Source organism: Tachypleus tridentatus, chromosome 1 (genome assembly GCF_004210375.1).
Source record: "Tachypleus tridentatus isolate NWPU-2018 chromosome 1, ASM421037v1, whole genome shotgun sequence".
NCBI classification, from domain to species: Eukaryota; Metazoa; Arthropoda; class Merostomata; order Xiphosura; family Limulidae; genus Tachypleus; species Tachypleus tridentatus.
Genome location: NC_134825.1, coordinates 176,441,094 through 176,513,182, shown reverse-complemented (window position 1 = coordinate 176,513,182; position 72,089 = coordinate 176,441,094). Strand labels below are relative to the sequence as shown.

Genomic DNA, 72,089 nt, shown 5'->3' with positions numbered 1-72,089 from the left:
ATAACAGTAAAGAGACAGGATTCCACTGAGGGGAAAAATGTTGGGTGATGACACAATAGGAATGGAAAATTAGAAAAGGAATTATGCAGATGGGTTGAATCAACCTCAGATTCCAAAGAGTCTGGAAACCCAAAAAACTCCTTACATAAAAGAAGGTGTTATGCACAATTTACATAATGAAATAGAAGAGAATACAAACCTGAGATAAAACAATAACCTGATCTAGAATAACCCAACAGCAGAGCAGCAAAATCTATAAAACAAGGGCCAAAAAAGAAAGGAGTGACACAGGACCAAAATAGAGATTACTATGGATCAACACAAACCCTTACTGAGAGAGATAAGAAGCCTCAACCAGCAGGAGAAGGGAGAAAAATACACAGATAATAGTGGATATCATAAGAAAAATACAGAAAAAATGGAGTAAGTAAAATTAATCAAAATATCAGGATCCACACTCCTCATAGGAAGAACAAATTCCAAAAGATACAACTCCAATTATGGGTAGTCGAAACCATAAAAGCAGAAATGTGATAGACCAACGTATGTGGGATACAAGGCTTATCAACTCCCCAAATGCAATTGTTCCCCAAAACAACTAGCAGAAAACCGAAATGTCCACACAAGGATGAAAAACTAAATAATGGTTCAAAGATTAATCCCCTAGAATAACATGAGTAGAGTCTTAAAAGAAAACAGGAAACAAAGACAAAACCCAAGAAACCTGATTAATCAAGTCTGCAAAGAGAGAAGAGGCTTGGGTAAGATCCACAAAACAATATGCAACAGATAAACATATTCAGGAGAGAGAGGAAAAAAAAAACACTTCAACCCGTACGGACACACCTATGCTCTGGTATGATAGTCCACTCATCAGGGTATTCAGAACATTGATTATATAATACCATACAAATCACAACCATCTTATCCAAGTTGGATAAGAGTCAATAACTCTGGTACTGACCCTGTGATCATGACAGTAAATTTGAGTGCACAACTCACAAAGTCAAAGAGTTGAACAAAAAAACAGGAAAGGGAAAGTAGATAATGAAAATAAATCACGACTCTCCCAAAAAAGTGGAAACTGACAATAACTGAATTAGACACAAAGATAAAACTGCAAGAATATAATAATTAAATTATAAACAAAAAAACAAACACATCTGCACAGTAAGACTGCCAATTGAGAAGTGATTAATGAGAACACGACTAGAGAGGGTGCTAGCTGCGATAGGGATAGGGTCACACTCATATCATTTACAGCATGAACATTTACGTGTTTGTACAGACAGGAAACAGTACTTGTCAAGAAAATCTTCTGTGAGAGATGGTAAGATATCATATTGGAAATAATTATTGTAAAATTAAGCTGTGTGTTTTTGTCAATTTATATTTAACTATGTTTACAATTTCAGTCAGGTTTACCTACCTTGTAATGCCATCATCATGAAACTCTATGTACTATAAATAAAAATGACAAACTCATGAGACTTCAATTTTTAAATCATATATTTTAAATATGTTTTACAATATTAATCCTTTTGTTACTTATTAAAATAAAGTCCAAGCAACAAAACTAATATTATATGACTAAATGAAGGTGAAATATTATAAAAATTCAGATTAATGTATAACATATTGATGTTTATCTATCATTTAAAAATATATCACACAAGCATTTTTTCCTGGTACAAAACTTGGTAAAGAAACCTCACTATATCTAAAACTAACTGAAATACAAAACCAAAGTTCAAATATGAAATAGTATATTCTACTTACTTTTATACATGTGTGTGTGTGTGTGTGTGTGTGTGTGTGTGTGTGTGTGTGTGTGTGTGTGTGTGTGCCACACGGTTAATGAATATACTTATTAACATGTTTATACTCACCTGATAAAACTTCTGACCCAGGGTCCACATACTTTTTTGGATCTGCTTCATTTTTTATCTTCACAACATCATGTTCTGAACAATCTTGAACTTCACCATCACTCTCACTGAACTTTGAAATAATGCCATCTTGTGGTGAATCACCAGACTGCTCCAAGTTTATTCTTAAATATGGTTTCTAAAAGATAAGTAAATGTAAGGAATCAATAGTTAATAGTTAATACTATCATTTATAACACCTCCTCTGTTCATTATCTTTAAAATATCATCACTTCAAGCCTTATAAAGATGATTGAATATGTTACCCATAAATGATTTGCAATCTAAAAATCAGCAAGTCACATGACTACCACATACCCAATACAGTTGTGGTACAATGGCACATATGAGAACTACACTTGTACACTGTTTTGGTATTATGCTGCCACTGAAAACTTGTTGCCTTTGAGAAAAATACATAAAATGCAAACTATTCATACAGCCAAATCCCAGAGATAAGGGATTCAGTATTTCCAAGGCAGAAATGTCAATTCTATCCAAAAATAGAATATCGATAAACTTGGGAGTGCCAGGACCATCTGGAGAAGTGATGCAAGAAGTCATATCTTAGCTGAAATTTGAAAACTGCAACATTTTGTAAAAGTTGAGAATCTATAAACACAAATGTCAGTGGCAAAAGTTTATGTGCCCCAGACAACACTACAGAACAAAATTAAGATTGGTTTCTGTCACAAAAAGTGACTAAAGTTATGCTCACACAAGTTGCTTTTAAGATATATCCATTCAACTTTTGTATACTCTGAGGAGTTAGAAAATGAAAAAATATTCATGCTAATCTATATAAATACACACCAGTCAAGTTGCCAAACAGAGCATCTTAAAATCTGTCATCCACATTATATAGATGAATTTTTGAAAGCTACAGAAAGGAGTTTTGTGGTTTGAACATGACACCTTTATGACAGTGTCATAATGTCAAGATGGATAGTTATAAGATAATGTACGACTGGATGTTGAGATAAACCGAGGCTACAAAACTGCTTTCATGTGATGTACTAAGTCCTTATAATCACAGAAATATTGTCCTAAGTATTTTCACTCATTATACTACTGGGTATATCACATCATTGTAATTACTTGACATAAAAAAAAGAAAAAAAAAGAGACTTTTCTGGTTAGATTAATTCCAAACTTGGATAGCATCCCATACAATGTAATAAATCATCACTGGAAATTGATGTGTTCAGAGGAAAATAAAGTTTCACAATAAAAAAGGATTACGATACTCAACATAAACAACACTGTTTATAACATAGGGGGGCACAGATAAATTGTTTAGAATTCAACACATTCTATCTCCATTATCTAAAGTATAAGAATCACATTATCTGTTAGCTTACTAACTAAAATACAATGCTATGATAACAAAATACTGTATCTGTTAGAAAATGTACAATTTAAATGTGTGAGTGAAAGTTTCTTGATGTGGAAGGTTTTTTACCTGGACTTCCAGATCAAACAACCTTCACTGACACTAAACAACATGCAGTACTCCTTTGTTAACCTGAAGATGACCTAAGAAGGTCCAAACATTGTTCTCTAATTTATTCTAATGCACACACCAGCTATCTTGAGATACATTTTTCCTTATAGTGGTTTTTTCCATCATCACAAACATGGACTATTCATTTAAATTGCACATTTTTTAATTTGTACAGTATCTTATTTGTTATTCATTTATTTTATGTTGCTGCAGTTATTGTTATTATAGCAATATATTTTAGTTACTTAGGAATGACATAATTCTTTTATTTTACTTTAGATAGTAAAGATAAAACCTGGTGGATTCTGTAATGTTTATCTGTGCCCTCTTTTGTCACAAACGAACAATGTAGTTTATCTCAAGTACTGTTATCCACACTGGAATTTTTTAGACGGTTATTTATAACACATTTAGTTAAATATGCTAGTTTTAAAACAATGCTACTGTATTTAACACAGCGTTACACTAAAATACATGAAGGCATGTAACAAACGTATGTTGGAAACATCCTTACAGATGTAAAATTAGGCCTAACATAAATTATAGCACTTCTGTCAACATTATTTTACTTTGTGTACGTTTTTCATTTGTGTAAAAAAGTGCTTCTCTAACCATTATAAGGTTTTCCTGAATATATGAAATGAAATAAGTTACAACAAATTAACTTTTAGGTGATAAATAAAACTTAAATTCTGAAAAGTATACTATCACAAATCAGTTTGTTTCTGCAATACTCTGATGTACAAAATAGTATAAACAAGACTACGTAACTAGGTAACAAAACATTACTTTACTTTTCTCCGTTTTCTAAACCTTTTTTTTGCATAATAATAATATAACGATTTTTCCCTCTAACAGAAAACTACTTCTATTAAACGTTATTTAAGTATATAAGAAGCATGTGCCTGCTTGACATTTTAATCGTCAAAAAATTAACATATTCACGTAACGAGCAGGCGTTAAATACCACAGACAACTAGATATTTTTCGTATCCTAATATGTATATCGTATCACACTAAAAATAATACTATTAAAGAAACTATCGAAATTCTCAAACTCATGTTATTCCAAGCCATGTTTAATTACGACTGACTAGTTTTAAAACAAAACTGGGGGAAGCGAACTGGGCGGGCAAACCTACATGGCATGAGGTAAACAAAAATGGCGACAAAAGGAGAAAATAAAAATAGATATAAAGTGTCAATCGCACTTACGTGTACAAAACAGAGCTTGCAGACGTTAATGTGTCTAATGTTGACACGTTGGCCGAAACAGATCAGGTCTGGCAGTTGTTCGATCGTTCTTGGTATGGATTTCTTTTTTTTTTAAGTTACAAGCTACGATGTCATAAAAAAACTGGCTTACACTGCTAACGTCATGAAATTTATAGCCGTCAGCACGGTCACATGAGCGATAACATAGTAAATGTATGAGTAAATTCTAGTCAATATTTATTTTCCCAAGTAATGGATACATATCTAGATGTATGTCTAATATCATGATAGACTATCTTTATACTGTATTCTGTACCTGCTCCGATGTATATGCATATAACTAAGTATACGTTACGAATGGAAAATCAAACATAATTGAGGTCATATTTCATACATGATATTGTAGATCTAGCATTTTTTTATGTTGCATATTGACGTCTCGAAATTCCAATGAAAGTTCCTAAAAGAAAGTGTTATAAACATGAAAAAGAAATAACGTAAGCAATTGTTTGTCCATCCCTTTATAGCAAATTACAGCTGAAACTTCATAAACATTTTTTGTTCTAGCAGATCTGGTAGTGTGTTTATAAAACCTGAATGGTTGCTTACAATTCTATCTTGCGGCTAACACATTAGCTTAAACTTGAGCTTACCCTGTATACCCTTCGTATTTGAACAGCTGATTGACCATGGCTATCATCTGTCTGTGAACAAGAGTGCGATGTGCCTCTGCTGCTCGCCGTGCTTGATGGATCTCCCTCGCACTTAGGATACACGCTGGGCACTGCGTCTTTCTTTAGCACTAGTTTTTTTGCAAATCCCATATGAAATTGTAATTTATTTTCGAAGTCTGATTCAAAAAAGTGTTCACTGCATACATGGCAGCTTACGGTCGGTATCCATTTATCACGAGTTCTTGATATGAAATTTGTCCATGCCACGTGCCGTTTTCTGTCTGACTTGGGTGGAAATTCGTGCAGAGATATCTCCTTTCTTTGGGAATGTTCCCACATCCATAAACAGCACAACGAAAACCCATAGTTTTTTAGTTACTTATAACTGTATTCACCAGGCCTGTCAAATGACATTTGTCCAGGAAAAATAAAGATAATTATTTTCACATAAACGCACAGCTTTCATTGACAGAATGGCGCATAGATTGAAAGTAGACGGCGACTGGCTTTGTTTACCTTAAGTGACGTCACTCGCCTATGACCCAATTTTTTAAGCGAACGATCGCAAAGGCTCTCTGCTACACGAACTTTGAGAAAGGACAAGGCCTAGCCGGAAGAAGTTATTGAAAAATTACTTGGCCGTAATTTTTAACTTATATTTCTACGGCACCTAAATTTAAATAAAAAATTATTATATTTTAACTGTCCCACATCCTTAATTCTCTAAATATTGTACTGATAACAATGATAAGAAAAATTTACTGTACAATGAAAATAACAAGTTTAATTTTAAAAAACTATAAATCATGTGAAATAATGAACCCTACCTTTATTCTGCTGTAGTTTTGTTTACTGTTCATTTATTATTCTTTTTATCATTTAATTGAAGTATGAATTTTTATATATTTTAAAATGCTACTTCACCTTATATTTATAACATGTTAATTTTGAATATATATGTAAGTATTATGAAATTCACACTAACTTCCCTCAGTGGTGATCTACAGATCTTAATGTTATCAAATATTAAGTGGATTTATGATAATAGCTAGTCACATGGGATGTAATATCATAGTCTAACCACTAAATAAAAAGCCTTTCTTGTTCATGAAAATGACAACTCTTGATGCTGTTCATGATACTAAGTGGTTTGATTTTGGATCATTGTGATATTCTGTGGTGAACCACGTTTTTCTTCTGGTTCTTTTTCAAAATTCTTTTAACATTTACTGAAACTAATCACATTGAGATTTGTGATGTTTGTACCTAAATCTGACCAAGTAATGGTTCACTAACTGTTTTTATTCTGAGATGTAAAATTTGTATTCTAGTTGTTTGAAAGTTTTATTGTGGATTATATGTTGCTATTTCATAATAAGTTGTTTTTGTTTGACCATAACTGTTGCAACATTTTGTTGAGTAAAGATACAAGGGTACATTTCCCTTTAGTGAATCCATCTCATTCACTGTTGTTTTTGTAATAATACAATTTTTCAATATATGAATTTGCAAACATTCACTTATCACATATCCTACAATTTTAACATGGAAGAAGTGAAGTAGAACAAACTAGTCTAAAACTTCTTAGGTAACTCTAGAAACTCAAAAAAAAAGTAACATTAGTAATTTTCCAATTTTTAAGCACTACCCATTGACCTAACAAAACTCAAACAAAGAGACTTGTAATCTGACCTTTGACCTCCTTTAAAATTCTCAAGAAAATACTATTTGCTCCCATTTTAAATCCCTCAGGTTTTTTTTATTTTTTATCAAGAATAAAAAATAAAAATCAAGAATATTTGCTAACTATCTGTCTTGTAGAAACAGAAGTTATCTCAGTTTTATATCACAAACTTTACCATGAGTAACCTTAATGATTCAATCCCCATTCTAACATTTTTGTTTACTTTTAACACAATAATCCTTGTCATTCGTTTTAAAGCTGTCAGTCAGCTTTCTCTCCCAAGCACTTTATGATCTGATTCTTTTGTAACCAAATCTACAGCTTTCCCCAAGTTCTGCAAGTCTGACATTATATCTGTTAACATAAAGCAATTAAACTTATTGTCTCCTTTAGTTTTTAGTTTATGTCTTTCTCTTTATAAAGTAAATTTAATCTTCCCTGTTACCCTTTTCCAATCAGAACCACATCTATTAAGAATTAAAACTACTGGATTCTTAAGAAGCTCCCAACTCTGGAAAAGTTGAACACAACTCTTAGTTCTTTTATAAATATAATCTAATCAACCTTATAGCTGTTGAACAGGCTGTACTAACTAATAGCAGTAACTAATACACTAAACTCTATCTTGAGAACTTTGATGAATGTATTAGATTCTGTTAATGTTAGTGAATGAGGCACAGAACACATAATGTAGAATATGGATGTGAAAATGTGTTACTACTTCAAGAGCCCTCAAGAGTACAGTTTATGAATTTCTTATGAACAAACTATACTATTTTATGATGTTAACAATCACAAAATCCTGCAAAATTTACGTTTCAAATGCTGTAACATAGGACCTTCCTGATTTCTCAATGATGGGTTTATTTGTTATCCTTTCTGTACAGTAATCACTAACACAATGTATAAGTTATTACTTTAAACCTAAATTATTTCTCTTTGGTATATCGTGTCAAACAATAGTTTAAAAAAAATAATAGACAGCAGTCATATTACTTTGTACAATAGGAAAAGAAGTTTCACAATATAGTAAAAACTAAGATAATTATAATTACTAACATTGTACAGTTTAATTATAATTGATTTCCTCAATACTGATGAAACAGACTTTTGGACCTACTTATAAATTGTAATGAAAGAGATGGCTGTAAGTATTCATGTTAATTATTATTTTTCTAATAAAGCCCCACTGAACCTGTTAATTCTTGACAACAAAACTTTATATAATAAAATTTCAATTTTAAGTACATTTTTCTTCCTGTATTTTATGTTGTCTATCTAAGTTGTCTACTCAGGCAAAAACTAAAAAAATAATATGGAGAATGAGCCATTTCCTTCACCATAACTTACTATATACATATATTTAGTTCACTGCACTACAAAAGTACATTTAAAAATTTATCTACTTAAAGGTTAATTTAAATTCTGGTTGTAAGATATCTTTAGACAAATGTAATTGAAAAAAGAAAATTCAGCTTAAACACTACATAGTTTTTTACCTCCGGGTCTGAGTATAGTACCAATAAAAGTGATAAACTGAATCTAATTTTCCAATGAAAGTAGAGTTACTACTACTAGATTTACTAAATGGGCCCGGCATAGAAAAGCGTGTTAAGGCATTTCACTCGTAAGCCGAGGGTCGCGGGTTCGAATCCCGGTCGTACCAAACATGCTTCCCCTTTCAGCCGTGGGGATGTTATAATGTGACGGTCAATCCCACTATTCGTTGGAAAAGAGTAGCTCCAGAGTTGGAGGTGGGTGGTGATGACTAGTTGCCTTCCCTCTAGTTTTACACTGCTAAATTAGGGACAGGTAGCGCAGGTAGTCCACGCGTTTCTTTGTGCGAAATTAAAAGAACAAACAAACATTTACTAAATAATTATTCCCTGCTTCCTATTTCACGACAAGGAAGTAATACATGCCTAATTTAATGGTTTTGTTTGTTTGGGAATTTCGCACAAAGCTACTCGAGGACTATCTGTGCTAGCCGTCCCTAATTTAGCAGGGTAAGACTAGAGGGAAGGCAACTAGTCATCACCACCCACCGCCAACTCTTGGGCTACTCTTTTATCAACGAATAGTGGGATTGATCGTCCATGATTTGCCTTAAAGTTAATCTTTGGTTTAACTGACGGCTGGGAGAGCGAGAACATGTAAGTTAGCGCGACGCCTTGATCGGCACTGCGCGAACCCGCGACCTATTACAAATGAGATCGCACGCCTGCACGCGCTAGACCATGCCGGGCCGTAATTTAATGGTAACTTATAACGCTTAAAATTTTAAGTCAAAGATTTTATTCTTAACGTATTTAAGCCTACCTTTTCAACCCCTTGGCACCTTACTTTTCCATATGTATATTAACAAAAATGCGAAATATCACGGTGAAAGACATGACAAATCGCATAATTTGAATGCAATTACAGAAGGATATCGCCTATAATAGTATTAAGACTAACAATATGTATGTCTACGGACTTACTAAAAACCGGATTTCGATACCCGTGATGGGCAGAGCACAGATAGCCCATTGTATAGCTTTGAGCTTAATTCTAAACAAACTAACCAAATGTAATCCTCCAGTAGCTCGATGGACAAGTATTAAGCTTAAAATGATAAAAAAATTTCAAATCCCATGTGTGGCAACAGTACCGGAAGTCCATTGTGTAGTTTTTAGTTTAAACTGTTATAAAGTATTGAGATTTAAAATATCAGTTTAAGTAACATATTAGTGTTGTAAGTGGGCTTTCAATACTGTTATTTGGTTGGTCTATAAAGAAAACTGCTAATCGTGATAATAAAGCAATGGTAGATAAATTTATATTAAAATTTGGACATTGTGTAATGCGTAAGAAATGAAGAGGCTATTCAACCAGATAGCGACGTGCTAAATGTTAACAGCGAGGTTTGTCACATCCGTTCTTTTAATCAACTATTCCGTTAAGTTACATGTTTGTTGTCGACTAAACCGTCCCCCGCTAAGACAACGGTAAGTCTACGGATTTACAACACTAAAAACAGGGATTCGATTCCCCTCGGTAGACACGCTGTGGCTTTGCTCTAAGAAAACACATTCGACTAAAGCTCGAAGTTTGTATGGAAATGTTGTATTTAAAATACGTTTATGAAATAAGGCCAATAACTTACAAGCGAATATGGATGTAGCATTGTTATATTCAATAATGAAATAAACTGATTCATTATTGTAACATCGATTTCAGATTATACTGACTAAATAACCTAAAAGAATCTGCCCAACGATATAACACCTGACATCATTAAAACCCGCATTAAGTTTGAGAGATAAATTATAAAGTTGTGACATGATAACGAGATAAAGGTCAAGATGTTTACAGCGACATAATTGTGTTTTCCGGGATAAATGAACTTCCAATAAATAAAGAGAAACTACATACAAACCACAATATACTGTCTTTATTCAAAGAAACACAGTGAAAATGTATTTAAGTTGTTGTTATAGAAAGTACGGTTTGAAGTCGTTCCTAACTTATTCATGTAACAATGTGTGGAATTCAAGCATTCAAATACTTACTACATTAAAATTATAATTTTTTTCCTTTATCTCAGCTTTTATTTCTGCATTATTTTATAAATAACAACTGCTCTACCTGTTAAAGACGTTGTGTTAGGTTGAACATTCTACAAAATATTTGTGTCACTTCACTAGTGGGGCACATAATATCTTTAAGGTACAGCTTTTACTATGTTGAATGGCCAATCACGAAATTAGTCTCACTTATTAAGTATGAATCTAACGTTTGATATTATCTAAGAAACATGTTGAAAAAGTCCATACAGGAATTAAGACATCTTGAGATAAAATCTGCTAATTAATTCATATGTCCAGCAGCATATAACTGACCAGTATCCTGATGCGAGTACGTATACTGTGTTTGTCCATTGCTTTGAATTAAGACTACTACCATTTTGACACGTTATCCAATCTTATGTCTTCGCTTGAGCTCATTTAGAACAGTAAAATTCAGATTTGCTTCATAATTTATCGTGCCCTTCATCCCAAATTGAGCTACATAAAACTCTGTTGAAGAAATTAGTTTAAGCTGAAAATACTACAGAATAAGTAGGAAAGAGCTATTTTGGTGCAGTTGACGCGTATTATTAAACACTGCTGGCTAAAATCTTAAGGCCAATGAATATAAAGAAAAAATATGCATTTTGCATTGTTAGACTCAACCACTTATTTGAGTCGAGCTTCGAAAGATGAAAATAAACTTTTTAACTTTTAATAGGGAAAATGTGAACACTATGAAATTAGCCTAAATACTAGCTGGTCAAAAGTTTAAGACCATACCAAAAAGAAGTCCTAAACATGGTAGAAAATGCCCAACAAGAGATCTCAGTAATGAGTCGCACGGCTGTCATTGCGAATAAATGCAAACATTCGCTTTGGCATGGTCGATATAAGCGTTTGCAGAAGACTGGCTGGAATTTTATTCCAAGTGGTGAAGATGGCTTCACGAAGATCATGCACTGTTTTGAATTGACATTCATTTCTATAGACTTCTCTTGCCATCCACCTCCAAACATTTTCAATGGGGTTCAGTTCGGGCGAACAAGCTGGATGGTCCAAAAGAATCACGTTATTCGCCATGAAAAAGTCCTTTGTCCTGCGGGCATTGTGGATTGCAGCATCGTCCTGCTGAAAGATCCAGTCATTTCCACATAAGCGAGGGCCTTCAGTCAATAAGCATGCTCTATTCAACATGCCAATGTAGCCAGTTGCTATTTGACGCCCCTGTATAACCTGAAGCTCCATTATTCCATGGAAGGAGAAAGCACCCCAAATCATGATGGAACCTCCTTCACTGTGTCGTGTAGAAAATGTCTCCGGTGGGGTATCCTTATCGTACCAGTAACTTTGGAAGCCATATGAACCATCCAGGTTAAATTTTTCCTCATCAGAGAATAAAACCTTCATCCACTGTTCTACGTCCCATGTTTGGTGTTCTCAGCAAGGTTTAATCGAGCTGTTTCGTGGTGTGGAAGGAGGCGTGGCCTTTGAAGACGTTTATGGTTTTTAAAGCCTTTCTCTCGTAGATGTCGTCTTATTATTCTTGAGCTGCATTCTGCATCTGTAAGGGCCTTAATCTGGTTCAACGATCGGCTGGTTCTTGCTGGACAACCTGTCGAATCCTCCTGCTCAACGCTGGTGAAATTTTCTTGGGCCGACCACATGAAATTTTCTTTTCGTATCCCTCAGGGTAGTTTAAGAAATTTGCAACAGCAGTTTTACTCACCAGCGATGGCACGTTAAAAGAGACCTTGCTTTTGCAGCTCGATAATTCTGCCACGTTCAAACTGTGTCAACTTTTTAGCCTTTGCCATTTTTTACCCAATGTAGCACAGGAGATGTCAGTGGGAGAAGTTGACAATGCTAATGCTTGAACACAAATGACTAAATTTCATTACGTGTTTACCAATTAACGTTTCATTTCAGTATGTTCTTAAACTTTTGACCAGCTAGTATTTAGACTAATTTCATAGTGTTCACATTTTTCCTATTAAATGCTAAAAATGTTTTTATCAGTATTTCCCTTTTCTTATTTTCATCTTTCAAAGCTCTACTCAAATAAATGGTTGAGTCTAACAACCAAAATGCATATGTTTTCTTTATGTTCATTGGCCTTAAGATTTTGGCCAGCAGTGTATGTATGTACCATATTTTTCTATCTTGTTATGGTTTCATAACAGTTATTATGATTTCTATTTGTTTCGTTTTAAATATGTGCAAGCCTCAAAATACAATAACCTGATCTTATTTCAGTTTGTATCTTTGTTGTTCTTGAAAGTAGATAATACCTATTGCTGTTGTTCAGTGACTTCTAAAATTGTCAAGTTTATTTTGCATAATCTTTAAAACTTCCTAAATATCAAACTTTTTCACTAAAATTTTAAATTTTATCTGTTGTTTTCTCTACTGTAACGATATGACTGGTCAATTTGACCTACCTCGAAACTATCATTAAATTATACATGACTACAAATAAATATTGTATGAAACTACAATTATTTATCCTAAATAACTCATAACAGTACACATCTATTTATACTAAGTACAATTTTTATTGCCCCACAAACTGTGTCTAACTCATTATACCACCACATAAGTTTTGAATCATTCAGTGAACGTGCAACTTTAATTACTGCATTGATATACATAATACATGAACTGTTCACCTGAACACTCGTGAAAAATGTCTTATTATTATATTTTCATTATCTTACAAAATCTAACTCAAATTTCCAGTTTTTGTTGCATTTGAATCACTTTTATAACAACAAATAAAGAATGCACATAAAAAGCAAGAAAGAATAGAACTTGTATTTCTGAATCTTCTCGTGTTTTTTAAAGTTTTACTGTGGTAGGTTGATGATACGTGAAGCAGTTAAGCCTACTTTTTAACTAATGATGAAGCGACATTAAGTGATTTTTATTTGATTAAATTACCCACGTAAGAACACATAATAATTATTAGACATATACGTTCTCGGGTGTCGGCGTCATAAGGCCCCGAGTGGCACAATGGTATGTCTACGGACTTGTATTCTAAAAATCGGATTTCGATACACGTGGTAGACAGAACACAGATAGCCCGTTGTGTAGCTTTGTGCTTAATTCTAAACACACTAACAAGATATAAACGACTGTTCATTTTATGTTTAATACGAGAACGTTATTTAGTTTATATAGTGCGAGCGTTAAAGTAAATTATTTTTAGAAGCGTGTATTTTCTTACAGTAAATCCATATCGGATTATCAGCTGTATGAGCCAAGAATAATCGAATCCCTGATTTTAGCATTGTAAATCCGAAGACTTACCGCTGTCCTACCAGGGGACTTTTAGAAGCTATAGTTGTAACAAGTTTGCTTAGATGACTGTTTACGAGTCAATTGTGGCGAATTAACGTCATGTTATTTGAACTTTCTGAATTTTTCTCGTTCCTTGAATCGAATTTTGTTGCATCGTATAATGTATAGTATTATGTAGATGGTTCAAGGCTGCTTTTTATATTTAATATCTGGGTGTTTTCTATGGTTATGTTATGTTGTGTTTTTGTTGTTGTTCTTTGAATATAGTTTCCATTTTTCTGCTTGTTTCTCTAATATAAAAGTCGTGGCAGTTGTTGCATTGTATTTTATGAATTATGTTGGTGTTCTGTTTGTCAGTGTAGTTCTTGCATAGTATGGACTTTAGTTTTGTATGTGGTTTTTGAATAAATTTGGTCTTTACTGGAATGCTATGATTTGTTATAAGTTTTTTTTCTAAATGTTGGTTATTTTTTCGCTAATGTCGGAAACATATGATATGCAGCAGTATATAATGTTTTGTAGTTTGTTGTATCTTGCGATTTATTGTTGTTTGTTTGTTGTTGGTCTAGGTGTGTGCGTATAATATTTTCAACGGTTTTTGAGGAAATTTGTTGATGTTGATGAAGTATTGTTTTATTTTGTTGATTTTATCGTTAATGTTATCTGGTGAACATAGTTTTGTGGTTGTGTTTATTTGGTTTCTTAATATGTTGAGTTTTTGTTTTGTTTCATGTGCTGAGTCCCAGGGAATGTATAATCCAGTATGGGTGATTTTTCCGTGGATTTCCGTTTTGAATTATGTATCAGTTCTAGTGATTTTAGTTCTAACACCCTTAATACATCAGGTCTACAAGGAGTAACAATTATTGTCCAAAAGTAAGCAGGTTCTATGAAAATACTGGAAGACCCCTGTTCCTTTAATCTATATGTCATTACCATATACAGCACATACAAACTCAACAAACATTTGACTGTTGAAGTTAGTTCCCAGATCTGTTTGGATTTCTCATGGTGCCAGTTAATTCTCAGCAAACATATCCATGAGTGTAAGTGTCAATGTATCACAAAATGGATAAGATTTGTTCCATTTTGTACATATCCATGAGTGTAAGTGTCAATGTATCACAAAATGGATAAGATTTGTTCCATTTTGTACATATCCATGAGTGTAAGTGTCAATGTATCACAAAATGGATAAGATTTGTTCCATTTTGTACATATCCATGAGTGTAAGTGTCAATGTATCACAAAATGGATAAGATTTGTTCCATTTTGTACATATCCATGAGTGTAAGTGTCAATGTATCACAAAATGGATAAGATTTGTTCCATTTTGTGAAGTAGTTAACAGTAATAAGTATTGACCTCTTGACCTCTTACAGTCTTTGGAGAAGGTCGATGATACTCAGTGCTATCCTTGTTTCAGTCAGTTCTTCTTTTGGAGAGTATACATTCTACAGTGCTGATTATTTTGAGTAACTTACCACCAGAAGAAAGGTGGTTCAATGTTAGCACAAGTGTGAGTTACACCTCAGTGGTCTGCAGTCCTTGTTTGGTCTTATTCTTATTTTTGTGTTTTGAGCCCACATGACGAATTATGACAAAATCATATTCTCACAATGTTGCTATCCAATGTGCTGCCATCCTCTCTAGGTTTACTTACCATTTCAGCCAGGTATGACCCATAGAACTTTCTAGCATACAAACAGCAGTAATAGTGTTTTATGAGACAACTACTGTTATATGGTACAGGAGTAATGAGCTTATGACGAGCATGCACGTTTTCCTGTTCTACTTCATCCTGCAAAAAAAAAAACAAGGCTAGCCTTGCTCTAAGTGCAGATAGCCCTCATGTAGCTTTACACAAAATTCAAAAAACAAACAAACATTGTTCTGATTTCATTATTGCTGGCATCTGTGCCTAATAAAAATCCAATCTTGATGATGTTACATATTACAATTTATCTCAGACGAACCTCCAGTTTATTATGCTATCTATTACAGTTTTAAATAGCTTGGAACTGGGTTAAATTGTAATTTATCAGGTCATCCCATAAGTAATGTCCAAAAATTTAATACAAAAAGTGCATCATCATTTCTGTCTTTGTAGTAGACTTTAATGACAAAATATGTAGTAGGATATATGTAAACATGTTCAGACAAATAAAAGAAACTAACTCAACTCCACTTTTTCAGATCAAATAAACCCTTATGAAGATGGATGTGTCTGAGGAGAACATTAGGCATATAACGCTTTATGAGTTTAAAAAAGGAAATGGAGCAGCAGAAACTACAAGAAACATTTAAGTTGTTTGTGGTGCAGAGTCTCTCAATGAAATAAAATGTCGATGGCTTCTGAAGTTCAGATCAGGTGACTACAGCTTAATGATGCACCACGTTCAGATCGTCCTGTTGAGTTTAATGATAACTTGCTGCTGACTGCACTTGATGAAAATTGTGCTGTAACAGTTGAAGAACTAGAACAGAAGCTTAATTCAACCCATTCAACAGTTCACCGTCATCTGCAACAGCTTGGAAAGGTGACAAAACTTGGAAAATGGTTCCCTATGATTTGACAGAAGCCAATGTTAGAGCAAGAGTGGACAGGTTAGTGACTGGAAATGAAAAATGGATATTTCATAAAAATGTTAAGTACTGCAGACAATGACTTAATGCAGATAAACTGACTAAAGCACGGCCCAAAATGGACTTCTACCATAGGAAAGTCAAGTGTTTGGTGGGATGTTGTTGGTGTGATCCACTTTGCGTTGCTGCTGCTCAATGCAACAATTACATCAGACTTCTATTGTCAACAGTTAGAACACTTGAATGTTGCAGTGAAAGAAAAAGAGGCCTGTTTTGATCATTCGTAAAGGTGTTGTGCTATACCAGGATAATGCACAGTCCCACGCAGCAAGGATTACATCTGCAAAGACTGAAGAGCTAGACTGGTAAAAACTTCCACATCCTACTTATTCTCCAGACCTTTCTCCATCTGAAAACCATCTATTCCAAAATTTGCAGAACTATCTTGATGTAAAAGAGCTTGGAACACATGAAGATGTCAAAACTACCCTCTCTACAATCTTTTCCTCCAAACCACAAGGATTTTATAGAAGTGGTATTCAAAAGTTTGTGAATCATTGGTAGAAATTAATTCATAATAATGAAACACACATTATTGATTAAATAACACTAAAACCACTTCAAATCACTTCTCTTTTTCTAAACCTAAAATTGAACATTACTTAAGGGATGACCTGATAGATTTAGAAGTTAAATAAATGTCAGTATGTACCCAATTTATGATATTTTCCAACAAGATTGACACACAATTTTCTTTATTAATACAAATATATTTTAACATGCAAAAAACAATGCAATTTACAATAACAGTTATTACAAAGTATTTATATACAGAAGTTTTATAAATTTTATTAATTTCAAGTTGATATAGGTACAATTAGCTTAAAAGGGAGCTAGCTAGCTTTGCACAAGTTTTCCACCAATGAAGTTATAATGTTTTTCTAAAAATACTAATGTCTGATGTAAACCCACTGAAATTAAATAATTTGTAATGTTTGAAATCTATAAACATTCCTGATCAAATATCTGAAATTCCTGATTAATAAGCATTAATCACAGTAAGAGCTTTTAGTGTTTATAGCATACAGTAATATATACTATCTCTTGATGAGTCAAGTTGGTTACATTTATAGGTGTGAGGAGTTTCCAGAAATTTCAGCGTGCACAACAATACTAATGATACACAAGTGTTTACACACACACACATTGTTGATTTTTACACTTCAGAGTCTTCTATAACTTTAGTGAATAAGCTGGAACTTTTGCAATGCACATTTAACAGTATAAGTTACATGCATCTTTAAATATATACTTACATTAATTTTAAAATAGATATATAATAGTAAATACATCATAATGTGCATAGGCTGGCACTGAAGAATAGACTTAAGAAAGTTTGAAGGATCAGAAAGTGTTGTTATATTCCTTACTCCATTCACTTTCACGAGAACAGACAAGTGCTACTATTGTCAAGAAGTTGTCCACTAATCATAAGCATTATGAAGCAAAACCAAAGAAACTGCAAATTTGTTGGGTCAGGGCTAATCTTTCACTATAACTATCTTAACATGAGCAAACATTTCTTGCTGGTTGCTATTTCAGGCTTGCCTTTCTGTGTTCTGTTATACCATCTTCATGTTCTCTGACAAAAATCTGAAAGAGTGGCTAGTCACCAAAACATCATTAGCAGACTAGCAGACGCATTCATTAGGCTAAATAGCACCTTCTGGAATTTAAATAAACCACCTGTTGTGCTAAAATCAGTCTTTCCAGTACTTAGATGCCAGATCCAAGATGTTGAACCAATAGTAACTTTCTAATCCATCTAAAATCAACACATATTCTTGGAATACTTTTCTTCTTCCTGAAAATCATCACTGAAGACAACCAAAAACCTATTGATGTTTTATGACTCCACACACCATCATCTACTGTATTTCACCCCTGAAATCTCCCTATTGTCCCATGCCAATAAAGCATGAGATAGTGCATTCTCTTTTATTAAAACTATCTACTATGGATTCAGTTAGTCTAACTAAGTGATCTGTGGTTTACCTGAATTCTCCAAATTTATTTTATACTCTGGGTAATTTTTATGTTATCTCCATGCATGTAGAGAGTCTGTTGCTGATTATTCAATCAAAAATTCTGCCTATACAGCTGGTCAGGCTAATTGGACAGTGGCTATCTGGTTTATTTGCTGGCTTTCCTTCTTTATAGAACATTAATACATGTGGATGCTTCCAAGAAACTTGGATATATCCTGAATTTCGTAATATGTTTAAGACTACTGTTAGGTGTTCAAATAATTTTGGAGTACATTTTTTTGAAGAGCACAGCTTGTAATGTATGCCATTGTCTCCTGGGGTTTTGTTTTTTGTTGCTGTGATTACTTCTCTGAGCTCTTGTTCAATTATTTTCATTGTGTAGTTATTTAACACGTTAACATTTGTGTTAACTGGGAAGTGGGATTTGAATAATTCTGTATTGTTTGTTATGTAATTGTATTCATGTCTGGTTCATGATGTGTTTTGTATATGCTGTTTGAAGATCTTGGTTTTTCCTAAGTGTGTGTGTACTATCATGGTAGTGTATTCTAGTGTTAGATATTTTCTTATCTTCATTTGCAAGTATTTTTTTATGTGACCAGTACTGTTTGAATTCTGTTTTTCAACTTAACTGAGAGCAGAGGTTGTCCCATTTTTCTTGTTTTACCAGTTTAACTTCTATTCTTATCATGTTTTTACTGCTTTGTCTCTTGTTTCTGTATACTGTCTTCGTAGTTTAATAAAACTTATTAGCTGAGAGTATGGTTTTCACACATTGTTTGTAGTTTTGTATTGATGTGGTGGTATTGCTTATTTGGCAGCTTTTTGAAGGCACTCCAAGATTATTTGACAATACTTATCTATTTCAGATAGGTTTGCAGCTGTTTGATTTGTTATGATAGGTAGTAGATTATCTAGTACTGTTTGATATTTGTGTCAATTTGTTCTTTTGTGATTTAAATATTCTTTTAGTAGGTTATGTTTTTATAGGGTGGGTGAGATTGAAGACACACCGAGTTGATAAGTGATTGCTGTCAACATCTTTTCCTACATTAAATTTTACTAGTTTCTGACTCATGTTGTGTGAGCTTAAGCACAGATCCAGTATATCACTACTGTTTTTTCACACAACATATGTGTTGGTGTGGCATCGCTAATAGAGCTATACTGATATGATCAATAAAGTATATTAATTTTCTTCCACTTGTGTTCACTGTTTCACATGTGAAGTTTTTATGTTTACTGTTTAGGTCTCCTACAAAGGTAGAATTCTGATTGTTGGAAATGATCTTATTGAGTAAATCTATGTCTGTTTTGTTAGAGAACAATAAAACCCTGCTATAGTAACATAACTTTGGTTGTTTAGAACAATAACAGCTATGTTCATTATTGCTGCTGAATTGTATTTCTGTCACAGACAGGTTTGTGTAATAGGGCTATTCCTCTATTTTTATATTGATTATTGATTCTGTCTGTTCTGATAGTTAAATAGCCACACAGTTTTTAATTCTATTATTTTTATACAATAGTGTTTCACTTATTACTGACATGGCCATGTAGTTAGATTAGGCCCTTTCAGCCTCAAGTATGTTATAATGTGATAGTCAATCCCACTATTCATTGACAAAATAGTAGCCCAAGAGTTGGCAGTGGATGACTAGCTGCCTTCCCTCTAGTCTTACACTGCTAAATTAGGGACAGCTAGTGCAAATAGCCCTTGTGTAGCTTTGCATGAAATTCAAAACAAGTACTTGTTATTACAATATCTGATTTAATTTGTTTCACTGTGTCTTTAATTTTATGTTTCTTGGAAACAACTCTACCTTGAACATTGATATGCAGGACGGTGTATTTAATATGACTGATGTGACTGTGACATATGTATCCTATGTTTAACTGTGGTATGATGTGTTTTTGGCTATGTTTATTACCAGTTCTATACAGTTTCTAGTTTGTGAGTGTTTTGAGTATCCTGCTATGAAGTATGCGATAATGTTTTGATAGTGTCTACAAAGGTATGTGTTAGTATCTGTTGTATCATTACTTTCCTGTGTTTCAACTGGGTGTTTCTGTGGGTGCTCTAGTGGTATATTATTTACTGTATTTGATTGTTGGGTGTTTGTGCAGATGTCACTCTATCTTGCTTGGGTGTTTGTAGAAGTGGTTTCTTTGTCATGTATTTATATTTGTTATTTCATTACCATTTGTTTTTGGAGTTTTTATTTCAAATTTGTTTTATTTGTCTATTTTTCACAGCCTTTGTAATTTGCTGTGTGTTGTTCACCACAATTGTATTTTGGTTCTTTGTCTTTCTTACACGATGCTCCCCACCACATCAGCGTTGCCTGACATGTCCGAATCTTTGACAGTGAAAGCACTAGGGAACTACTATCACTGGTGTCTTGTTATATTCTACTTGGTATCTTTGGTACCAGTGTATGGTTCCACTGTTTATAAAATTCAATATGTTGTATGAGTTATCTGTATCTACTCTTACTAGATTAGTGAGTTTTTGTGTAGTCTAGATGCGATTCTTTTGACTCTTTATATAAAGAATATTTTGTGCTGTTAGTACATCTTGTAGTTGGTCTATAGTGTAATGATCTATGCATACTAAAAAAAGATTTTGGTTGTGGCTTATTTTCAGGTAAGTGTACTTTTATTTGTCCTATCTGAAAGGCATCTTTCAGCCATTACTTTAACAGTAAGTTATGGTCAGCAGCCTCTTGTCCTCAGACAAGGACACTGCCCCTGAGCAAATAGTTTATGTTAGATATTCATGATGACAACCCACTTCAGTAAAATGTATTCTTTAAGATAGTTTGTATGGGTATTAAAATTTCAATTGAAAGAAAGTACAGAACAATGTTTTGACCTTCTTAGGTCATCTTCAGGTTTTTGTTAACCTGTACTTTATTTTAATTAAAGTTTTAGTACCTACACAAACTGTCTTAAGAATACATTTTTATGTTAGATATTGTTGTGTTCACTTTGCATGTTTGTTTTTTTTCTTTTTCTTTCTTAAATTACTTTCTTGTTCTAGTAACTCAACTGTTTCTTAGCTTCTGAGCAGAAAGCAGTTATTGGTTAGTTACAGAATTCATTAAGTTCTAATGTTTCTTTTTTGGCCACTTAAGTTACTAGACTTACTAGTTTGAGGTCTCCTTGGCAAATAAAGTTCTTATGGTTGCTGCTTTGAGATTATGTTAACTTCTCTGTTTGTGGTAATGCCTTCATGCACACACACAGTCATTGTTCTTCCTCCTATTTATCCATCCAAAGTTGTGCAGTATTAATGTGGCACGTTGTTTAGTCGGGCAGGTGGGAGGTCTTTCTTTCACTGCACTTTATTTCTTGTGGTGTTCTTTGAGTGTTGATTTGTAATAAGTGCCTGTTGACGAAGATTCTAGCTTTACGTTAAATTTGTATTTTTTTATATTTTAGTGTTGCATGTGTTAGTTCAACTACTGCATTTTCTGAGACAACTTTAAATTTGTTCATTTGTCACTTGTTGATCAATTTTTTCATTGACTTGTAGCATTTGTCAGTGCAGTCTATTTACTTATCTGCAACATTAATTAATGTAACCATTTTTAACCTCTTAAAACTTCCATTGCTTGTCTGCACACTAGAAATTCTTCAACTCACTTCAAATGATCTTTGTCTAAAGTTTAAAACACAAAAAGCGAAGTTTACAGATACCACTCCTAACAACAAATTATTTTTGTATTAATATGAATAACTAGTTTATTAGACATTTGTCCAAAATATTTCACTTTCTTAAACGCTCAGGCCTAACTACATTAAGTACGTGCGGAATGTTTATTTTCCACTACATATTAGCAGTACATAATCAAGTTGTTTCTCCGGTCTTACAAAAAATTTTACTTTCTATTCTATATATATAACTCTTAATTAAAACTAATTCTAAAACACGAAAGTGAAATCTTCTCACATAACACTTAAACAAACAACAATTAATACGTACTGTTTTCATCAAATTCACTTACTCTTTTAACTACATAACACGTAACGCATACAAGGCCCTCTCTAAAATAATTTATAAAACAAATAACTGTAACGCAAAATTTATCAAAAGCACACTTTTCTACGCCCGATATTTGGTGCTTCTCAGCAAAGTTTAACCAAGCTGTTTTGTGGTGTGGAAGGAAACGTGGCCTTTCAAGACGTTTACGGTTTTTAAAGCTTTTTTTCTCTCGTAGATGTCGTCTTATTGTTCTTGAGCTGCATTCTGCGTCCGTAAAGGCCTTAATCTGGTTCGACGATCGGCTGGTGTCTTGCCGGACAACTCGTCGAATCCTCCTGCCTAACACCGGCGAAATTTTCTTGGGCTGACCACTTGAAATTCTCGTTTCATATTCCTCAGGGTCTTTTAAGAAATTTGCAACAGCAGTTTTACTACGCTCAATTTCACCAGCGATGGCACGTTGAGAGAGACCTTGATTTTGCAGCTCGAAAATTCTGTCACGTTCAAACTCTGTCAATTTTTTAGCCTTTGCCACATTTTACCAATGTAACACAAAAAATGTCAGTGGGAGATGTTGACAACGCTAATGCTTGAACACAAATGAACAAATCTCATCACGTGTTTACCAATTAACGCTTCGTTTCAGTATGGTCTTAAACTTTTGACCAGCTAATATTTAGGCTAATTTCATAGTTTTCACATTTTCCTATTAAATGCTAAAAAAGTTTTTATTTTTTATTTTTCCTTTTTTTATTTTAATCTTTGAAGCTCCATTCAAATAAGTGGTTGAGTCTAACAACGCAAAATGCATATTTTTTTCTTTATGTTCATTGGCCTTAAGATTTTAGCCAGCAGTGTATAATTCTGACACACGTAAAAACATGTTGACTGTTCATAAAAGTAGATTATGATATTTAATGAAGATTTTAGGTAATTTAAATAATGCGTTCAGTAAAAGTCTTATATGTCACTAAAGTTTTATACATAAATAATAAAAATACGGTAATAACAAAACAGTTTTAACTACAGATATTTCGTAATTTCTTCAAATTTCATCGTCCGTAGTGTAAAAAGTTGTTTTGGTATTACTGTATTTTTAACATTTATTATAAAATTTTATTTTCCACCTGATAAGTCGGTTTTTTTATACACCATTACAAGCAACTGCATCTGTTTCGGAAACATAAACAATTAAAAGCTCACGATACTTCTGATTATTGTTCCGTATTTTTATGTCTTTATGTTATGTTTCTCGACGTATTTGTTTACTTTCTTAATTTTGAAACAAAATATGTCTTTACTGTGTTTAGTGCCGTTCCGCATTTTAGTGTATCCTACGAACTGATCAGACGCATTTCCAGGTTATGTTTTGTTTGTTTCATCAGATGTAGTAAAAATATATCAGAATTTTCAAGTGAATTAAAATGTCAAACTCAAAGCAAGGCATTTTTTATCGGTTTTCTTAAATGTTGTAGTTAAGAGATTTAAGTAGTGAAACAACCATGCATACCGTAAGAGTTTATTGAACATTAAAAGTTTAAAATGTTATTAATTAATTGAAAATGATTTTTCGAAAGGTCGTGTAGTAATCAAACTTAAGAAAGTTTGATATTTTGAAATATTTTTTTTGGAAAGCTTGATGTAATAATATTTCAAAAAAAGAAACAAATTACAATTTACTTGTTGATACGTGGGGTAGCCCAAGAGTTGGCGGTGGGTGGTGATGACTAGCTGCCTTCCCTCTAGTCTTACACTGCTAAATTAGGGACGGCTAGCACAGATAGCCCTCGAGTAGCTTTGTGCGAAATTCAAAAACAAACAAAACAGTACGTGGGAGGAATAACTGCGAGTTTGAAATTAAGATATTAGAGGACACGCTGACGAAAATATGGAAGGGTTGGAAAACTTTAATATGAAAATCGAACCCTTCGCTGACGAGGAGAATGCTTTGTTGATTGTGAAGCTACTGAAAAACAAGAAAAGTAGAACAACGTCACTCGGTAGAAAGTTCAGTATGTATAAATTCAATTCTTTGTGAAACTAACAGAGCATAAATATGTGCAAAAGTACAGAGGCCCAAAATTAAATTTCCAGGATTAAAATTTAATGATTAAATAACTGCAGACTACAAACATGCAGTTTTTCAACATCTTATAGCCCAACCCAAACTGCTTTATATTTTTTGTTTTCATTCGATTGAAAAATATCATTCAATAGAATAGGATACATACAAGAAACAACTCAATGCATTGTTTGTCTTGAAGAGACCAAGTTTTGGCATATGTATCTCAGAACGGCTGGTACAAGTATTAACACTTTTATTGATAAGTAGAGAACAATATTTTGACCTTCCTGTTAACCTGAAGATGACATAGGAAGGTTGAAACGTTGTTTTCTGCTTATCAATAAAAGTGTTAATACTCGTACCAGCCATTCTGAGATACATTTTTATTTCAATTGGGTTTCTCGTCATCAAGAACAAGTTTTGGCATAATTCCAGATACCAGTACAGAAAAGAAGTAAGTGGAAAAGTTAAGAATATTGTATTTTGCACACATGTAGCAAACATTACAAAGCTAAAGACCAGGATAATGGATGCCAATGACATTGTTACTAACTGTTGCAATGAACATGGACTAAAACTGAATATAGTTAGATGTAATATGTGAGTAGTGCACACACTGAAGTCTACTGATGTGTCAGTAAAACTGTCTGAGTTGAGCTACAAGATGGTAAAAGCTATGCAGTTCTATTTCCTTGGTTAATTATTAAACTTTAAAACAAGAAAGATAACTTTGGACCATCTTGTATTTTCCACAATGCCCTGATTGCCTGTGGTATTATAATATATATTACTGATACTATTATTGTCAGATATTGTCACAGAGTAAATAATTAATATTAACACAGAACTATGATTTTTATGATTTTTGTTCACTTTAAAAGAACCAGTAGAATATGCTAACAAAAACAATGAAGTTAGAAATGAAATATTATTTTAAAATCTTCCTTTAAAGTTTGCATGTGATTTTTATAGCTGGGTGTGACTGTATGTTTTTTATGAAGTTATAATTCTTGTTTGTTCTCGAGTTCTGAGAATTTATGAATGAACCACATCATTAAGTATAGCAGTAATTAAGTCACCTTTTCATTGTGATTAACCCTAAAATTATATATTTTGATTTTTCCAAGTACAGTCAGCAGAAGTGTGTGTGGTAAGATTTTTTTATCTCTATCACCAAAAGTGACAGAGGTTAATTTTTTACTTCTGTGTGTTTGTGAGCAGGATTTCTCAAAAACAGCTGAATGGAGTTATATAAAAGTTGATATACATTTGGACTATGACCCAACTTAGAAATGATTAGTTTTGGAGAGTCAAAGGTCAAGGTCATAAACAAAATCCCTATCTGTTAACATGACTGATTTTTCAAACTATTTTTTCTTTATAACTTGGTCAAAAAATTATCATATTTTGATGAAGCATATAGAATATTATTCCTCGTTGTCCTACCAAAAATGGTCTGTGATTGTTGCTATTGGCAGAAATGGTACATTCTGGTATGCATGTCAAGAGTTACATTCAGAAGTTACATTCTCTACAGAGTTACATTCAGAAGTGAACTAAACAAGCTTTGTAATCAGTGTATTTCAGTAAATGTGGCATTAAAGAACAGTTTACAATTCAAAGGTTATGGTGATTTTTTGTTATTATAAGTAAGGACAACTAGTCCATCTTAATGATTATAAAACTTGTAAGGACTTTTAATTCAGTTCCTCTAAGCCTAATTGAAAGGGCAAATCTCCTTAGTAATGTTGGCATATGTTTTTCACATCCAGAATTTTTCTTTGGTCTTTAATAGTAATAATACACCTAAATCTTATGGGCTATCAAGAACCATAAATCCAAGATACTATTTATCTTAACCGTTGGTTTACACACACATATATCTCTAATTCATATAAAATGCTCTTAACCATCTATTACAGTTTCATCCCATTTGACTAGTTCCTTTGATTTCCTTAACAGATTGAACACTTTCTTCTGATACAAACCCATCCAAGAGGGAACCAGCATTGTTATGTCCTTTTCGGATCAGCATAACACTAACGTGGATCTTTACAGGGTTTCTCCTGATGAATTTTGTCATCAGATACAAAGAATAGCCATAAGTAAAAGGGTGGTTGTAACCTTTTCTTTAAATTTTGTGCATGCCTTGAAATTAAGGTAGCCAAAAACTTGACACTTGAAGGTGAATAGTCTTCCAGGTGTGTGTTATTGATAATATTTATGGGATCTGGAATGATAGTCTGAACAGCTTAATTAAATTTCATCAGTTCCTAAATGAGATTCATGATAATATCAAGTTTATTTTTGAATATACTTTATCTGATGAGTGCATACAGTTTCTAGAAACTACTAAGGCTGTTGGCCAGGTGGGTTAAAGTGTTTGACTCGTAATCTGAGGGTTGCAGGTTCGAATCACCATTGCACCAAACATGCTTGCCCTTTCATCTGTGGAGGCATTATAATGTGATGGTCAATCCCACTATTCGTTGGTAAAAGAGTAGCCCAAGAGATGGCAATGGGTGGTGGTGACTAGCTACCTTCCCTCTACATGTATAAAACAGCTGGTATGGGTAGAGAAAGCATTATGTAGAGGAACAAACAATGTTTTGACCTTCTTCAGTCATCGTCAGGTTCACAAAGAAAGAAAGAGGTAACTGACCGAGAGTTGATCACATGTTTGAAGGCAGTTGTGTAATTGCACGTAGGAATATAGAGGGCATACTAAGATGTTGGATTATATTTATTAGCATAGGTATAAAGATGTTTCTTTGTATTGGTTTATTTTGGGCTTGAGATGTATAAGTAAGGCTTCTTTAATATTTCATTTGTTCATGCTTGTTTGTTTATTTGGTATTTGGGTGTTTTCTATGGTTATGTTGTGTTTATTTGATTTCCAGTGTTCAAGAATGTGTGAAGGTGACTTTTTATGTTCTTTGAATCTGGTTTCCATTTTTCTACTTGTTTCTCCAATATAGAAGTCGTGGCAGTTATCACATTGTATTTTATAAATAGTGTTAGTGTTGTGGTCAGCTATCAGTCAGGTACCTCTTTGTGAACCTGACAATGACAGAAAAAGGTGGAAACATTGTTTGCTCCTCTACATAGTGTTTTCTCTACCCATACCAGCTGTTTTATATGTATATAATTTTCTCTACAAGTGGGTTTTCTTGTCATCACAGATGCCTTCCCTCTAGTCTTACACTGCTCAATTAGGGACGGCTAGCGCAGATTGCTCTCACGTAGCTTTGTGCGAAATTCAAACAAACAAATACTAAGGCTGCATTCAGTGATAAGATGTATAGCAATGTACATTAAAAAAAAACTAAAAAGGTCACTACTTCTACATTTCACTTCTCATCATCCATTGACCATGAAGAGAGCAGTGATATTTAGTCAGATAACTAGACTTTCATGTTCGTGTAACACTCCCGGTGATTTAGCTTATACAAGGGTAGATCCTTGGGAAATTTTGAAATAAAATGGTTATTTTAAAAGTTTGTTAATAAAATATTTACCATTCATAACAAAGACAGAAGACCAGGACTCAAGAAGAAAATGTTGCTGATATAACTCCTGATGGTAGTGATATAATTTAGAATGCTGTGATGAAGCCTGGTTTATCTGTGACAGAAAAGTCTGGACACTTGGTTAACTTTCAATCAATGCTCTGAACTCCAACAATTATTGCTAGAAAAACAACTGTATAATATGTAATTTAGGAATTATAAGGAAATTTATGGTGATAGATATAGTTTGAAATATCAGTAGTGACATTGTTATCAAAAATGTTTAAGTGAAACTGGGAAAGATGTGAGAGCACTTGTTAGAACATATTTGTGTTATGACAATATATGAGGTTGACAGGAATGTAGTTACACTAAATTTATTAATGTTCTTCACCATGTTTATATTTTTGTCATATATTTATTGTCTTTTATTATTATTAATGTAATAAAGTTTCAAACAATACATAAAACTCATTGTTATTATTTTGAATTACATCATCATTTTGTTCTATTAAGACTGTCCTAGTATTAAGTAGGATGTCCACATTTTGATAAAATAATAAGGTGAAGCACTGAAAAATAATTTTTTCTTCTCTTTATTAAATAAAGCTTTATATTATCTCAATTTTTATTTCGTAGTTTCAAAATGAATTAGTTTAATTTTTCGTGTGCACTTCTCTGAGTTGCACGGCACTATATATTTTCATTTGTTGCATCTTTTTTTCTTTTGTAAGAGGTTTAAATTGCTTTACCAATTTTAAATACTTTTAGAAACCAGAATATAAAATTTCGACCTTTTATGTTCTTTCTTTATTGAAGTATCACTATATTTGTTCAACCCACATTGATACACCCCACCTATATCCTGTCTTTTAAGAAATGTGTGTAAATTTGCCTGGTGTTTCTTTTTGACATGTTTATAACCAATGGAAGGAGCAAATTCAAAACTACATAAATTAGGCAATTGTTTATTTTGTTTTAGCAGTAAAAGCTAATAAGTTGCAGTGAGAACTCTGCATTTATACAAAAAATGTTAATTCTGTGTAGTGATGGAATTTTTTTAATCTGTTTATAGGTTAGTTATAAAGCAAAATAATTTATAGTAGTTTTATTATTCAAGTGTTTGATAAATGTCATTGAGTTCTAAAATGCAATAAAGTTCTGTGAATTATTTTTGGACAATTAACACAGTGAAAAAATAGGCTAACTAAACTCTGCAGAAGGTCTCTTTGTGCTAAATGTTTTGGTTTTTATCTGTATTTTTTAAATAAAGGTAATTGAAGTGTAAGAATTAGGAACTTGTTATGTAAGAAAATGAAAATAAAGTTCAAAGTTATGTAGGAATACAGCATGTTACTCTTGTGTGATGTAACTACTTGATGTATGTGTACCTGGTTGGTTTACACCATTCTCTTGGTGGGTGATTTATTGCTTTGTTATGCTAGTAGTCATATATGGTTCATGGGGCAATAATTCAAGCTTAAAGTATGTTCAGGTGGTAATTATCACAATAACGTTGGTTATTTGGACACGTAATGCCATATTTGATCATATTTTCCACATACCCCACTTAATTAGTTTGCAAGTAACATACATATCACTGTGCTAGATTGCAAATAACTTTCATATCACTGTGCTAGATTACAAATGACATACATATGAGTAATATTATTAAAATAGTGACCTTATGAGTAAGTTGCACATCAGAAACTGGAGGAAGAATGTGTCAATATTATTCCCAAGTATTTTTCAACCTGTTTTAATATAATTAAATGTTGGTATATCAGTGTTAGGGTAATAAAATTGGTCTCATATAATGAAATATTTTATTTTCTATTGAGAACTTGTTATAGCATAGTTATAGACAATAATTATGCTCAGATTTGTTATTACACAACTATTTTATACATCTAGTAACAAGAGAAGCTATTTCTCCAGAAGAAGGACCATTTACAGTTGGTGATTTTGAAATAAAAAAAGAAAGGTTTGATGAAGAACCAAAGGAAGCTGAGGTAACCTGTGGGTTAAAAACTTTTATTCAGATCAGAGCTGAGTGATTAATTCAATTAATTGAAATAATCAGTTGTCAATGATCATTGATTATATTAACTAGTGTTACATGAAATGATTGACTGATGAAGAACCAAAGGAAGCTGAGGTAACCTGAAGGTTAAAAACTTTTATTCAGATCAGAGCTGAGTGATTAATTCAATTAATTGTAATAATCAGTTGTCAATGATCATTGATTATATTAACTAGTGTTACATGAAATAATTGACTGATGAAGAACCAAAGGAAGCTGAGGTAACCTGTGGGTTAAAAACTTTTATTCAGATCAGAGCTGAGTGATTAATTCAATTAATTGTAATAATCAGTTGTCAATGATCATTGATTATATTAACTAGTGTTACATGAAATGATTGACTGATGAAGAACCAAAGGAAGCTGAGGTAACCTGAAGGTTAAAACTTTTATTCAGATCAGAGCTGAGTGATTAATTCAATTAATTGTAATAATCAGTTGTCAATGATCATTGATTATATTAACTAGTGTTACATGAAATGATTGACTGATGAAGAACCAAAGGAAGCTGAGGTAACCTGAAGGTTAAAAACTTTTATTCAGATCAGAGCTGAGTGATTAATTCAATTAATTGTAATAATCAGTTGTCAATGATCATTGATTATATTAACTAGTGTTACATGAAATGATTGACTGATGAAGAACCAAAGGAAGCTGAGGTAACCTGAAGGTTAAAACTTTTATTCAGATCAGAGCTGAGTGATTAATTCAATTAATTGTAATAATCAGTTGTCAATGATCATTGATTATATTAACTAGTGTTACATGAAATGATTGACTGATGAAGAACCAAAGGAAGCTGAGGTAACCTGAAGGTTAAAAACTTTTATTCAGATCAGAGCTGAGTGATTAATTCAATTAATTGTAATAATCAGTTGTCAATGATCATTGATTATATTAACTAGTGTTACATGAAATGATTGACTGATGAAGAACCAAAGGAAGCTGAGGTAACCTGAAGGTTAAAAACTTTTATTCAGATCAGAGCTGAGTGATTAATTCAATTAATTGGAATAATCAGTTGTCAATGATCATTGATTATATTAACTAGTGTTACATGAAATGATTGACTGATGAAGAACCAAAGGAAGCTGAGGTAACCTGAAGGTTAAAAACTTTTATTCAGATCAGAGCTGAGTGATTAATTCAATTAATTGTAATAATCAGTTGTCAATGATCATTGATTATATTAACTAGTGTTACATGAAATGATTGACTGATGAAGAACCAAAGGAAGCTGAGGTAACCTGAAGGTTAAAAACTTTATTCAGATCAGAGCTGAGTGATTAATTCAATTAATTGGAATAATCAGTTGTCAATGATCATTGATTATATTAACTAGTGTTACATGAAATAATTGACTGTACGACTAAATGATTAATGTCACCAAAATAATTAATTGAGGTCAGTGTATTGATTGTTACTTTTTGTGATTAATCATCCAAGTAATCAAAATATTCCAGTTGTAATTACTCGTTATTGTTTTCAGTCAATTCAAAGTCCTGTTTTCTATCTTATGATTCCATAAGAATGAAGGATATAAAAATTAGAGTGTACCTTAATAGTATCTACATTATGATGAATAATTTACATCACCTTTCGTGCTTCAGAGAATGTAGTAAGTGAACTGAAGAACAAGGAAAACCTAGAAAATAAGTGTCAGGACTCTCATTTCAGAAGAGATTGAGAATTTTTGAAATACTTATTTATAAAATTACAAACTTAATAACAATTTGTTTATTATCTACATTTTGGTGACAAGTTTATTTGCATACATCAGTAGTAATGTATCTCTACAAAAAGGAATAACATGGAAATTTTGATCAAACTTAAAGAGAGTGTTAATTCAAGTTCTTGGATATCATTGAATAAAAAATCATCCATCTATATTTAATAAACCTATTAAGTCATCCAAGTAGTGGGCTATTGCTAGTGGTAGGGCAAATAGGATATTAAGTTGTATCTTCTGAAATATTTAATACAAGTCTAAAGAGGTTATACTTAAATTGTATGTATCACTGATTAAGCCACGTTTGGAGTGTTGTGTCCAGTCTTGGGTTCATTACCTCATAAGGTACTGAATTGGCATAAAGGGTTCATAGGAGGGCATCTAACTTGATATCTGGGATGGAGGTACTGTCATACGAGGATAGATTAAGAACTTGGTTTATCTTGAAAAAAAAAAGATTGTTTGGGGAATTGTTGATACATCATCCTTTCTCATATTTGATGGTAAGAATGATCAGATTAGGGGAAATAAATGTAAATTTTGGCAGAAAAGAAATCACCTTTAGCTAAGACAACTTTATTTTTCTAATAGGATATTTAGCCTCTGGAAAGACTCATCTTTGTATGTGATGGATGCAGCTAATTTGAGGGAAAGCTTGATAAATATTTGAATGATAATGAATGGCTTAAACATTTTTGGGGTTTTGTTTTATTTATTAGATAGAACAGTCTAGATGGACAAAAAGGTCCCTTGTTGTCCTTTAATACTATGTTATACCAAATTTCAGAAGCTTCCTCAGATCAAGGTCCCTTGTTGTCCTTTAATACTATGTTATACCAAATTTTAGAAGCTTCCTCAGATCAAGGTTCCTTGTTGTCCATTAATACTATGTTATACCAAATTTCAGAAGCTTCCTCAGATCAAGGTCCCTTGTTGTCCTTTAATCCTATGTTATACAAAATTTCAGAAGCTTCCTCAGATCAAGGTCCCTTGTTGTCCTTTAATACTATGTTATACCAAATTTCAGAAGCTTCCTCAGATCAAGGTTCCTTGTTGTCCTTTAATACTATGTTATACCAAATTTCAGAAGCTTCCTCAGATCAAGGTCCCTTGTTGTCCTTTAATACTATGTTATACCAAATTTCAGAAGCTTCCTCAGATCAAGGTCCCTTGTTGTCCTTTAATACTATGTTATACCAAATTTCAGAAGCTTCCTCAGATCAAGGTCCCTTGTTGTCCTTTAATACTATGTTATACCAAATTTCAGAAGCTTCCTCAGATCAAGGTCCCTTGTTGTCCTTTAATACTATGTTATACGAAATTTCAGAAGCTTCCTCAGATCAAGGTCCCTTGTTGTCCTTTAATACTGTTATACCAAATTTCAGAAGCTTCCTCAGATCAAGGTCCCTTGTTGTCCTTTAATACTATGTTATACCAAATTTCAGAAGCTTCCTCAGATCAAGGTCCCTTGTTGTCCTTTAATACTGTTATACCAAATTTCAGAAGCTTCCTCAGATCAAGGTCCCTTGTTGTCCTTTAATACTATGTTATACCAAATTTCAGAAGTTTCCTCAGATCAAGGTCCCTTGTTGTCCTTTAATACTATGTTATATCAAATTTCAGAAGTTTCCTCAGATCAAGATCCCTTGTTGTCCTTTAATACTGTGTTGTACCAAATTTCAGAAGTTTCCTCAGATCAAGGTCCCTTGTTGTCCTTTAATACTATGTTATACCAAATTTCAGAAGCTTCCTCAGATCAAGGTCCCTTGTTGTCCTTTAATACTGTTATACCAAATTTCAGAAGCTTCCTCAGATCAAGGTCCCTTGTTGTCCTTTAATACTATGTTATACCAAATTTCAGAAGTTTCCTCAGATCAAGGTCCCTTGTTGTCCTTAATACTATGTTATACCAAATTTCAGAAGTTTCCTCAGATCAAGATCCCTTGTTGTCCTTTAATACTGTGTTGTACCAAATTTCAGAAGTTTCCTCAGATCAAGGTCCCTTGTTGTCCTTTAATACTATGTTATACCAAATTTCAGAAGCTTCCTCAGATCAAGGTCCCTTGTTGTCCTTAATACTGTTATACCAAATTTCAGAAGCTTCCTCAGATCAAGGTCCCTTGTTGTCCTTTAATACTATGTTATACCAAATTTCAGAAGTTTCCTCAGATCAAGGTCCCTTGTTGTCCTTTAATACTATGTTATACCAAATTTCAGAAGTTTCCTCAGATCAAGATCCCTTGTTGTCCTTTAATACTGTGTTGTACCAAATTTCAGAAGTTTCCTCAGATCAAGGTCCCTTGTTGTCCTTTAATACTATGTTATACCAAATTTCAGAAGCTTCCTCAGATCAAGGTCCCTTGTTGTCCTTTAATACTATGTTATACCAAATTTCAGAAGCTTCCTCAGATCAAGGTCCCTTGTTGTCCTTTAATACTATGTTATACCAAATTTCAGAAGTTTCCTCAGATCAAGGTCCCTTGTTGTCCTTAATACTATGTTATACCAAATTTCAGAAGCTTCCTCAGATCAAGGTCTCTTGTTGTCCTTAATACTATGTTATGCCAAATTTCAGGAGGTTCCTCAGATCAAGGTCCCTTGTTGTCCTTTAATACTATGTTATGCCAAATTTCAGAAGCTTCCTCAGATCAAGGTCCCTTGTTGTCCTTTAATACTATGTTATACCAAATTTCAGAAGCTTCCTCAGATCAAGGTCCCTTGTTGTCCTTAATACTATGTTATACCAAATTTCAGAAGTTTCCTCAGATCAAGATCCCTTGTTGTCCTTAATACTGTGTTGTACCAAATTTCAGAAGTTTCCTCAGATCAAGGTCCCTTGTTGTCCTTAATACTATGTTATACCAAATTTCAGAAGCTTCCTCAGATCAAGGTCCCTTGTTGTCCTTTAATACTATGTTATACCAAATTTCAGAAGTTTCCTCAGATCAAGGTCCCTTGTTGTCCTTTAATACTATGTTATACCAAATTTCAGAAGCTTCCTCAGATCAAGGTCTCTTGTTGTCCTTTAATACTATGTTATGCCAAATTTCAGAAGCTTCCTCAGATCAAGGTCCCTTGTCCTTTAATACTATGTTATGCCAAATTTCAGAAGCTTCCTCAGATCAAGGTCCCTTGTTGTCCTTTAATACTATGTTATACCAAATTTCAGAAGCTTCCTCAGATCAAGGTCCCTTGTTGTCCATTAATACTATGTTATACCAAATTTCAGAAGCTTCTTCAGATCAAGGTCCCTTGTTGTCCTTTAATACTATGTTATCCCAAATTTCAGAAGCTTCCTCAGATCAAGGTCCCTTGTCCTTTAATACTATGTTATACGAAATTTCAGAAGCTTCCTCAGATCAAGGTCCCTTGTTGTCCTTTAATACTATGTTATACCAAATTTCAGAAGCTTCCTCAGATCAAGGTCCCTTGTTGTCCTTTAATACTATGTTATACCAAATTTCAGAAGCTTCCTCAGATCAAGGTCCCTTGTTGTCCTTTAATACTATGTTATACCAAATTTCAGAAGCTTCCTCAGATCAAGGTCCCTTGTTGTCCTTTAATACTATGTTATACCAAATTTCAGAAGTTTCCTCAGATCAAGGTCCCTTGTTGTCCTTTAATACTATGTTGTACCAAATTTCAGAAGCTTTCTCAGATCAAGGTCCCTTGTTGTCCTTTAATACTATGTTGTACCAAATTTCAGAAGCTTTCTCAGATCAAGGTCCCTTGTTGTCCTTTAATACTATGTTGTACCAAATTTCAGAAGCTTCCTCAGATCAAGGTCCCTTGTTGTCCTTTAATACTATGTTATACCAAATTTCAGAAGCTTCCTCAGATCAAGGTCCCTTGTTGTCCTTTAATACTATGTTATACCAAATTTCAGAAATTTCCTCAGATCACTCCTCCATAGTAACTTATTTTACTGCAATGGCAAGTGGAGGTATTCTGAAGGTAAACAATGATGCTACTATTAAACATCAAGTGTTTGGTTCTGAAAAGCACTTCACTGGCTCATTGGTAGGTCTGGAGGCATATAGTGCTAAAATTGTGGTTTTGATAGCCATGGTGGCTAGGTCACAGATAATCTATTGTACAGCATAACAACAACACAGAAATTTGATTTAAATAAAAATAAACCTACTAAATAAAGTAGGTTCCAGAAGTTATTCTAGTGAAATACAAAACTAAACATTAACTGAATTATTTTTATTCTGAGCATGCAAATCACCCTTCACTGAGAGTGATATACTAACATGCAAGTGATTACAGGACCAGGTCTAAAGTACAGGGTATCCAAGTGTAAGAATTAATGGTTAGCCATCCTGTTATAATACATATGAAATTATATGTAAGAGAAATAGGGAGATTAGAAACAAAAAATAAAATCATTCATAATGCATCTGAAACAATTTTAGAAATGTCTTACCAAGTTTTCAATCATAAAAAAAAAAGGAAGGAGATTTGATAATATTGACACAAAAGAAAATCTACTTACAAAATTCTAGTAACATTAAATTTTCTTGTAGTGTCATTGGCTCACTCTTCTGTGAGGTGCTTTGAAATCACAACAGTGATTTAGATTTTTTTGTGGTTACAAGGTCAGTCAATTTAACTGACCTTGCATAGAATTAGAGAAAATAACATGAAATATAAAGTTTTACTGAAAACAAGCATTTGAAATGCACCTACAAGGTTTTAAAGACTACACAAATGAGAGATTTTTGAGATGAAGAAAAGTATTTTTAAGCTGAACTTAAAAATCACATTGCATGTGGACTAGTAAAAAAACAAAACTCAACATATTCATGGCCACATCTTAGTTTATTAAGAATATTTAACTGTAAAACTCAGGTTTGTGATTTTTTTTATCCTTTTCCTCAATCTCTTTTTCAGCTCATCCTTCCTGGTTACGAGAGTAATCATTTTAACTATTTTTGATATTTGGGTACTTGTGAATCAATTTTTCTTTACGTGCCCACTGTAGAGATAGGATGTTTCACAAGATAGCTTGAAGGTTACTTATCTTGTGATAAATTGCTTCATAAACGTGTCTGTTCCAGACCGTTCCAGCAGAAGGGGATTGCTGCTCATCCCTGCTATACCTTGATTGAGTAACCTGATATGGTCTGCTTTTCAAAGTAAGGTTTTGTGGTCACCAATTGCACTGTCCCCAGTGATGATGTTCCTCTGGGCTATCCATTGCATTGTTGCCTTCCTTTCCTTGAGTGCAATACAGGAATCTTTATCATTTTCTATTTCCAAACTGTTAGGGTTGTTGACCATGGAGGCAACCTCCCAAATGAGTTCCAAAAGAACAGATTAGAGCCATTCAGTTGAGTGTAGGGTGGCAATGGTCTGTTGGTGTAGATATGACATGGCCTCCTTGCTGGTTGATGTAGCTTCTTGACACCATTTATGCAACCACTGGAGTCAAGCTGCTATCTTTACAGCTGATGTGGCTTTCTGCCAACATTTAAATGCCTACTGGAGTTGTGTTGTCACCTTTCTGGTTGAGTTGACTTGGCTCAGTTGATACTATTTACACAACTACAGGAGTTGAACCATCATTTCTCTACACTTCACAATTTCTGTCCATGTAAATTACACAATCTACACATGGGTGAAGAGTATACCTGGCCCACAAGTAGTGTGGTTGTGTTCTTATTTATTTTTTTTCTTTTGATCTGTATCGTTCATTATCAGGGATATCCTTTGGATGTTTCTAGGGGCATTTCATTTGTTCCCTTGCACCTGTCCCTTCTCCTTTTCAACATGGGATTTTAGCTAATCTTGTAAGAAAAAGTAAGTATTGTATTGGAAGTTATAATTTTTCTATATTAAAAATGTATTCCCAATAGGTACTTACCTTCTCTCAAACATCCCACACTTCCTCCCCAATTCTCAGGTGCTCACAGACCCTGGCAAATTTCGAGAAGTATAGAGGGAGTTACATGCATCACATGAGCATGTCATGCTACTAGTGGTTAAGAGATAATGTGTGATTATTTGTATGAAAGACATGTTAGAATATAGTAATTTCAACAGTGGGGGAGAAGTGCAATTTTTGTGAAATGTGTGAAAAAAAAGTTTGCGTATGTAGGACAGCACTGAACAAGACTAGCCCATCTTGTGAGAGGAGGTAAGTACCTATCAGAAATACATTTTCAGCATAGGAAAGGTGTAACTTTTGTAATACATTTATTATTTAATTCACAAAATCATCAAAATATTTCATTTATCTTTTCCTTTTTTTTTTTTGTAGAAGTTATTCATCAAAATAAAAAGTGAACAACCTCATGATTCATCTCAGTGCAACATTATTTCCAAGTTCAGTGAGTGTAACGATGAAGTTGTAGGTTTGTCAGAACATGGTGTTATACGTTTGGAAAATGAAACCGAACCAAAACCTGTACTGCAACAAATTAATTCTGGGTTACAAGTTTTATTAGGTGAGTATAACAATTATCAAACATATGATGAGAGACACCAGAAGAGAAGTGTAGAGTTATGGTGTGTACATTTTTAAACAAACTGTAATGAAGAAATCATTCCAAGATTTATCTACACACATTTATGTCATGACATCACAGCATATAAGTTATTTGTTATTTTGTGGGAACACTTGTAGTTTCTTAAACACATAGATAATAGTATACAGATCGTGCTAAAGTAAAGTAATGGTAGATTATTGGAAACCAACAAACAAGAAGGAAGACCAAGGCTTTCATATTTTCATCTTAACAAATATAAATTGTGGCCAACTTTTCTTCTATACCAGCCCCACTTTTTGCACTAACTAAGGTCAAATCCCATTTTAGTTTGACTGAAGATGGTAGAACTGTGATTCCACTCATTAAAATGTGTCATGACTGATGTTTGTTTTTTGAATTTCGTGCAAAGCTATCTGGACTGGCTGTCCCTAGAGGGAAGGCAGCTAGTCATCACCACCCACTGCCAACTGTGAGGCTACTCTTTTTTACCAACGAATAGTAGGATTGACTGTAACATTGTAATGCCCCCACAACTAAAAGGTTAAGCATGTTTGGTGCAACGGGGACTCAAATCTGTGATCTTCACATTACCAGTCAAGCGCCCTAACCACCTGGTCATGCTGTGCCACATAACTCTTGTTCCAATATTAACTTATCTTGGGAGAGTTTCTTCATTCATTTTGTATACAGATGCTAATGACAGTAGAACTGGAGCAGTGTTGTTGTAAACACAGGATGGAATGAAGTGTTGTATAAATGTAGCATCTACTAAATGTCATTACTATATGAAGGAAAATACCTGCTTGTAGTTTTAGTGTTTAATAAATACTTCTGTCATTACTTGTACAGTTAGAAATTTCAGTTAAAGTATGCCATACTTTGTGGCTGAACCTTATAAAAGTGGAAGATATGATCTTGTGGAGATCTTGGCTCTATTCAGCAGGTTAGACCAACAGAGTAACGTAAAATACACATCTGCATACTGGCACAGTAGATCTTGTAGCTCTTTCTTCTGCTTGCCAGTCAGTTCTTCACTGATGTTGACATCCTTGTATGCTTCATCTTCACCCAGTGGTCTTGGGTCTAACAGATTTTTATCTTCTATAACAATGTCACTGTCTTCTAGTTCTACATCTGTGACAACCGCATCTACTACGTTAATCTGTACCTTAATAACTGCATGCATGAGGTGTTCTTCCCTAAAAATATCTCTTCAATAGATAGGTGTTGTAGAACTTGGTCTTTCCATTTACTTTTACTTACAATCCATTCTGTTGATACCATCCTGCACTTCTAAAGGACCTTCCATTGCAGAGTTTGTTTTTATCTGTGAGTAGCAGACCTTGAAACATTAATCCTTGGTCTTGTTATAGAAATGTTTCTGACTGTCTTGAGCTGCATACAAACATTTGCAAGTAAGTTGAATGGTATGTGTTCCTCACTTCTGACTCTTCTCCTGTCTGTAGTTCTTTCAGCATTTTCATTGGACCTCATAATTTTCTTCTGTACAGTAACTCAAAGGTTGAATATCTTTACTAATTTGTGGTACTTGTTGGTGACAAAGTAAACCTGTTTGCATGTACATGTACCAATCACGTAGTGTCTTCAACAAGTTCTTTAAGACTCTGTTGACTCCCTCACAAAATCCATTACATCTTGGGTTGTATGGGGTGGTAAAAATCTGTCTAGTGCTGATGGGTTTGCACATCTCATGCATCAGTAAACTAGGTTCTCTTTGTCACTCAAAATTCTCTAAGGAAGCTTTCTCTAGAGGACACGTCCAGGATGGTTTTTGCTACTCTGTTCATCTCTCATCTTTAGCAGTACTATGGCTTCTAGATAACATTTTTCATAGTTACCCTTGTCATATACAGGTGCTAGTGGTCTACTCTGCTGAGTGGCTCTTCGATAAAAGGGATCTCATCTAGTGGCACCTTTGGCTACCTTCCTTCTAGATACTGTCCTTTGAAGATTCACATCTCTGTTGATCCTCCAGCCAACATATGTTGCTGGTGATTCTGTCTTTTGTCTTATTCACTCCTAGATGCCTTCCACTACCTGAGCCACTTTCATCACTTGAATCTAGTATTCTCTTGGTACTATGATTTGACTTATGCAGTAGAACTGCTTTACTAGATCTGGCACAGTACTCTCTTCCAGTTCTCTATTCTGTAAACCTCTTTTCCTTTTGTCTTGTGTTTGACTATCTTGTAATCACTGTCCCAAAGTTTCTGTAGTGAAGGGTCTTTTTTCAGTTCCTATAGATCTACGTTTAGGATGCCTCTTTTCAAAACTAACAGGGGCTTAATGTCTTGCTTGCTTTGTTATTCTTGAGCTCTTGTGGTGCCTCATCAGTCAGCTTTCTGTCTAGTTCCTCCACACTTCTTTTGCCTAGTACATAGCCAATCACCAAGTTATAGATAGGTGCCTTCAAACACATGGCCTTAAAATGTCCCATGAGTATGGAGTTTCCACCTTTATTGTTGTTATGGGAAATTTTTTCATTGTCCTATCAATCAGCAAACATTTATGTTCCTTGACTGTCATATGTTCATCAGATACTTGACTGGATTTCGCTACTGCATGAAGCACTTGTAGAACTGTCACTTTTTATCTCCAACATAGCCTTTACCTACTGGCACATTATGGTTTGTTTGTCACATGCTCTGATCACTGCTGGCACTGTTGACCCTTTTGCTAATTTGAGTTGACCATCAGTCATGCAGTTTAATCATAGTGATAGCACTTCCTCCTTGTATTGAATCTGACAAGTTGTCTCTATTTTCTTTCTTCTGGCAGCAGCACCTGTAGTAACAGTCCAGCACTTTTGTTTCTTACTATCACCTTCTTTGTAGGTAACTCCAACTGATTTATATTAATATTTCTGCCATTGATTGTTGGCGAAAGACTTACACTCACTCACAATGTGCCCCATTTTATAGCAAGCATCTTGCTTTTGGTCAGCCATCCCTGGTTTTGACTTTAACTGGTTATTGCTGTACTTATACTTCATCCATTATCTTCCATATACTGGTCTGTCAATTTGATAGTCTTATACACATCCTTCAATGCTGTCTCATTTAAGGACTAGTGACATGTCAGTGGTGCACATGATCATGAATTGACCAGAACCATGCAATGTAGATCTACCTCTGTATCTAACTATGACTTATTAACTGTATCTAACTAAATTTCATACACATTTGTAGTCTGATTAAGGTCTAGTCTGTTAACTGTGAGATGTTATGATGCAGTAATACTCAAAACAATGAGAAAAACTAAGAAGGTTCTAGTAACATGACACAATAATATAGCAAGTGCTAGTTGAACTACACAACATATGATTGCAACATGAACGAACCTGTGATAAACTGCTGTTTCTAAAAGTAACTAAACACTTGTGCTGTACTTAAACAGAAATAATTGTGTATATTTAACACCTTCAATAATTAGCACATCAGTGTTTTTCTGTTTCTATATATCATTTTCTTTTCATACCCTTAAAATTCCTGGGTTTCTTTACAACAATGTTTATGTATCTCTCTCTTTATTTGTATATAATGAAGGTAGAATTTTCTGTATGTTAACATTTTTTTGTTTTGTATATGAGTATTGACTTATGTATTTTAAAATAATTTATGCATTATATTTTATTTCTATGGGCATTATCTATATTGTCTGTTATGAGATGATCCATAAAAGACACCTTTTTTAATTAATTACCTTCAAGAATTTGTTCTAGAAACTTCAAGAATTCTCTTTCAAGTGTAGAATGTCAGTAAGTTTATTGTTGTTAGGTTTAAGTTTTTATTATGATTAACAAGTTTCTGTCTGCTTTATTATTATTAAATGCAGATGTAGCAATATAGTAATTTAAAAAAAAATGGAATTGGAGAATTATAGAACATGTGTCATTTAACAGTGAGAAGTTATTTAAATTTCATTCAAATTTGTTATTATAAAAATGTTTATACACCTGTAAATAGGAGAACCTGTGTTACCAAAAGAAGAAATTTCATCTTCAGCCTTTGATTTTAAAGTGAAAAAAGAATGTGATAAACTACCAAAGGAAACTGGAGTAAGCATGTTTATCAAACACTTATCGTTGTAACAGTTACTTTTGTCAATACTTTTAAAAATACCTTGTTTAATGCACTGCACCTTTTCATTTATTTCACTAATTTTGATGCAGATATAGTTGGGATATTGACTCATTCGATCAATATAATTATTCGTGAGTGTCAATTATTTAATTAATATTACGTAAAATGATTTGTTAATCAAAGTTAACTTAAAATGTAGTCAACTAATTGAAATTACGGTTTCTGATAATAATTGGTTTTTAACTATTCAATAATATAAGTGTTGTCATTATTATTTTTGACAAATGAAAGATTATTCACCTTAATCAACTAGAAACAATAATCAATTAACTGAAATAATGTTTGTAATCATCACTGTTTATTATTATTATTCCCAACTATTCAAGTCTTGAATTCTATTTTTTTTTTTTGAATAAGCTGTTTCATACATTTTTCGATTAGTTGATGGGTTGATTTTTTTCTGTACTTAATTTCAAGATATGTGTATAGATATGAATATTATTTCAAACTAGCCATAACTGGATATTTATAGGGTGTATGTACGAAGTAAATTTAATACTGAGAAATAGTTTGGGTGTGTTAGTTTAACCGTTTTGGTATAATATTCACAAGTTATAGGGGACTAGTATTTTGTAATAGATAGTCACATTTCAGTTGTTATGTACTTTGTGTGTATACAGATTATAACTAGTTAGAAATAAGTTATTAAACTTATTTTTCTAAAAATATACAACAATAAGTAAAGAAGTAAAGAAAACAATTATCCTTTTAACCGTGATCTTTGAATTCAGCTAGAATTCTAACCGTAGAATTCACTAAAATCTATCAAGCTTGATAGCTAAGTTGTATTTAAGTCTGAAAAAGAAATTTTAAGGAGACTAAAAACACAACCTACCTCCTTGAAATCTTGATTTGAAAGAACATTTTAGTCTTTTAACAAATTAAAATGGCTGAGAAAACCACTAGGAGACATTCTGTGCTTTCAATTGGTTATTCACATCATGTATTGAAGTAAGTGTTTATAAGAGATTGTTTTCTATAATGGAAAGAGGTGAACAGTGTTTGTACATCAGTACCACTGTGTTTGTACAACAGTATCACTGTGTTTGTACATAAGCTATATCTCAGCAAAATAAAAATATGTGAGGATGTTAATATTAGTAATTTGAATAAACTATAAACTAAGAATTTTAACGTCACAAGCGCCTAATTTTAAACAGTAGTTTAAACATACCATGTGAATCACAAAAATCTATATTTAGGTATGTTCTTTTAACATTTATTTTTAAATTAAGAAATAACACATATATAATGTTAAAGTTTAAATTATAATCTATAATTTGATTCTACACTTATTGCCATAAATTTATAAAATAGTATTCAGTAAAATTTTGAATGCAAGTCAACAAATGTAGTGACCTGGCATTTGACCCTTGACTCTTACGAAAGGGTTAAAAGTGTTGTATCTGCCACAAAATGTGATAACATATTGCCAAAATTTATTGGCTGTGTTTATTATCTCTGCTCTTGTGCTGTGAATTATTGTACAGTTTCTGTTTTGTATATTAGTGCTAACTGAATATCTTTTTCTTCACTTTTATTCATCGCCATTAATTTATCATAGGATTCTTCAGTTTAGATAGGAGACATAACAAATAACACTACAGTATGTTTTATGCTTTCTTCACACCAGACACCCATGGTGTACCAGTGTTATTTTACCTAGATTATTATCTTTATTTTATGCTGTTTTATTAAGTGTTGAACTGTTGTATGTTAATTAATAAGACAAAGTATGTCAGATTAAAGCATCTGTTGCATGGTTTCTTTTATTGCATTAACAAACAAAATACTATGAAACCTGAGTTAAGTATGTCAGATTAAAGCATCTGTTGCATGGTTTCTATTACTGCATTAACAAACAAAATACTATGAAACCTGAGTTAAGTATGTCAGATTAAAGCATCTGTTGCATGGTTTCTTTTATTGCATTAACAAACAAAATACTATGAAACCTGAGTTAAGTATGTCAGATTAAAGCACCTGTTGCATGGTTTCTATTACTGCATTAACAAACAAAATACTATGAAACCTGAGTTAAGTATGTCAGATTAAAGCATCTGTTGCATGGTTTCTATTACTGCATTAACAAACAAAATACTATGAAACCTGAGTTAAGTATGTCAGATTAAAGCATCTGTTGCATGGTTTCTTTTATTGCATTAACAAACAAAATACTATGAAACCTGAGTTAAGTATGTCAGATTAAAGCATCTGTTGCATGGTTTCTATTACTGCATTAACAAACAAAATACTATGAAACCTGAGTTAAGTATGTCAGATTAAAGCATCTGTTGCATGGTTTCTATTACTGCATTAACAAACAAAATACTATGAAACCTGAGTTAAGTATGTCAGATTAAAGCATCTGTTGCATGGTTTCTATTACTGCATTAACAAACAAAATACTATGAAACCTGAGTTAAGTATGTCAGATTAAAGCATCTGTTGCATGGTTTCTATTACTGCATTAACAAACAAAATACTATGAAACCTGAGTTAAGTATGTCAGATTAAAGCATCTGTTGCATGGTTTCTTTTATTGCTTTAACAAACAAAATACTATGAAACCTGAGTTAAGTATGTCAGATTAAAGCATCTGTTGCATGGTTTCTTTTATTGCATTAACAAACAAAATACTATGAAACCTAAGTTAAGTATGTCAGATTAAAGCATCTGTTGCATGGTTTCTTTTATTGCATTAACAAACAAAATACTATGAAACCTGAGTTAAGTATGTCAGATTAAAGCATCTGTTGCATGGTTTCTTTTATTGCATTAACAAACAAAATACTATGAAACCTGAGTTAAGTATGTCAGATTAAAGCATCTGTTGCATGGTTTCTATTACTGCATTAACAAACAAAATACTATGAAACCTGAGTTAAGTATGTCAGATTAAAGCATCTGTTGCATGGTTTCTTTTATTGCATTAACAAACAAAATACTATGAAACCTGAGTTAAGTATGTCAGATTAAAGCATCTGTTGCATGGTTTCTTTTATTGCATTAACAAACAAAATACTATGAAACCTGAGTTAAGTATGTCAGATTAAAGCATCTGTTGCATGGTTTCTTTTACTGCATTAACAAACAAAATACTATGAAACCTGAGTTAAGTATGTCAGATTAAAGCATCTGTTGCATGGTTTCTTTTACTGCATTAACAAACAAAATACTATGAAACCTGAGTTAAGTATGTCAGATTAAAGCATCTGTTGCATGGTTTCTTTTATTGCATTAACAAACAAAATACTATGAAACCTGAGTTAAGTATGTCAGATTAAAGCATCTGTTGCATGGTTTCTTTTATTGCATTAACAAACAAAATACTATGAAACCTGAGTTAAGTATGTCAGATTAAAGCATCTGTTGCATGGTTTCTTTTATTGCATTAACAAACAAAATACTATGAAACCTGAGTTAAGTATGTCAGATTAAAGCATCTGTTGCATGGTTTCTTTTACTGCATTAACAAACAAAATACTATGAAACCTGAGTTAAGTATGTCAGATTAAAGCATCTGTTGCATGGTTTCTTTTATTGCATTAACAAACAAAATACTATGAAACCTGAGTTAAGATATTTACAGATAAAATATTTTTATATATATTTGTATGAACTTGCAGCTTTGAAAATTTGAAACCATTTCACGTTTGTTTTGTTTCAGTTACTGATACTTGTGTTCTTCTAAAACTATTCCATAGTTTTACTTCATGAAACTGTAATTTGTTTGATTGAAAAAATTATTTCACACAATTTCATTGTGTTTACATTCACTGACATACAATAAAAAATATTTACTATAAAAATGACAAGGAATCACATTTTAAAAATTATCAACCAAATATTTTTTCATAAATGCTGTTATAACTTTTAAAGTTCTTCCATATTCATTCCTATATATATATATTAATTGTTTCTGTAATTTTCTTTGACCACTGAAGCTGTTATATTGGCCAATAATATCTAACACAGCCTGACACTGCAACCTTCTCAGTGAAACAAAACTTAATCTGTTAACATAACTTCATTTAAACAAGGATGTGTTAACCTACAGAAAATTAATGCACAGTAACTAGTACCTCAATCAAACTTCATGCCGTCTATTATCTGTCAAACGTAGTATCTTAAACTGTTAAAAAAAAAAGTATTTGAAACCTGTGTCCCTAGGTTCATTGACACCAGGATTGAAATTCTACACAATATTGTCACCTCACATTCTTCACCACCAAACTTAAATGTCTTTCCTATGTTTAAAAAAAAACCACCAACTATATCACACAATAATAAAACACCATATTCTGGAACAGGCAATAAAACCAGACTACACAGTTCCCCCAAAAGCTAGCCACAACTTTTCTACCATTGTTTCCATCAGAAATTTAGTGAATTTGTATGGATCAGTTGGATCAGTAGACACACAGGAAGAGTAATGATGAGCCGAGCACAGATAGCCCTTTTGTGTAGCTTTGTGCTCAAATATAAACTATTTTTAACAGATGTAAAAGTTATATTAACATACATATCATAGGTAAATATACATAGTCAGTGTTAGGTCTATGCAGTACTGTTAATGTGTCCATTACTGATCACATGTGCATGATCTCTTGATGTTCTCAGATGAATTACTTCTATTTTTAAACATTTTTTTGGTCAGTTATGTAATTCCAACTGAAGAAGACCTGCTAACAGAGCAGGAAATCTAGCATGTTAATCATTTCCATGTGGAACTATCAAAATTGGGTAATTTGACCAAACTCATAACCACCATGAAACTACCCACACACACACATATATTTATTTTCATATTCTTTGAATACACAAGTTGTGCCAAATTTCAATTAATGATATTCAGATTTCAAATGTTAAGTTTTTCCCATTTTAATTTTATTAATTCGTTGCCTGGCTTGTGTTGCATGAGCAGTTTGTTCATATTTGAAAAGCAGTACATTACAGAGGAACACATTATGAGATTCTCATACACCAAGGTAGTGAGTGGTGTGAATATACTGTAATGAGCAGTAGTTAAATAAACTAAGTCCTTTATTTCTAACTTTCTTGTCCAAACAAAAATTCATTTACTTTTCAAATATGTTTTAGAACACACAACAAAATACCAGTTACTAGAATAGAATGTCCCAAAACTACCATGCTTTAACTGCCTTTCTGACTGGAGTATAAATAATGAAACATTCTGTTTCTACTGGGAGTATAAACTTTGCTTACACACATACATCAGTCACTTCTAATATATGTTGGTGCCAAGTTCAAAAGAATGGTTGCAAGCTTGACATCAAAACGTTTTCTTTTTCTATTCATTATAAACATATGTAGCACATAAGAAAATATGGTTTGTAAAACTGCCTTGGAAACTAAGAAAAGAATGACAGTGTTTCTGTAATGGTTGAAAAATATATTAATATTTCAGCAAATGGAGAAGTTAGGAGATTTAAATTGTACATCTGACTTTGTCATTATTCCTAGCTATATATGTTATACTGTTGAACAAACTGAAATGGAGAAGTTAGGAGATTTAAATTGTACATCTGACTTTGTCATTATTCCTAGCTATATATGTTATACTGTTGTACAAACTGAAATGGAGAAGTTAGGATATTTAAATTGTACATCTGACTTTGTCATTATTCCTAGCTATATGTGTTATACTGTTGTACAAACTGAAATGGAGAAGTTAGGAGATTTAAATTGTACATCTGACTTTGTCATTATTCCCAGCTATATATGTTATACTGTTGTACAAACTGAAATGGAGAAGTTAGGAGATTTAAATTGTACATCTGAGTTTGTCATTATTCCTAGCTATATATGTTATACTGTTGTACAAACTGAAATGGAGAAGTTAGGAGATTTAAATTGTACATCTGACTTTGTCATTATTCCTAGCTCTATATGTTATACTGTTGTACAAACTGAAATGGAGAAGTTAGGAGATTTAAATTGTACATCTGAGTTTGTCATTATTCCTAGCTATATATGTTATACTGTTGTACAAACTGAAATGGAGAAGCTAGGAGATTTAAATTGTATATCTGAGTTTGTCATTATTCCTAGCTCTATATGTTATACTGTTGTACAAACTGAAATGGAGAAGTTAGGAGATTTAAATTGTACATCTGAGTTTGTCATTATTCCTAGCTATATATGTTATGCTGTTGTACAAACTGAAATGGAGAAGTTAGGAGATTTAAATTGTACATCTGAGTTTGTCATTATTCCTAGCTATATATGTTATACTGTTGTACAAACTGAAATGGAGAAGTTAGGAGATTTAAATTGTACATCTGACTTTGTCATTATTCCTAGCTATATATGTTATACTGTTGTACAAACTGAAATGGAGAAGTTAGGAGATTTAAATTGTACATCTGAGTTTGTCATTATTCCTAGCTATATGTGTTATACTGTTGAACAAACTGAAATGGAGAAGTTAGGAGATTTAAATTGTACATCTGACTTTGTCATTATTCCTAGCTTTATATGTTATACTGTTGTACAAACTGAAATGGAGAAGTTAGGAGATTTAAATTGTACATCTGACTTTGTCATTATTCCTAGCTATATATGTTATACTGTTGTACGAACTGAAATGGAGAAGTTAGGAGATTTAAATTGTACATCTGACTTTGTCATTATTCCTAGCTCTATATGTTATACTGTTGTACAAACTGAAATGGAGAAGTTGGGAGATTTAAATTGTACATCTGACTTTGTCATTATTCCTAGCTCTATATGTTATACTGTTGTACAAACTGAAATGGAGAAGTTAGGAGATTTAAATTGTACATCTGACTTTGTCATTATTCCTAGCTATATATGTTATACTGTTGTACAAACTGAAATGGAGAAGTTGGGAGATTTAAACTGTACATCTGACTTTGTCATTATTCCTAGCTCTATATGTTATACTGTTGTACAAATTGAAATGGAGAAGTTGGGAGATTTAAATTGTACATCTGACTTTGTCATTATTCATAGCTATATATGTTATACTGTTGAACAAACTGAAATGGAGAAGTTAGGGGATTTAAATTGTACATCTGACTTTGTCATTATTCCTAGCTATATATGTTACATTGTTGTACAAACTGAAATGGAGAAGTTAGGAGATTTAAATTGTACATCTGAGTTTGTCATTATTCCTAGCTCTATATGTTATACTGTTGTACGAACTGAAATGGAGAAGTTAGGAGATTTAAATTGTACATCTGAGTTTGTCATTATTCCTAGCTATATATGTTATACTGTTGAACAAACTGAAATGGAGAAGTTAGGAGATTTAAATTGTACATCTGAGTTTGTCATTATTCCTAGCTATATATGTTATACTGTTGTACAAACTGAAATGGAGAAGTTAGGAGATTTAAATTGTACATCTGAGTTTGTCATTATTCCTAGCTCTATATGTTACATTGTTGTACAAACTGAAATGGAGAAGTTAGGAGATTTAAATTGTACATCTGACTTTGTCATTATTCCCAGCTATATATGTTATACTGTTGTACAAACTGAAATGGAGAAGTTAGGGGATTTAAATTGTACATCTGACTTTGTCATTATTCCTAGCTATATATGTTATACTGTTGTACAAACTGAAATGGAGAAGTTAGGGGATTTAAATTGTACATCTGACTTTGTCATTATTCCCAGCTATATATGTTATACTGTTGTACAAACTGAAAGAGAGAATTGAGAGCAAGTTTGTGTTTCTAACAACAGAAGGGGAGACTACAATTTCATTTAAATATTTATTTTTAAAATTAGATAATAAAAATTTGGTTTTTGTGCTACATTATGATGCCAAGTTTATTGACATTTATTGATAATAAAATTATTCGAACTTTTTACCTTGTAATTAGATTTCATGGTTAGTTCTCAGTAAGTGACATTTTTCAAAAAGAACCTCATAGCTTAGCATTATAGTTCACTTTATTATGCTTTATGGTATATAAGACACTTACATTACATTTCTTGACATTATTACATCATTAACTTGCTTACATTTTGGTAAAAACAGAAAATATGACAGTCAGTTGATATCTTTGTGTGGGTGCCTTGCACCATCTGCTGGCTGGAGCCTCTGGGTGCCTTGCACCATCAGCTGGCTGAAGCCTCGGCTGAGGAATCGTTTATACTTGTGTTTTCTGCTTTTGGATGTGGTGGTCAGTTTAAGCTTGTGGACGATTGTTGCTTTCTAATGTGGATAAAAATGTATTGACACTTGTGGAGGAAAGTTGATCTCTTCTGTCAGCTACAGTCACTTACTGCAGTGACTGCTGTCAGAGACAGTTAATCTTCTGTCAGCTACAGTCACTTACTGCAGTGACTGCTGTCAGAGACAGTTAATCTTCTGTCAGCTACAGTCACTTACTGCAGTGACTGCTGTCAGAGACAGTTAATCTTCTGTCAGCTACAGTCACTTACTGCAGTGACTGCTGTCAGAGACAGTTAATCTTCTGTCAGCTACAGTCACTTACTGCAGTGACTGCTGTCAGAGACAGTTAATCTTCTGTCAGCTACAGTCACTTACTGCAGTGACTGCTGTCAGAGACAGTTAATCTTCTGTCAGCTACAGTCACTTACTGCAGTGACTGCTGTCAGAGACAGTTAATCTTCTGTCAGCTACAGTCACTTACTGCAGTGACTGCTGTCAGAGACAGTAAATCTTCTGTCAGCTACAGTCACTTACTGCAGTGACTGCTGTCAGAGACAGTTAATCTTCTGTCAGCTACAGTCACTTACTGCAGTGACTGCTGTCAGAGACAGTTAATCTTCTGTCAGCTACAGTCACTTACTGCAGTGACTGCTGTCAGAGACAGTTAATCTTCTGTCAGCTACAGTCACTTACTGCAGTGACTGCTGTCAGAGACAGTTAATCTTCTGTCAGCTACAGTCACTTACTGCAGTGACTGCTGTCAGAGACAGTTAATCTTCTGTCAGCTACAGTAACTTACTGCAGTGACTGCTGTCAGAGACAGTTAATCTTCTGTCAGCTACAGTCACTTACTGCAGTGACTGCTGTCAGAGACAGTTAATCTTCTGTCAGCTACAGTCACTTACTGCAGTGACTGCTGTCAGAGACAGTTAATCTTCTGTCAGCTACAGTCACTTACTGCAGTGACTGCTGTCAGAGACAGTTAATCTTCTGTCAGCTACAGTCACTTACTGCAGTGACTGCTGTCAGAGACAGTTAATCTTCTGTCAGCTACAGTCACTTACTGCAGTGACTGCTGTCAGAGACAGTTAATCTTCTGTCAGCTACAGTCACTTACTGCAGTGACTGCTGTCAGAGACAGTTAATCTTCTGTCAGCTACAGTCACTTACTGCAGTGACTGCTGTCAGAGACAGTTAATCTTCTGTCAGCTACAGTCACTTACTGCAGTGACTGCTGTCAGAGACAGTTAATCTTCTGTCAGCTACAGTCACTTACTGCAGTGACTGCTGTCAGAGACAGTTAATCTTCTGTCAGCTACAGTCACTTACTGCAGTGACTGCTGTCAGAGACAGTTAATCTTCTGTCAGCTACAGTCACTTACTGCAGTGACTGCTGTCAGAGACAGTTAATCTTCTGTCAGCTACAGTCACTTACTGCAGTGACTGCTGTCAGAGACAGTTAATCTTCTGTCAGCTACAGTCACTTACTGCAGTGACTGCTGTCAGAGACAGTTAATCTTCTGTCAGCTACAGTCACTTACTGCAGTGACTGCTGTCAGAGACAGTTAATCTTCTGTCAGCTACAGTCACTTACTGCAGTGACTGCTGTCAGAGACAGTTAATCTTCTGTCAGCTACAGTCACTTACTGCAGTGACTGCTGTCAGAGACAGTTAATCTTCTGTCAGCTACAGTCACTTACTGCAGTGACTGCTGTCAGAGACAGTTAATCTTCTGTCAGCTACAGTCACTTACTGCAGTGACTGCTGTCAGAGACAGTTAATCTTCTGTCAGCTACAGTCACTTACTGCAGTGACTGCTGTCAGAGACAGTTAATCTTCTGTCAGCTACAGTCACTTACTGCAGTGACTGCTGTCAGAGACAGTTAATCTTCTGTCAGCTACAGTCACTTACTGCAGTGACTGCTGTCAGAGACAGTTAATCTTCTGTCAGCTACAGTCACTTACTGCAGTGACTGCTGTCAGAGACAGTTAATCTTCTGTCAGCTACAGTCACTTACTGCAGTGACTGCTGTCAGAGACAGTTAATCTTCTGTCAGCTACAGTCACTTACTGCAGTGACTGCTGTCAGAGACAGTTAATCTTCTGTCAGCTACAGTCACTTACTGCAGTGACTGCTGTCAGAGACAGTTAATCTTCTGTCAGCTACAGTCACTTACTGCAGTGACTGCTGTCAGAGACAGTTAATCTTCTGTCAGCTACAGTCACTTACTGCAGTGTAAGACTTTATTAAATTTTCCATGTAACTCTGTAAAATATGACAATTTGACAAAGGCTATATAGAACTAGTGCTGGACACCAGGTTTCAATACCTGTAATGAGCAAAACACAGATAGCCCATTTGTATAGTTTTGTGCTTAACTGAAAACAAGCTGTACAGATAGAAAGATAGAATTATTAAAACATTATGTTTAAATGTGGTACTGTAGTTTATTTTTATGTAAGAACTTGAACAAGTGAACTCAAAATCATGTATTTAGGCCTAACTCATCTAGTTACTTGAAAAACAATTATTTTCCTATCATATTGCAAGTTTATAATTTGTACAAAATATAAAATTACAAAGCAAGCTTTAAAAAATTGTAACTTTAGCTGAAATCTCTACAAGCATTTCTTCTTTTAGCAACATATTACTAAGCTGTTATAACTCTGTTCCAGTCTCTATACAAATTTCTAGTGAACTGGAAGTCATACTAGTTCACACACTTATAAAGAATGGAAAAAACTGCTCTTGCAAGGTTTTCATAGTCCCATGGGGAGGTCAGTTGTCAGTTTAAGGAATTATGATACTAAAATACAAGGTTCAGTTTCCCACAGTAAACAAAGCATTTGTTGTTAACAGTAATTTTAAGTGGAAATTTTTTCTTGGTTTACTATAGAAACTTATTAAATGTTTTTCAGAAATGCAAGTTTTACAGTTAGTGAGACAGAAAAGGTTGGGTATGTGTGTTCTTTACTGACAATACTAGCTGTTGTTTTTTATTTATCATTTTTATTTTAGAAGTTATTCATCAAAGTTAAAAGTGAACAATCTGAGTTATCTGAAGATGGTATTATTTCCAAGTTCAATAAGAGTGATGATGAAACTGTTGATTGTTCACAACATGATGTTATGAGTTTGAAAAGTGAACCAAAAGAGGAGTTTCAACAAATTAACTGTGAGTTAGAAGGTTTATCAAGTAAGTATAAACATGGTAAGAGCTATGTTCATTAACCATGAGGTATTAGACACATTACTTAGTGGCCCGGCATGGCCAGGTGGATAAGGCACTCGACTTGTAATCTGAGGTTTGTGGGTTCGAATCCCTGTCACACTAAACATGCTTGCCCTTTTAGCTGTGGGGGCATTATAATGTTACGGTCAATCCCATTACTTGTTGGTAAAAGAGTAGCCCAAGAGTTGACAGTGGGTGATGATGACTAGCTGCCTTTCCTCGTCTTACACTGCAAAATTAGGGACAGCTAGCACAGATAACCCTCACATAGCTTCGCACAAAATTCAGAACAAACAAACAAACACATTACTTAGTAGAGAAATGTTATTTCTGTAAAGTTTTTATAGAATGAACTACATAACACACAACTAACTTTAGGATGTATCAAGATTTGTGTTAGGTTTCCATGGTGATACTCCTGCTGTATAAGCACTTTGGAGAAGAATACAGTTACATTGCTAAGATATATTACATTAGTCAAAATGTCATCAGAAAAACCTTTATGAAGCTGCAGTTGAACTATGTTATTAATCATGCATTAATTTTAATATAGAAAATACTTTTCACCCATTAACAGTTGAATGTAACCCACTCTACTGTAGCGCCATCTTGTGATTAAATACAATGCATTTTGTTTAAAACATAATAATGCATGCCCCACATAGGTGAAATTTCAACAGTAGTTAATATAATTTTTTTTCATTCATACTCATGTTAATAAAACAGACATGCTTGTATCAAATGTTATTATCCATTTACTCAATTGTTTATAAGATGATACAGTTAGCTTCCTTTATTTGTAATTAGAAATGTGCTTAATATTTGTAGTGTAAATAAAGTACTGCTACTAAATTATAAAGTTCAGTTTATTTTGCCATATGTAGCTTCCGTTTAATAATGGTAGGGGTTATTCCAAAAGTGTGGAAAACAAGAATAGAGAGGTGTATGTTGCTGAAGACAAAAAAATCAAGATTACAAAGACTAGAACATATTAATTTTTGTAAACATGTAGAATGTATAAGACAGTTATTATTTACATGTAATTATAATTAACCTTGTGTCGTAATTGATAAGAGAATAAAATGGAATAAAATACATGAAGTTTAGCTATTAATATATTAATATATGGTTTGATTATCAAAGATTTTTCATATTTTCTTCTCAGTGTATAATGAAAACAGAAAATATAATAGAAAAAAGGAAGAAAAAGTTTGGATTTTTTATGAATTTTTGTTGTTGTTCTAATGGTACTTGTTACATTTAAATGCTTTCAGTACAAATAGAACTTAGAAAGAAAGCATTGAAAAAGAATTCCATGTAAAGTATCAACCCACTGTTTCTTTTCTGTAGGGATGTTCTTTCTGAATAAGATTGGTTGATATATCTAAATCATTCCTTCTTCCAAATTGATTTTAGTTTCAGATGTATGTGTGTGTGTGTGGTATAGCTTTTTAATTTTGATTGTAACAAAATGTATAGTTTATTAAAGTACCACAACAGTTTGTTAATATTTATACTGCTTAATTCAAATATGTGTTTTGATTGTAGATCGACAAACCTTTATGAACAGTTGCTATGGAGAAAAGTCTCTGAATCCAAACAACGTGAAAGTGTTTGGTTACACGTTATCAAGAATAAATAAACAAAAAGTACGTGTAATTTCCAGTAGTAGAGATGAACCGTGTAGAAATGTTGTGAATAACAAAGAGTTAGATAGAAATTATAACCTAAAATTAAATGAGAGGAAAAACACTCGGAAGAAATCGTACAGGTGTGTACTGTGTAGCAAACAACTTGCAAGCATAAAGGCCCTAATAAAACACAAGAGGACACACACGGCAGAAAAACTCTGCAGTTGTGTAGTGTGTGGAAAAGAATTTGTGAAAAATAGTCATCTTAAAATACATCACAGGACACACACTGGAGAAAAACCATTCAAGTGTGTAGTATGTGGTAAAGATTTTCGAAGTAATAGTCATCTTAAAACACATCATAGAATACACACTGGGGAGAAACCTTATGATTGTGTAGTGTGTGGTAAAAAATTTGCTAGAAATGGTCATCTTATAACTCACCAGAGAACACACACTGGTGAAAAACCATACAGTTGTATAATTTGCAGCAAAAAATTTAAGAGTAATGGTGAACTTAAGGCACATCAGAAAGTACACACTGGAGAGAAACCATACAGTTGTGCAGAGTGTGGTAAAGTATTTGCAAGAAATGGTCACCTCATAACCCATCAGAGAAGACATGCTGGGGAGAAACTTTACACTTGTGTAGTGTGTGGCAAAAAATTTGGAAGTAGCAGTGATCTTAAATCACATGAGAGAATACACACTGGAGAGAAACCATACAGTTGTGTTGTATGTGGTAAAGAATACAGAAGTAATGGTGAACTCAAGAGGCATGAGAGGGTGCACACAGGAGAGAAACCATACAGTTGTGTAGTATGTGGTAAACAATTTGGAAGTAATAGTGATCTAAAAAACATCAAAGGATACATACTGGAGAGAAACCTTACAGTTGTGAAGAGTGTGGCAAAAAATTTGTGAGGAATAGTGACCTTAAAGCACATCAGAGGATACACACTGGAGAGAAACCATACAGTTGTATAGAGTGTGGTAAAGTATTTAGAAGGAATAGTCATCTTAAAGTACATCATAGGATACACACTGGAGAGAAACCATACAGATGTGTTGTGTGTGGCAAAGAATTTGTAAGTAGTAGTCAACTTAAACGACATCAGGGGACACACGTTGAGAAAGAATCACACAGCTGTGGAGTTTGTGACCAGCAGTTTGGAAGAAAAAGTGACTTAAAAAAACATGAAAAAATACACACTTAAGAGAAACCATACGGGTATATAGTTTGTGACAAATAATTTCTACAAGGTTGTGACCATAAAATACATAAGAATGTCTACTTGGAAGGAAACTATAAATGTCTGAAACCCAGCATGTGACTCTTTGTGTTTAACACTCAATATAAAGTTGGTGGTGTTCTAACAGGCTCAATATTAGCACTTTGTGTGGCCACTTTTTTATTTACTTTTTGAACAAAAAAGATGTCAGTAGAAGGTCTTTCTACTGAAATGTTTTACTATCAAAGACAGGTGAACAAAGAAAGGTCATATGTTAAGTTAATTTTGTTTATAATTTGTTATATAAGTTATACAAAAACATTGTTTTTGTATTATATTTTCAGGAAAGTAACCAAATAAAACAGGTTTGTGATGTGAGGGATATTTTTTGTTATGTGTAGCAGGAAAATTGTAAGAAACAATCAGTTTAAAATGTTCAATATCAGTATTTTCTTTAGTACATGATAAGTGGTTTCTGTTTATGATAAACACATCATCCTGTTTATGGAAACAGTACTGTACAGGACAATTACAGTTTTATAAAATTATGTACTGATGAAATGAGAAAGCTACTTTTATCTGATGACAGAAAATACTGTTTTTTTAGGACTATGTTTTAGTGTACTAATGTTTTATTTGTAAATAACATTATTGTCATGAGTTAGTTTTATGATAATATTTATGTCGGCACATAAGTCACTAAAAATCTAAGAAATTACAATTTTTATATTAAATCAAATAATATTGTTTATAGTTAACTATATATGTGAAATATCTCCCTGTTCATCTTTACTCTGTTTCCCACCTTTTGATTTAAAGTGTAAGATCTAAATTTATTATGTATATGTATTTTTTTGTACAAATGTAATTATATTAAATAAGAGCTGAAATATATATATTTAAAAGGTTTTATTTTATTTGTTTCCTTGTTGTTAAGTGCAGCGATTCACTATAAGCCATCTGTGCTCTGCCCACCATGGGTATCATAACATCATCATAAGCATTATAAGCTTCCAGACTTACCATTGTGCCACTTGGGATGTCATATTTAAAAGGGTAAAACAATGATAAAATGAAGTTTATAGAAGAGTGCTGCCATTGTAGAAAAGGTATATTATCATTTTCATGACGTAGTATTAAAAATACATCATAAATATAGAAAAATTGCAGGATAAAAAAACATTAGAAAAATGAATTATGAAGGTTATGGAATAAAGATTTACCATTTATGTAGCTGTTTTATCAGTATGGTATGATGCCGGCTGAGTGAAGCTTTATCAGTATGGTATGATGCCAGCTGAGTGAAGCTTTATCAGTATGGTATGATGCCGGCTGAGTGAAGCTTTATCAGTATGGTATGATGCCGGCTGAGTGAAGCTTTATCAGTATGGTATGATGCCGGCTGAGTGAAGCTTTATCAGTATGGTATGATGCCGGCTGAGTGAAGCTTTATCAGTATGGTATGATGCCATGAGTGAAGCTTTACCAGTATGTGTAGCTGTTTTATCAGTATGGTATGATGCCGGCTGAGTGAAGCTAGTTTTTGAAGTTTCAATGAGAACATTGAAAAATAAGCAGAGTTAACTTGTGTTTTTATATCTGTGAAAACTTTAAGATATGGTAAGTCATAACAAAACGGGTATTGTATAACTGTGCACCAACAGGCGTGTTTAACTTATGTTTTTATATCTGTGAAAACTTTAAGATGTGGTAAGTCATAACAAAACGGGTATTGTATAACTGTGCACCAACAGGCGTGTTTAACTTGTGTTTTATATCTGTGAAAAGTTTAGATATGGTAAGTCATAACAAAACGGGTATTGTATAACTGTGCACCAACAGGCGTGTTTAACTTGTGTTTTTATATCTGTGAAAAGTTTGGATGTGGTAAGTCATAACAAAACGGGTATTGTATAACTGTGCACCAACAGGCGTGTTTAACTTGTGTTTTTATATCTGTGAAAACTTTAGATATGGTAAGTCATAACAAAACGGGTATTGTATAACTGTGCACCAACAGGCGTGTTTAACTTGTGTTTTTATATCTGTGAAAACTTTAAGATGTGGTAAGTCATAACAAAACGGGTATTGTATAACTGTGCACCAACAGGCGTGTTTAACTTGTGTTTTTATATCTGTGAAAAGTTTAAGATGTGGTAAGTCATAACAAAACGGGTATTGTATAACTGTGCACCAACAGGCGTGTTTAACTTGTGTTTTTATATCTGTGAAAACTTTAAGATATCTGTGAAAACTGGTAAGTCATAACAAAACGGGTATTGTATAACTGTGCACCAACAGGCGTGTTTAACTTGTGTTTTATATCTGTGAAAACTTTAGATGTGGTAAGTCATAACAAAACGGGTATTGTATAACTGTGCACCAACAGGCGTGTTTAACTTGTGTTTTTATATCTGTGAAAACTTTAAGATGTGGTAAGTCATAACAAAACGGGTATTGTATAACTGTGCACCAACAGGCGTGTTTAACTTGTGTTTTTATATCTGTGAAAACTTTAGATATGGTAAGTCATAACAAAACGGGTATTGTATAACTGTGCACCAACAGGCGTGTTTAACTTGTGTTTTTATATCTGTGAAAAGTTTAGATGTGGTAAGTCATAACAAAACGGGTATTGTATAACTGTGCACCAACAGGCGTGTTTAACTTGTGTTTTTATATCTGTGAAAACTTTAAGATGTGGTAAGTCATAACAAAACGGGTATTGTATAACTGTGCACCAACAGGCGTGTTTAACTTGTGTTTTATATCTGTGAAAACTTTAAGATGTGGTAAGTCATAACAAAACGGGTATTGTATAACTGTGCACCAACAGGCGTGTTTAACTTGTGTTTTTATATCTGTGAAAACTTTAAGATGTGGTAAGTCATAACAAAACGGGTATTGTATAACTGTGCACCAACAGGCGTGTTTAACTTGTGTTTTTATATCTGTGAAAACTTTAAGATGTGGTAAGTCATAACAAAACGGGTATTGTATAACTGTGCACCAACAGGCGTGTCGTAAAACATAGTTGAGTAATTTGTATTTACCTTTTTGTTGCACACACACACACAGGTAAAGTAATAAAATCAGAATACTGATTAATAAGATATTAAACATTGGTCAAAATGTCATCAGAGCAACCATTATAAAACTGCAGTTGAATTATGTCATAAATCATGCATCAATTTTACACTATCAGATACTTTCCACCCCTCAACAGTTGAAGGTAAACCACTTTAGTGCCCTCTTGTGATTACAATATTGAAATTTCAGTAGTAGTTAATAGTTTTTAATTCGTAGTTTATATTAATAAAACAGACATATTTATATCATATATTATTATCCATTTACTCCATTGTTTTTAAGGTGATGCAGTGAGTTTCCTTTATTCCTAATTAGAATTGTATTTAGTTTAGCATTTGTATGTAAATAAAGCACTGAAGAACTTCCAGAATTGTATTTAGTATAGCATTTCTAGAGGGATAAATACAGACATAGCAGGAAACAGCATACGTAATACCTTTGCAGTGGGTTGTAAACATATCTTCTCCGTGATGACGAGAAAACCCACTTGTAGAGAAAAATATGTATATAAAAAACAGCTGGTGTGAGTTGAGAAAAAATTTTTATGTTGAGGAGCGAACAATGTTTTGACCTTCTTCGGTCATCGTTAGGGTCACAAAGAAAGAAAGAGGTAACTGACCGATAGCTGACCACATGTTTTAAGGCGGTAGTGTAATTGAGTGTAGGAATGTTGAGGGCATGCTCAGATGTTGGATATATTTATTAATATAGGTATAAAGGTGTTCCTTTGTATTGGTTTATTTTGGGCTTGAGTTGTTGTACAAGTAAGGCTTCTTTAAATTTTCCTTTGTTTAAGTTTGTTTCTTTATTTAGTATTTGAGTGTTTTTTATGGTTATGTTGTGTTTATTTGATTTGCAGTGTTCGAAAACGTGTAAAGGTGACTTTTTGTGTTCTTTGAATCTGGTTTCTGTTTTTTCTACTTTCCTGGAATAAATTCTCCAGACACTGATAGTTATTAGTAATAATTCTTCATCCAGTGACAGGATCATAGTAGGACCAAATTTTCCAGCACGACTTAATGAAACCAATGGAAAGCTTGCGTGAATGTGGATAGCAAAGATGCACAAAATTTTATCCAGGGAAAAATTAAATCAGCTTGCGATAAAACAAAAGGTCATTGTGGTTTTAATGCTGTTAAAACTGTATTTCATTGAAGGGACATTGTAGAGCTGAACAGTTCTCATTACAAGACATGACAAACTTTAAAGATAAGTAGTTATTCAGAAGATGGAATATCCAAACTATAGGCCAATCACAATAATTGCTTTTGGAAGAACTTCAGTGAAAGAATGGACAACTCTAGAGGATTACTTGTTAAAGAAACCTCAATTTGTGGAGGAACTTAAAGTTCCTGGAGTCAAGATGTTGGTATTAAAAATTTGTTAAGGAGAAATTCCTGGAAGAACTCTTTGTTATCATTGTAGTTCCTCTCTATTGCTGACAACGAAACAAAAGATTATTTCACAGTCGTGCATGCATCAAAATTGGATCCTACACATATACTGATTGGCAGAAGGTAATACTAACTTTTCATTTGGAATTCACTAACACTTTTGTTATATTTCGAAAGGAAAATTCACCTTGTCAAAAGTTTAGAACTAACTATGGTTTGATTTATAAAGATTAACTGTGTGAGTACTTGTTAATGTTAACTTTTTATCAGAGAAAGCTATATCCTTATAGTGACAATAAAAGTCAACCTTACAATAACTAGAGCTAATTAGAGTTCCTGAGTTGTGTAAAGTTAGCAATTGAAGCTCAGTTTCATAGTTACTTTGAGGCTTAGAATCCTGGGGCTTCCGTTCTCTTATTTCAGTTATTTCACAATGTATGTTGATATATTAAAGTAATTCAAAGGTTGAAGAAAGACGTTGCATAAGAGACCTGTATAAACGATATGAATTAGTAAGATATAATTAACTTACTTTGGACATTCTACAACAAAAACGTTTTCATAAACATTTCTAACAACACACCAAAACATCAAGGTAGACTAATAAAATCTGTCATTGCATACCCTTTATTAACCTCTAAAATATGGTCAGCAAGTGACAGCAACCAAACTACATTATTCTAAACTTTTACCAACTATATTTCATGCTAAAATCAGTCTTGGCTGTGGTGCCATGATTCAGATTCTAAGTCTAAAGTATTGAACCAGTGAGGCTAATCTAACATATCAGAACATTAATCTGTTCATTTTAACGAAGAGTCTACAACACTGTAGTTACTGTATGTTCCATTATAATTTACAACTTTTAGAGTAAGATTAGTAAGTAAACTCAAACGAAATTTTACTTACTGTGTTCACACATCTAAAATCAGTGAAAAACCTGGGTATATCTTCCTTCTTGTAAGTGTCACTAGCGGAGATGACCAAGTATTCTTTAAAAGTGTATGATTCATTTCTGCTATATTTCAGTACTGGACCTATCTCTACTGCCCCAGGAAAGCTTCATTTATAGATGTTTAATTAGACATAAATCCCCACCTTTATCAGTTCGATGGTATGTATCAGTATATTCTTCCAATGAGCCATTGAGTTGCTGCCATTACATTTACACTAGATTATCTGTACAATTGTAACTTAGCAGTCTCAGATATGTTAATGTATATGTATTTACTTTTAAACATAGCGCGCCATTAATAATCCTAACTTTGACAATAGTATTGGCTACTCCCACTTCGATTACTGTACAAATGATCATTCCAGAGAACAGCTACAACTGGTTATCCATACTTGAAAAATAGCACTGAGACTTCCAGAAATAATGCTATTTGCATCCCGGACAGAATAAAACGACCTAATTCATGCAAGGATTCTAGGAAGGTAGTATATACCAAAGGAGCATAAGGAATTTATATAGTAAATCACAGAAATCATTTGTGTCCATGAAAGTATTGTGATCTTTTACATACATGACATCAGTTCACATATTATGCAGACGAAACTGACTGATAACCTCTATAGTATTAAAAAATACTGATATCAGAGATGGCTTGCTTCATTTCGTAAGTGAACCTTTTATGTTATACGTAGCCAGACTGTGGCATCTCGATACAAGAATATAGTTTTGTCTTCTGGCTGTGGTGATTTTGCTCAGCTGCACTAACCAGGAATTCTATCCTTTGCCATTGTTCTCCAACAAGCACATAAGAGTTCCTGGTTGATGCAAATAATGAATGAAATAACAAGAGTAAACGTAAAGTACCAAAGAAAATTCATAATTTCTATTATAAAATGAACACAAGTTCAATATGTGTACTTGCTTGGATAAATTCAATGAAAATGTTCAGTTTTTTAACTTTTCTCTCATTCTCCTATCCCGCTAGTATTGCGATGAGTCTACGGATTTACAACGCTAAAATCTAGGGTTTTATTCTCCTGGGTGACTTAGAAATAGCCCGATGTGGCTTTGCTAGAAGAAAACGCACACACACGTCCTTACCAGACCAAACGATATTTCACCTTGTGTAGATTAAATGTCACGTGCCTTACTCGGCAAGAAACTATGCATTTCAGTGATGTCGAGAAACCCACTTGTTGAGAAATTTATATGCAAAATCGGAAGAAGGTCGAAACGTTGTTCGCTCTTCTATGTAAAATATGTAAAACGAGCCGTTTTTGCATATAAACTATGCATTTACACAATGTGACAAGCGTTACCCACATGACTGTCATTACAACATAAAGAGGGACATAACCTTTAAATATTACGTGGACAACAACGGGAGGAAACTGTTTTCACCATCATTTACAAAATATATCGACTTTGAGAACAAAAGAGCAACTTGAAATTAGCTTTAAAGGGAAACCTACAGCTTTCTCAGTCAAGTATGTGTGAAACTTGTTCATATACGGAACAAATAAAAAAACTATAAATAAGTACTATAATAATACAAAAATATCCGTGATATAATCAAATACGCTTCTTTGTTTGAGATAGATATTTGACAAGCACACAGAAATAATAAGGCTAGAGGTCTGATACAAAGAGTGTCAATACATTTATTTCTCTATCCATTTGACTAAAATAATTTGTGAAAGTGTGTTGTGCAGGCATATAAAGTACGATATTTTGCAACTGCTTTAATGAGAAAGAAATTATTATATTTTATTTATTTAGTATGTATACAGTTTTGGGTAAACAGATAATTCAGAAGTCGTTGAGATTGTTTGTTCTTATTGGTGGAAAGCGTCTGTTCACCACAACAGAATATTGCAGAAACAAACATAATTTATAATTAGCAGTGTAATAACCTTTTCTTCGCCAGTGCTATGAAAGAACAAAAATCACGAGATAATGTTACCTATTGGACAAAGAAACCGAGTTTATCTGTTTAATTCAGGCAAATTTTCTTGAATAAGTATTTACTTCACGACCACCTTGTTTTGCAGAGATCAATCTGGAAAGAGAGAAATCTGTGACTGAGCACAGACTTGTAGAACTGGTCGTCATTTTGTATATGAAAATACGTATAATATATTTTATTTTTGTTTGTGTAATAATAAATACTGTTATTATTTCAATCAATTTTGACCGATCTCCTTATTCCACACATACACTAAAAAATTCGATTTATGAAATTCTGAATAATTATTCGGAATCTCGGTGAATCTGCCTTTATTAGTAGGTCTATTTATTTTATTCTTAATAGGAAATCCGTTTTAAATGGAAAGTGCAACGTAAGGGCATAGGTTAAATTTGAATTTGTCTTTATTTTATATGATAGGGCCGTAGAAGTGCAATTTTGTAGTGGGGAAACAAAAAATCATACCATTATAACTTTCATCTATGTTATCAAAGTATTATTGATTATACTTGTAATGCCATATTCAAATGCAACCAAAAAGAAAAAAACACATGAGTTATACTTTATCTGTTGGCATAAACAACATATTTAAACGATTATTAGTTGTTAGTTAGTTATCACCATTAGATTCCATCTAGGAACATAGGGCCGCAATCGCTTGTGGATTCTTCAACAAGTATTTAAGTGAGTAGGTTGTTAGCCCACTGCACCGAGCCGTCCCTAATTTAGCAGTGTAAGACTAGAGGGAAGGCAGCTAGTCATCACCACCCACCGCCAACTCTTGGGCTACTCTTTTACTCACGAATAGTGGGATTGTCCGTCACATTATAACGCCCCCACGGCTGGGAGGGCGAACATGATTGGCGCGAACCCGCGACCGTCGGATTACGAGTCGCGCGCCTTACGCGCTTGGCCATGCCAGGCCAAACGATTATTATAATATATAAATTAGTTTAAGTACTTAAAAAGTATATATAACTTCAGCATTCATCATTGACACTGTATGGCCAAAAGTATGTGGAACCCCCCTTATAATTAGTGGGTTCGGCTATTTCAGCCACACCCATTGCTAACAGGTCCTTAAAATCAAGCATACAGCCATGCAATCTCGATAGACAAACACTGACAGTAGAATGGGTTATACTGAAAAGCTCAGTGACTTTAAACGTGGCACTGTCAAAAGATTCCACCTTTCCAACAAGTCAGTTCACCAAATTTCTGCCCTGCTAGAGTTGTCCCAGTCACCTGTAAGAGCTGTTACTGTGAAGTGGAAACATCTAGGAGGAACAACAGATCAGCCACGAAGCGTTAGGCCACACAAGCTCACAGAACGGGACCGTCGAGTGCTGAAGTACATAAAAAACGTCTTTTTACAGTTGCAACATTCACTACCGAGTTCCAAACTACCTCTGGAAAAAGCAACGTCAGCGCAAGAACTGTTCGTCGAGTGCTCATGAAATAGGTTTTCATTGCTGAACAGCTGCACACAAGCCTAAGATTGTGCAATGCCAAGCGTCGGCTGGAGTGGTGTAAGGCACACTGCCATTGAAGGCAGTCTGACGGACGAATCTGGGTTTGGCAAATGCCAGGAGAATGCTACCTGCCTGAATGCCTAGTGCCAACTGTAAAATTTTATGGAGGAGGGATAATGGTAAGAGGCTGTTTTTCATGGTTTGGGTGAGGTTCTTTAGTTCCAGTGAAGGGAAATCTTAATGTTACAGCATACAATGAAATTCTAGAGAATTGTGTGGTTCCAACTTTGTGGCAACAATTTGGGAAGGCCCTTTTTTGTTTCAGGGTGGCAATGCACCCGTGCAAAGCAAGGTCCATAAAGACATGGTTTGCTGAGGTTGGTATGGAAGAACTTGACTGGCCTGTACACAGTCCTGACTCTAACCCCATCAAACACCTTTGGGATGAATTGAAACGCCGACTACGAGCCAGACCTTCTCGTCTGAAATCAGTGCTCGACTTTACTAATGCTGTTATGCCTGAATAGGAGCGAATCTCTGCAGCCATGTTTCAAATTCTAGTGAAAAACCTTCCCAGAAGAATGGAGGCTGTTATAGCAGCAGAGGGGGCAACTCTATATTAATGACCATGGTTTTGGAATGAGATATTCAACAAGCACACATGCGTATGATGTTTGGGTGTCCTCAGACTTTTGGCCATGAAGTGTGTATTGAACAGCTGAGGTACCTCTCCCCTGGACTTGTTTCCTTCATATTTAATTTTAAACAAATACCCATAAAATGTGAAACTGTAACTTTGCATGTGTCTTCTCATGGACCCAACAAATCTTCATGCCAAATAGTATATTTATATAGACTGCATCAGATCAGCGTGTGACGTAATCATGACGTTATATATGCACTCTGAGAAAAGATAAAAATAAAGTTCTCCATTCCGGGAAACAGAAGCGATATATACAAATTGTTACCCTTATTGTTAATCTACATGCAAATGCACACAAAATAAAAATTTCGCAGAGTTGGAGTTTCCATTTTGCAGTATCAAAAAAGCAAGGGTTCTATTATAGTATGATGCTGCCAAATAATACACCAAATTTAAATATATTATTATAAGTTATTGGCCGATAGTTAAGAGAGATAAGAAATAAAATAATTTATTGCAATTATTTGTTTTTTAAAATGGGCGAACTTTAGATCGTAAGGGCACAAAATTATGAAAGAGGAGCAATCCTGGAATCTACTAGTGAATATGATTACCTCATAATGTTACCCCAACTTGATTTGATAAAAAATAACATTATAACAAATAACCTCAGAGTATTATTTTTTCTATTTTTCAAAAAATAGTTCTTGCAAAAAAGTACATTGTGCGTGATCCATAACACAGTAAATAGTAGCTTGTTTTCATAAATGAACAGAAGTCATTAATGTCTTGTACCAGTAGGATGAACTTTAATGCATGTTATTATATGCATTTATACAATGGCGGAATAAGCACTTAGAGGGTCCTGCATGTCTAGGTGGTTAGGGTACTCGACTCGCAATATGAGGGTCGCGAACTCGAATCCCCACCTTATATAACATGCTTGCACTTTTAGCTATGGGGATGTTATAATTTAACTGTCAATCCCACTATTTATTGGTAAAAAAAGTAGCCCAAGAGTTGGCGATGAGTGGTGATGACTAGCTGCCTTCCCTCTAGTCTTACGTTGCTAAATTAGGGGAAGACTAACGCAGAGAGTACTCATGTAGCTCTGCGCGAAATTCAAAACAAACAAATAAACAGTCAGGTGCCCCCGGGCAAAGAAATGATGTGGGCTTATTTTTTCTCAGAAGACCAGACCAAAACCCCAGATGTCGCCGGTCCCGGGCCACTGCGCCATCTGTTCCGCACAAGTTCCGCCTCTGTTTATAGTGGCTAAATGTAATGCTACCCACCTCCTACGCCCTATATAATAAATATTGTAATTATAAAGTACATTCCTTTTGATAAGGTTTAGTCATAAGCTGAGAAAATACAGCAGTGCTCTGATACAATATTTGGCGAATCCTCCCTCCGGAAGTCTACTCTGAGGGAAATCAAGGGAGTCTGAGAATATAACACAGCAATGCCAATGTACTTGAAGGTGGAAGATTTTCGAAACGTCGTACTCTACACTTATGTCTCCATAACAGGCAGTTACCATCCATTCTACAAAGTTTCAACGATGTCAATGTACGTTTATGAAATTCGCTTAGTCACGTTTCTTATGAAGAGAAACACAAAACTTTAGCTTTTTTTTCATAATAACAAAGATATAGCAAAATAAACTGGAACTAAAATCTGTGGCAATCGTTACAGTGATATTTCAGTTATTACACATTTTAAAGTTAGTCTGTCAGTGCACAAACCAAAATGGAAAAGGAGGACTGAATTTATTCACGTGCCAGTACTTTTTCAGATTGCATATTGAAAATCATTAACTTTGTTATTTTGTCTTCAGTTCAGCTTGATCAGCAGCTGACAGCGATTCTTTCTTTTAAAGTGTTCGCTTTTAATAAATCGTTGAAGTTATTACTGTCTGTGAACGTTTTCGTGTGTGTGTGTGTATATATAATATATATTATTACATAAACGCTATGTAAAAACATTTTTAATAAGTCATGTTTTTTCATTTTATTTCACATTTTTATTTTTCTTATTGTTTTTAGGTTAAATGCAGACGAAAATAATTCGTGTGGCCTGCGTATGAGAATTATTCTTTATTGTTATTGAAACCTGTGGTTTCAACTCATTATTTTAGGAGCGTATTAAATTCTAATTATTTTATCCGTTATTAACAGGGGTAGTGTACACTTGACTTACTCTGGTGTGTGATAGTATGTAACATGGTGGAAGAATGATAGCAACATTCGATATGAAATGTTGGGCAAGTTGTGGTGATTTGTTTTCTTAAGTGTACTTAAAATTTAAAACAACGAAGCGTTTGTTGATGTCAGCAACAGCGGTATTGATATTATTCAATTTAGTAATATGTTGAAAGTGCATTAAAGTGTTACAATGAGAAAAGATATTGAATTTGTTTTGAGTTTTAAAAGATATAAAGAACTATGAAAATTAAAAACTTTCATATTTAAATGAACGTCGAAACTTCGAACTTTTTCAGAAACCAAATTGTGAACGTTGTCACACAGTAATAATTGCAAATTAAAATGAAATACAAAGGCTGTTTCAAAACTTAGTGCAATTTTTTATCAATTTAAAAGTTCTAATTTATTTGTTTTTTGATGGTAGGAGTAAACAAACTAAATAAGGTGAGGGTGACACCTTGATGAAAACATGGAAGTGTTAAAAAACTTTAATGTGAAAATCGAACGTTTTTCTGATTACGAAGAGAAGAATACTTTGTCGGATATGAAGTTTCTGAAAAATGAGAAACAAAGAGAAGCGTCACCTTATAGTGAGTTCAATATTTATAATTTCAGTCATCTGTGAAACTTTGTAACAACTGTTGAATTATCATGGAACAAGTACGTGCAAGAACCTCTCAGTTATGTTTATTGACATCAGCTGTAAAATAAGTTGTAACTATTATTAACTATGCTCTTAGAACAAATGATTAATGATAGCACAGAAGAACTATCAGTTTTTGTTTCCACGTATTTATTTATTCTTGTGTTTAAGTTGTAAATTCAGACATTTTGTAAGATTGTTATTTGTTCACAGGAAGATACGTTATGAAAAACTGGTTGAATATTGTTATTTTTACTAGAATAATGAAAGATATGTTCTTAAAAAATCACTTTGTAGTTGGGATATGATTTTTGTGTTGTTTGATCTTTAAATTCTGGGGAATCTTTGAATTATCTAAACTGCTCAGCAAAATGTATAGTAATTAGGGCTGTCAGAATACTCTGGATGTTTCACCTGCTGAAATATACAATTAGACCTAGCTTCTTTGAGTAAAGCAGCTGTTGAACTTAAACATTTAATAATTTTATCACTAATTCACACTAAAATATAATTCTACTGACTTGTGTGTAACTTGTATGTAGGTTTTCTGAGTGCAGTTTTTACCAACACTAATCTGGTCAGTGGTCAGGATATAAATTAACTTGTTTAGCCATTCTCCAATTACCTGACAATAGTGTCAGGTATTTTTTATTGTGGAATGGATTCTAAATGATTTTTTGTGTGTAGGTTATGTAAGTTTTTGTGAAGCAGAATTTGAAAAAAAGAAGATGGGTCATTCCATGTCAAATATATGGTAAAATTCTGAAAAGGCTGAATAACTGGTGGCATGGTCAAACTGTGACCTGAAGTAGGGTTGTTTTTAACTAATTAATAAAGAGTTACATGCAGCTAAATTTTTTTATAGGAGATCTAACAGACTTTTCATTACAACAATTGCTGATTTATCAACTGATATGTTATAGGAAATTTAAAAAGAAAATTCAGCTTTGTATCATATTAAGTCCTAAAGCTATGGCTTATTAAATAAACCAATGTTTTTTACGATTTTGGGTTTTCAGGTGATTTTACTGCCTCACTATGAAATTCCTAAGAGATAAACTTGGTTTGAGACCATTTTTGAATTCTGTGAAATTAAGTCAGTCAGTGTAGCAAATTTCAGCCTTCTACCACCATTACTCTTGCAGCTTTAAGGAGCCAAATTTGCCAAAAGTTAAAAAAAAACAACTAATTTTTACAGGGCTGTAAATCAGAAACTATTAGAGATATTTATCTAATCTTTGGTTATTTCTCAATATATGGGTTGATGAGCAAATGTGAATTTTTTCAAGGCATTCTGTGGGGTCACCTGCAGCCCCCTGGATGATTTGACATGGAATGACCCAGATTTAATGTGACTTTACAAGGTTTTAATTTATTTTCTGAAGTATTTTAGTTCAATTATCAAAATATAAATTGCTGCATGCAAAGAAAGAGAAAATACTTCATTATATTTTCAGCTTGGAAAGTAGCTTTAAAATTTCTTTTGCAATACATCGGTATTTGAATGAATGTGAAAGTATGAAGAGAATTTCCAACTTGTGTGATGTGAATGATTTTCCAAGCTGGCAAAACAAACATGTAAGAATGCAGTGTTTAAAAAAAAAGTCCTAGTTTTGAAGTCTTAGACAAGTATAATTAATTGTAATAATACTTCACTAACTTGTTAGAGGTATTTACTTCATAACGGTTGTAGCAAATTGCCAATATAAATTGTGTTATGACCACTGCTGTGTCAGTTGTGTCCTTGCTGACCTCATGAGCTTTTGGTTTAATGAGATGTAGTGACAAAAGATATGACAAATATATTGTGGTTAGAATACTATTATTATTATTGTACACACTTCTAATTCTTGGAAATTCCTATGAAGTAGTTAAAGAATCCAATGCTAAAAAATATAAGAGGCTAATTGTAATACCTTATAATAAGTATAATTTATTAAATTTATGATTTTGTTTTTGTACCTGAATGCTATAATACAAAGTTAACAAAATGCAATAAATCCTTGTAAAATAGGAAAAAAAAAGCTTCCCACAAAAATTATATATGTGGACCCTCTTTTAATTTAAAAAAGAAAGCAGGTTTTCTGTAACTAACAACTTGCATTTGTATGAAGGTCAGAGTTCTTCACCACCAGAAAGAAGTGTGTGTGTGTTTATAGACCCTGATCTAATTGTTTTGTTGCAAATATAATATTGTATACATTTATTAGATTCTAAGTTGCAAAGAACAAGTAAGATTATATTATAATAAATGAAATAGATCCAAGCTTGCCGTTGTTAAAACATCTCGTTCCAAGGGATGGCACTAGGTGACACTGTACTTGTATTTATAATTAATAATCTTGATATATAACATAGTATTTTATGTGATCATTTTTTATCATTTAATGCATCGTATGTATTAAAATTTAGAAAATAAACGTGAATTCATTTTCAAACAACCTTTTAAACTTTCATGTTGCTCAAAAGACAAGGTTTTGCTGTCCTGAAAATGTTTAAAATTCATTTTTGATTAAGGACCATGCACCCTGAACTCTCTAATAAGGTGTGCTCTTCCATTTACTGTGCAAGCTGTATTTTTGAATAAGAAATAAATCATATGACACAGTACTTTATTTTTAAATAGTTCATTGCCGCACTGTTTGGTTATCATTTGCCCGTTGGTGTGTAAAACCCTGGTGCAGGTATAGGGTATAGCAGATACACATTTTGTATTGTATAGTTAACACTCTTGTACATTACTTTTACTTTAATCTAGAAATTTATATTCTTAATTACTGACCACCTGAGAATAGAGAAATAATGAAAAGTTATATAATGCAGTCAGCACTATTATTAATAGTTATTCTAATGCTATAATTGTGAGAAGCTATAATTTTAAATATATTCAGTTGAGATTGTATAGAATCAAATAGTAAGGTATAGAA

At 33.4% G+C, this 72,089-nt stretch overlaps 2 protein-coding genes and 1 pseudogene across 4 annotated transcripts in view; 2 read left to right on the top strand and 1 right to left on the bottom strand.

Annotated features, from left to right (window-relative positions):
* Positions 1-47: 47 nt before the first annotated feature.
* LOC143230933 (uncharacterized) lies at positions 48-5,634 on the bottom strand. Of its 2 annotated transcripts, none has more exons than XM_076465263.1 (2): positions 5,301-5,634; positions 48-2,067 (listed from the first exon to the last, which is right to left on the bottom strand). In XM_076465263.1, the coding sequence occupies exons 1-2, from the start codon at positions 5,469-5,471 to the stop codon at positions 1,855-1,857; spliced, it is 384 nt and encodes a 127-aa protein (XP_076321378.1). In that variant the 5' UTR covers positions 5,472-5,634; the 3' UTR covers positions 48-1,854. The 2 variants fall into 2 exon arrangements, 1 of the variants encoding a protein (XP_076321378.1); XR_013016699.1 differs by lacking the exon at positions 5,301-5,634 and adding an exon at positions 4,648-5,294 and having other exon boundaries at positions 1,889-2,067.
* Positions 5,635-23,800: 18,166 nt separating this feature from the next.
* LOC143230918 (uncharacterized) lies at positions 23,801-57,702 on the top strand (annotated as a pseudogene). The gene is made up of 6 exons (XR_013016692.1): positions 23,801-24,490; positions 29,967-30,064; positions 38,129-38,315; positions 42,344-42,435; positions 53,716-53,893; positions 55,478-57,702. The product of XR_013016692.1 is annotated as an uncharacterized LOC143230918 (transcript).
* Positions 57,703-68,478: 10,776 nt separating this feature from the next.
* Positions 68,479-72,089, top strand: part of LOC143233710 (uncharacterized) — a 12,683-nt gene continuing 9,072 nt past the window's right edge. The window contains exons 1-2 of the mRNA XM_076470253.1: positions 68,479-68,656; positions 68,944-69,109. Coding sequence (XP_076326368.1) covers positions 68,989-69,109 — 121 coding nt within the window. The 5' untranslated portion in view covers positions 68,479-68,656; positions 68,944-68,988. The remainder of the gene's footprint in view (positions 68,657-68,943; positions 69,110-72,089) is intronic.

Coding starts and splice junctions, on each gene's coding strand:
- LOC143230933 (XM_076465263.1), bottom strand. CDS start 5,471: ATGGGATTTGCAAAAAAACTAGTGCTAAAGAAAGACGCAGTGCCCAGC. Junction 2,068..5,300: donor AAATACGAAGGGTATACAGG/GTAAGCTCAAGT, acceptor CTTATCTTTTAG/AAACCATATTTAAGAATAAA.